The sequence below is a fragment of the Xyrauchen texanus genome, chromosome 50 (assembly GCF_025860055.1).
Source record: "Xyrauchen texanus isolate HMW12.3.18 chromosome 50, RBS_HiC_50CHRs, whole genome shotgun sequence".
Taxonomy (NCBI): Eukaryota; Metazoa; Chordata; class Actinopteri; order Cypriniformes; family Catostomidae; genus Xyrauchen; species Xyrauchen texanus.
The window spans coordinates 7,918,777-7,990,865 of NC_068325.1; the positions used below are offsets into that span (position 1 = coordinate 7,918,777).

The 72,089-nt window shown below is 39.1% G+C and overlaps 2 protein-coding genes across 2 annotated transcripts; both read right to left on the bottom strand.

The window, feature by feature from the left end:
• Positions 1–22,391: 22,391 nt before the first annotated feature.
• Positions 22,392–27,619, bottom strand: jagn1b (jagunal homolog 1b). The gene is made up of 3 exons (XM_052124092.1): positions 27,484–27,619; positions 25,626–25,734; positions 22,392–23,353 (listed from the first exon to the last, which is right to left on the bottom strand). The coding sequence occupies exons 2-3, from the start codon at positions 25,712–25,714 to the stop codon at positions 22,891–22,893; spliced, it is 552 nt and encodes a 183-aa protein (XP_051980052.1). The 5' UTR covers positions 25,715–25,734; positions 27,484–27,619; the 3' UTR covers positions 22,392–22,890.
• A 7,295-nt stretch (positions 27,620–34,914) lies between these two features.
• LOC127641169 (collagen alpha-1(VIII) chain-like) lies at positions 34,915–54,214 on the bottom strand. The gene is made up of 3 exons (XM_052123976.1): positions 54,053–54,214; positions 42,033–42,327; positions 34,915–39,537 (listed from the first exon to the last, which is right to left on the bottom strand). Exons 2-3 carry the CDS (start codon positions 42,322–42,324, stop codon positions 37,628–37,630), a joined length of 2,202 nt encoding a protein of 733 aa, XP_051979936.1. The 5' UTR covers positions 42,325–42,327; positions 54,053–54,214; the 3' UTR covers positions 34,915–37,627.
• Positions 54,215–72,089: the final 17,875 nt, after the last annotated feature.

Here is a 72,089-nt window from a genome sequence, read left to right on the forward strand (position 1 = left end):
ATTCTATATTCAGTCTAAATTCCAACATTGGTGTGCTTGGCCCCTTAATTGCTCCTTGCAGCTATATTTATTTATTGATTTGTTAAGTAGCCGTGTGATGGAGTGGCTCATTTACCTGGGGCATCATGGTGAACTCCACGTTATCAAGCAACTGTCGGTTAGTGAGGCTGGTTGAGATCACCCTTCTTTTTGTACCTATTTGGCTATTAAAATAGCTTGATATGAAAAACGTATCACTTTCATATAAAACCACTCCAATACCTATGTTTTTGTTCCCTAAAGAGGCAAGAAGAAGAATATATATTTAGACACTTGCAGAATACAAAATGCTCTCTGACTTTTTTAAGCAAGGCAATCTAAACGAGTACACAAAATATAGAAATACAAATGATACCCAATTCCTTTTTTAGGTTGATTTTTAAGTGGATGTCAATGGGTTGTCCTGTAGGGATTGTCATGTTAGCAGCCTCTGTGCCCAGACTTACTCTGTCAGGAGTAAAGTTATCTGAAAGACCTAGATAAATACACATTAGTTTGTATTATGTTAGTTTTAATTAGTATTAAAGTAGTTATATTAATTTAAATGTAAAATATACAGAATTTTTAAAAATTTAATTAGTCATTTACTCCACTTATTAAATAATAGTAAACATGAAATCAATTTGCTCTTTGTCAGTCATTGTCCTGGCTGCAATAAAAATTAAATTACAGTTTGTTTTTTTGTGTAATCCATTAAAAATAACTGTAATCAGATTGCTCAAATTAGAAATAATAATAATCAAAATATTATAAAAAATTTTTTATTTATTTAGTATTCCAGATTATTTGTAATCCATTACTACCCAACTCTGGTTGTGTAGTTTTAATGATACAATTATGCAAGTATGTTTGTATTGGGTTTCTTAAAAACATTGGTAACACTTTAAAATAAGGTTCCATTTGTTAACATTAGATAATTACATAGTTTACATAGAGGTGCTGCGTATGCGGCGATTCGCAGCTACCTAAGTGTCAGTTCGTTTGTACGTTTGTTTGTCTCGCTTTCTTTTTTCAGTGTGAGTTTAAGGTGTGGAAATCTTGCCGGGTGGCCATTTAATTCTTGGAGACTTTTATAATTGCACAAATCACTGCATAACTTCCAACAATATGCCAATTGTTAATCCCTGTTAAATCCTTTAGGAAATTTCCAAACAGTAAAACATGGGTTACGAAATCAATTAAGACCCTCCTAATCAGAGAGAAATAGAGCCTTTAAAGAGGGAAATATGGTTGAGAATCATAGGTTAAGAAGAGAAAATAAATGCCAAATTAAGAGGGCCAAGGAACATCTTGAATCAAGATAAAGAATGGGGAACTTAGGCTTTGCACGGGAGGGGATGCAGTTGATAACAGGTTTGGTAAATAGTCAGAAAAAGAAAAAAATTGGTTTAGATGGGTACAGTTCAGGCAAACAATTGGCAAAGGGTTTTTAATGATTTTTATTTAAGAATTTGAATTTATGATTTTAAAAAGGAAATTGAGGTTCCCCGTCTGTCACTCACTTCGACGTTGTGTCGAAGAAGCGACACTAGGGGTCTCTCTTGAGAGCCTCGCACATCTCTGAACTTGAGAAAAGGCCAATGAGAAATTGCAGACAGAATTTGGCCCCCGGACAAATTGGACCCCGGTTGTGTGAGCAGCGAGCTGCGATTACATTCCCACGAATTACCCGCCCCCCGACACGCTCATTGAATTCCGCTCGGGGTGACAGCGCCTCCGAGCTGGATGATGTGCTCGCCGCTGCATCGGAAAGTGTTCCGGCGTCAGACATGGAAGACTCGATTGGGCTGCCACCCTCGGGTCAGCACGCCCAGTCAGAGGCTGATGCCCAGAACTCGCCCGCCGTCACCTCCTTTGGAGCCAGCAGACTCTGCGTGCTACTCACATCCCAGGCAGCCTCAACATGGCAGCGGTTGCGCTATCATGACAGGGTATGCCCAGCGGAGAGTGGAGGCTCCAACCCCAGTCGGTACAGCTGATTTGGGAGCGGTTTGGCAAGGCACAGGTAGACCTGTTCACCTCCCGAGAGACCTTCCACTGCCCGTCTAGTACTCCCGAACGGAAGCTCCCCTCGGGACAGACGTGCTGGCACACAGCTGGCCCAGGGGTCTGCGCAAGTACGCATTTCCCCCAGTGAGCCGTCTTGCACAGGTGCTATGCAAGGTCAGGGAGGACGAGGAACAAGTCATTCTGGTAGCCCCCTTCTGGCCCTCTCGGACTTGGTTCTTGGATCTCGTGCTCCTCGCAACAGCCCCACCCTGGCGAATTCCCCTGAGGAAGGACCTTCTCTCTCAGGGGCGGGGAACCCTCTGGCATCCATGCCCCTAGACGGGATGCGGAAGATCTAAGTGGCCTACCACCTGCTGTCATAGACACGATCAACCAAGCCAGAGCTCCCTCTACCAGGCAACTTTACACCCTGAAGTGGTGCTTGTTCACGAATTGGTGTTCTTCCCGGTCTGAAGACCCACAGAGGTGCGCAGTCGGGTCAGTGCTCTCATTTCTGCAGGAGAAGTTGGAGGGGAGGCTGTCCCCATCCACCTTGAAGGTGTATGTTGCCACTATTGCGGCCCACCACGACGCAGTAGACAGCAAGTCTTTGGGTAAGAATGACTTGTTTATCAGGTTCCTTAGAAGCTCCCGGAGATTGAACCCTCCTCGGCCAAACCTGTTCCCCTCCTGGGATCTCTCAGTGGTCTTCTCGGGCCTTCAGAGACCCCCCGCTAGAATCAGATGAGCTGAAGGCCCTCTCCCTGAAGACGGCCCTCCTGATTGCGCTCACCTCCATCAAGAGGGTCGGGGACCTGCTAGTCATTCTCTGTCAGCGACACCTGCCTGGAGTTCGGTCCAGCAGACACTCACGTCACCCTAAGACTGCAACCGGGCTACGTACCCAAGGTTCCTACTACTCCCTTCAGAGACCAGGTAGTGAACCTGCAAGCACTGCCATGGGAGGATGCAGACCCAGCCCCTTCGTTGCTGTGTCCGTTACGTGCTTTGTGTATCTATTTGGACCGCACGCAGAGCTTTAGACATTCTGAGCAGCTCTTTGTCTGCTTTGGTGGACAGCGGAAAGGGAACGCTGTCTCCAAACAGAGGCTTTCCCACTGGGTGGATGATGCCATAGCATTGGCCTATCACACCCAGGCCGTGCCCGCCCCCTTACAGGTTCGAGCACACTCAACGAGAACTGTGGCATCCTCGTGGGCACTGGCCAAAGGCACCTCCTTAGCAGACATATGCAGAGCAGCGGGTTTGGCAACAACCAATAACTTTACAAGATTTTACAATCTCAGGGTTGAGTCTGTTTCATTCTTTGTTTTCTCAGGTCCGAGCCAGTAGAACACGGTAACACGGTAACAACTGACCGGGTGTACCGCTTGCACCTAGTGCCCTTTCCCTCCACTGAGGTAATATCGTGCACTCTTATCCCAGGAGATCCCACTAACTCGGCTCCCTGGATGACTCCTCCCTAGCCCTCTGAGTCCCGAATTCAGCAGAGGAATTCCCCGACCAGACCTACTACGAGTACTCAAATTATTCTGTATTGGAATAGGTGCCCTACAGGTCAGGCCCCCTGTGTGTACTTTCCGCGGTACGGTCCTCTTGTGAGCGGACCCGCGTCTCCCTTGAGCAGTCCTCACTGCCCCCCGGTTGCCGTGTTTGTAGCAACTCCTCCCTCCCAGTGAGGTAGGGTCTACCACCATGCCATTCTCCACATGCGACCTGAAATCCCAAGTGATGTATTACACCTCTCTTTACCTCCCCCAGCCTGGGCAAGTGTGGTCTCCACTGGGTCTTTCCCCCCTGAAAGAATAGGAACTGGGAAAGAACGCCTTCCCTGATGCATATGGCCCCAGCCGCTTTAACTATATGCGAGAAACATAGAGAGAGAAAAGGTGCGGCTGGCGTGGCTTGCTCCCATGCTTGGCAGGTCGCCTTGTTCCCTCCATATCGGGGTGTAGGGAACCAGAAGGTTATGAAGATCTTATGGGGCGTTGGGGAATGGTACGTACAGTCTGACATGGTCTGTCGCTTTGGCACGCAACTGCCTGCCCGCACTGTTGTCAGTAGCGCACGTACATGGTTCAGCGCATGGCATGATTCAAATTGAACCCCTAGTGTCGCTTCTTCGACACAACGTCGAAGTGAGCAATAGACGGAGAACGTCTAGGTTACTGTTATACCTCCGTTCCCTGATGGAGAGAACGAGACGTTGTGTCCTCCCGGCCACATCGCTGAACCGAGCCACTGTTACAGCCGAACCTCATTGTTGGCTCCTCAGGCAAAATCCTGAATGAACAGACGCATTTCCCTCCCTTTATACTCGTATGTCCGGTGGCGGGACATTCAAATTCTGTCTGCCAATTTCTCATTGGCCTTTTCTCAAGTTCAGAGATGCGCGAGGCACTCAAGAGAGACCCCTAGTGTCACTTCTTCAACACAACGTCTCGTTCCCTCCATCAGGGAACGGAGGTTACAACAGTAACCTAGACGTTTTGGCTGTAGGCTTTACACGAATTGTGCTTGTGTTTTCTTTGATGTGGGGGAAGTGATAAAGTCTTTTAACCACTGTAAAAGTAGAAAGGCACCTGTACCAGACAATATATGACGCTGCTTACTCAAATAATGTGCTGAGCAACTAGGACCAGTTTATGAGATTTTTGTTTTGTCACTCCATCAGCAGAGAGTTCCTGATTCCACAGTGATCCCGTGTCTAAGAAATGCCATAGATGATTTTAGTCCTGTTGCACTTACATCTTCAGTTATGAAGTGCTTTGAGAAGTTGGTAAAGGCAGAGATAATGAAAAGGACCCAGTCTCTCTTAGACCCTCTATAGGGTAAAGCGAGGTGTTGAGGATGGAACAGCAACCCTCCTCCACACAGTGCTTCAGCATTTGGAATGCCCAAAAACTTTAGCAAAATTGCATTTCATCATTTTTCATCTGCTTTCAATACCATCTAGACCTACATTTCAGTAAGGAAACTTATTTATGATCTTAGTTTGGTTCTTAGTATTGTAGGTTGGATTTTAGATTTCCCTGTACAAAGAACACAGAGAGTGTTTGACTGGTTGGTGTCATCCACAGGGTCACCACAAGGTTGTGTCCTCTCTCCTCTGTTTATTTTGTATACAAATGATTGACACAGCCTATCCAAAAATAGGCACATCGTTAAATTCGCAGATGACCCTGTAATTGTCAGTTTACTGAGTGAGGAGGTCACTTCATGGCCCTGTGATTGATGACTTTGCCAGATTGTGTGAGGATGCATTCTTAAAACTAAATGGTCTGAAAACCAAAAGATGAATATTGATTTTAGTCACAGGAGGCATTTGACTCAGCTACAGCAAACCACTATTTGGGGAAAGGAGGTTGAGAGTGTTGAACAATATAAGTACCCGGGTACCATTTTAGACAATATATTGGCAGCTAATCACAGAAGCTGTGTGCAAGAGGGAGATTGCATTGCTTGAGGAAACTCAAGGTCTTGAGGTCTTTTAATGTGGACAAATCACTGATGTGCATGTTTTATAAATCTTATATTGAATCAAGTTTATCCTTTTCTCTGCTGGGTTGGTTTCTTGCCATACATGTTATAGACAAGAACTCCCTTGAAAGGATTGTAAATCAGTGCAGTTAAATAACCCTGAAGGAGCAGACAAGCCTGGCTCAGTTATGCCAAAGGCAGGTGTTGTGTAGCCCAGTGCATAGTGTCAGACGATCCCAACCAATGCACCATGAGATTCAGACACTCCCATCTGGCATCCTACCCATCATTAGAACGAATCGGTTTGGATATTCTTTTATCCCCTCAGCTGTAAAATTTTTAAATTCAAATCAAATTCTGGGAGGAATATAAAATTAGGTACTTAATTATATTTTTGTGTGTTTATGTATTTGGTTTGTGTTGCATTGTTTTTAAAGTTATTGTTATTTGTTTAAAATGCTGCAACCAAATTGCCTGCGAGAACTGAACTGCACAGGAACTAACAATGAAAAATAATTTTACAGCATTTATTAATCTTGGTTAATGTTAATTTCAACATAAACAAATATATATTTATAATGTAGTTTATTAAGTTGTATGCGCTAACATTAGATAATTCATTATGAACTAACATGAACTAGAAACATACAATTGTATTGTAATAAACTAACATTAACCAAGATTAATAAATGCCGTAAAATAAATAGTTCAATAAATCGTTTGTGATAGATAATACTTTTGATAATGTTAACAAATGGAACCTTTTTGTAAAGTGTTACCAAAATAATAAAACAATCAAATATTTTAAAGATCTATGAGAGTTTAGCATCCTCTTTAGTTATGCCTTTCTAATAACATCAAAGATATAAGAATGACACTGGGAGACCTTTTAAAGCGAAAAATTCCACTTCTGGGGTTCCACTCGCCACATTGATGTATTGCACTGCCAAGTTTGGCTGCACCAGTCCGCCAGATTTTGAAGTACTCATGTGCAAAGCAAAATCCTCCAAAGTCCTTGTGAGACTGTAGAAAGGTACAACACATGCAAAGATTCACTTCCTGGAAGACATACTCCCATGACAAAACAGTTCCAAGATATTACCATGGTTACCATAGTTTCTTGTGTTATTGTATGTATGTCATAATATATATATATATATATATATATATATATATATATATATATATATATATATATATATATATATATATATATAAATAATACATTTTTAAAAAAATCGAAGACAGAAATTTGTGGTTTTGTTATTGTAATACATTCATATGAGTTCTGTGTGTAGGTAGAAGGGTGTAAATACTTCTCAAAAGCAGTATAAGTGTCTTTGGAGCAATGGCTTTGATCAACATTCATGAGCTGACTGATAATGCACACTACTGCCACTGCAACTGTCTGTACAATAAAAAAAGAACGTTTGTATTATTACATCTCGTGATTTTTAACTCGTCATATTGGCAAATGAACAATTAGACTGACATAAAGAGCAAGCAAACACAAACTAATAAGCAACTTTGAGTTCATAAACTCATTTAACATTAAACAGCTTGCTTTATCTGAAATTGTCTTTATTTATTTAGCAATGAATGATTAATAAAAAATAATTAGTATATTGTTCAAAATAGGATTTAAAGGGACAGTTCACCCAAACACTTACCCTCATTTTGTTCTAAACACCTATGACTTTCTTTCTTTAGTGAAAGACAAAAGAAAACCTTAGGCATAATGAAATCCTCAGTCACCATTGGCTTTCATTATATGGAGAGGGGAAAAAAGATGCAATGAAATTGAATGATGACTGAAACGGTTAGTCCCTAACATTTTTATCTCCTTTTGTTTTCCACTGATGAAAGAAAAGGGAAAGAATATGGGTTCGGACCAACACTGAGGTCCCTTTAAAGCACCAATGAGGTTTATTGTATGTTTATACATTGATGAAGAAGGTAGAATATAGCATTCAGAGGACTTGAAAAATTCTTGCCTCATTTATCTGAGTGGAGCACAGTAGGTTACTAGCAATCTCAGCCGCCGAGGTGATGTTCTGGGATGTTAGCTGCTCTGGTTTGGATGTGAGCATCTGGACACTGAAGGCCATGAGCACATTCTGCTCCAGAGAGGCATTAGTCACCTAAAAAAAAATACAATTGTCATTAGAACATGTTTTTTAATTGTTTAGGTCATGTAAAATGTAGCAAATTATTGTGGCCTGTATCATTAGAACCCAATTTTGGCTGGTTTTAGTCGTTTATCCAGTCTGGCCAAGCTGGTGATCTGCTGAAACATGTCAAAAACACCTCGAAAACCAGCCAACTGATCAGCCTGAGTCTGACCAGGCTGGAAGGCCAACTAAAATCTGCCAACAAGCTTACTGTAGCCTGGTTTTAGAGTTCTGAAAAGATCTGCCACATATATGGTAGAAGCACATGCGTGCACACACAACAAAATGTCATAACTAGTAATGTTGTCTCGAGCATATGCCCACCAAAAATAAGTTGATAAATAATATGAAAATGAAAAATATATTTCTTACACATTTTACATATGTACTGCATATAAATATATGAATTTTAGCGTCCAGATGCATGTTTTATTTTTGTATTGGGGGGGGGGGGGTTTGGGGGGGGGTTATAATTTCACAATATGCCCACCTCTTCAGACACTGCTACACCACTGTTATCAGAGACATTTACTTACTTTGCTTTGGATGCTCTCCAGGGTTAAGCTACAGTCCAGACGTTTAATTTCACCAAATGAATGTGTGGAATTCAAACACTGAGCTGTTGCCTTTGGAACGCCAGCTAAAAAGCACATACAAGACCGTATAAAAAATGAGAACAAATAGCATTAATTAGTACAATGTACATGCGAAACATAAAAAAAAATGTGGGTTTTAAATAGGCTGTTAATCTATTAAAAACTTTAATCGAATAATTATATGACATGCCGAATAATTATTAGAAATACTAGTAATTAATCGCATATGTCATTATTTGCTGAGAAAGCACCCCGAAAAAAGACTGTATATTTACATTTACACTGATGAGCCAAAATATTATGACTACTCACAGGTGAAGCGAATAATGTTGATCATCTCCTAACAAGGCCACATGTCAAGGTCTGGGTAGATTAGATGTTAAGCGAACAATCAGTTCTCGTAGTCAATGTGTTGAATGCAGAGAAATGGGCAGGAGGAAAAGACCTGAGGGACTTTGACAAGGGCCAAATTATTATGGCCAGATGACTGGGTCAGTGCATCTCTGAAATTACAAGGCTTGTTGGGTGCTCACAGTTAGCAGTGGTGAGTACCTACTGACAGTGATTAGAGGAGGGACAAACCACAAACCGGCGACAGGGTGTTGGACACCAAAGGCACATCGATGCGTGAGGGCAATCAAGGCCATCCTGTCTGGTTCGAACCGACAGAAGGTCTAGTGTGGCACAAGTCACAGAAAATGTTAATGATGGTTACGGGAGGAACGTGTCACAACACACAGTGCATCACACCCTGCTGTGTATGGGTCTGCATAGCCGCAGACTGGTCAGAGTGCCCATAATGACCCCTGACCACCGTCGGAAGCACCTACAATGGGCACGTGAGCATCGGAAGCAGTTGGAGCAGTGGAAGAAGGTCGCCTGTTCCGATGAGTCCCATTTTATATTACATAACGTGGATGGCCATGTACGTGTGCGCTGTTTACATGGGGAAGTGATGGCACCAGGATGCACTATGGGAAGACGACAAGCCGGTGGAGGAAATGTGATGCTCTGGGCAATATTCTGCTGGGAAACCCTGGGTCCGGCCATTCATGTGGATGTCATTTTGACATGTGCCACCTACCTAAACATAGTTGCAGACCAGGTACATCCCTTCATGGCAATGGTATTCTCTGATGGCAGTACCCTCTTTCAGCAGGATAATGCGCCCTGCCACATTGCACACATTATTCGGGAATGGTTTAAGGAACATGATAAAGAGTTCAAGGTGTTGCCTTGGCCTCCAAATTTCCCAGATCGCAATCCGATTTAGCATTATTTCCCATATTATCGAAAATATAAGGCTACAGTCAACAGCAATCCATTTTTCTATTGAGGTTGTAAATCTGGCCTGTTCTCAAAGGCCGCACTCGCTTTTTTTAATTGTCGGTCTATGTACATGTTTAGATGGATGCTTTTGGAGCATCCATTGATTTTCAGCATCATTTGTTACATATTTTAAGGTGCTGTGTCAAGTAAAAAGTTATTAAAATCTTTAAAATCACATCTCGAGACACATTCTTCATTCTGTTGTGCTTCTATCATCCATCAAAACGCACCCATGCTGATGTAGCTCGTAAAAACACAAAAATAAATTTACTTCAAGCTTGAATTGCTTTGATGTTCTTGGATAATACATACTTTCATTATGGAAATATAATTCTTTTTATAATTAATCGCACCAACACAACAAGGCAAAAACAGAACTTGTGAGCCCAGTGAGCCCAGCTATAGAACATAACTTCACCATTCAGCTAAACTCGTCAACGATCAAACCATTCAGGACAACTAGAGATCTTGGGGTTGTGTTTGATGATCAACCCTTATGGACCACATCACAGAGATTGAGAGTACAGCACATTTGCACTGTACAACATTAGGAAGATCAGAACTTTAATATCTGAGCATGCTAAACAACTTCTTGTCTAAGCTCTTGTCATTTCTAGACTGGACTACTGCAATGCTCTTTTGGCAGGACTTCCTGCATGTACTGTCATACCTCTGCAATAAATCCAGAACGTGGTGGTGCATTTGGATATCAACGAGCACAAAAGTGCGCATGTAATGCACCTGTTAATCAAACTGATCTGGCTGCCTTTGGTTGTATGCTTAAGTTTAAGGCATTGATGCGCACTTACAGAACAGACACAAGTTCCGCGCATAATTCAGGACTTCAAGTCTATGTGCCCTCCAGAAGCTTGCGATCGGTGGGTGAATGATGGCGCGTGGGGCCATCTAATAGAGGCACAAAATCAATTTCTCTGACTTTCACTTAAAACATTCCTCGATGGTGGAATTAGCTGCTGAACTTCACCTGAGCAGATTATTATCTAACTATTATCAAGAAACATCTAAAGACACATCTCTTTCATGAGCACCAATCCTATTAATGCACTGAATCTCTTACAAAAAAAAAGGAAAAATAAAATACAATTCTCACTATATTCTTTCACCAGTGTCTCTCACTTTCCTCCCTACTTTTAATTCTCTGAGCAATTTGAAACTGTATTTAAGCACTTCTTGTGTTAGTGCCTCCATATGACGAATCGCTTTTGCTGTATTCCTCATTAGTAAGTCACTTTGGATAAAACTGTATGCTAAATTAATAAATGTCAAATGTAAATGTTATACATAAAATCGACAGCCCTTGTTTTAAATGATAAAACAGTAGACATGCTTTTCAAATGACATCAAACATATTTGGACACTCTCTGCTTGTCAACCCTAACAATTACCTATCAGAAAATGTGATTAACTGCACCTTTGTACTTTGGAATAAATGGTAAATGGTCTGCACATATATAGTGCCTTTTTAACCTTAACGGTATTCAAAGCACTTTACACTGTGACTCATTCACCCATTCATACATCAATGACGGCAGAGCTGCCATGCAAGGCGCTAGCCTGCCATTGGGAGCAACTTGGGGTTCAGTGTCTTGCCCAAGGACACTTCGGCAAGTGGAGTCATGTGGGCCGACCACCAACCCTGCGATTAGTAGCCGACCCTCTCTACCAACTGAGCCACAGCCACCATAATAAATGAAATATGTTTTGAGTAAACATCTAGCATCATGTGTTTGCAAATGAAACTTGTTTTGATAGTTTATGTAATGTAATAACATTTATACATTTTGAGAACTTTAAATGTCCAAATATTTTTGGGGTCACTGTATGAGTGTTTATGACTATTTATGTTACTTGTAAAAAGTGGAGAACATTTATACCATTGGTTGTTCCTGTAGTGCATAACTGTGTTGAATACGTTATCTGGCCAATGACAGCGAGTGGAAAAGTCAAACCATTGAGTGTTTCCTCTGCACAAAATTTACCTGAAACAATACCATTTGGGAAACAAAATTCAAGCACATATTAATGTATAAGCAAAGACCTGTGTGCAAAAATGTTCCAAAGTACATGTTTTACTCAACAAATTATAAAAATAATCACTGGTTTGTTGTCTTGAAATGGTCTTACTTATATTACAGGTCTCCCCAGTCCATTCATCAGGGCAGAGGCAGACACCAGTGTCCAAGAAAACCCCTCTAAGGCACTGCAGGGAGGGTTGAGGAGTGGTTAAATGCAGGATAATGTTGGGGATGATGGGTTGCAGTGACACAATGGTCGAAGTGGTTTTTGTTGGCAGACTGGAGGTTGTAGTAAGTAATGTGATGGCAATGTTGGCTGTATCAGATGATGTACTGATTTTATTGGGGTTTCCAGTCGCCTCAATTTCATTTATGTAATTCGGTGACAGAGTATCCCAAATGTTCACAACAGGTGCTTGGGTGATTGGTGCACCTTGTACTCTCCCATTTTTGAGTGACATCTGATTGACAAACGCTATTTAAAGGGAAGGAAAAACAAATATTTAGGTGTTTTGAAATAATGTGATTTCATTGACATTATCAACTTTCATGACCTCACATTAATATGAGAGACTTACACAAAATGTTGATTAAAAAAAAAAAAAGAGTTTGAGATGTGTGTTTTTAGAAGTTTATGTTCTAGTACCAAGATACAGAGTCTTTAAAATGTGCCGCTCCTGCGCAAGATGCTGAAGAAACAGCAATATGCGTGTGCAACAGTCAAAGGCATTGTCTAGTACTGCATGTTAACAGAGAAAAAACTCTGTGGATGGATGCTTTTAATGTGAACAGCCCCTTAACAATTTGTCAATTCCCAAATATACATTTGCTAAAACCCTTTATAGCTTGTGTATGAAAACTCTTTCCCATTGGCATCTTTGAAGTATTGTGCTTCAAAAATTGTAGTCATCTACTCTGCCATACATTGTTACATTTTCCTTGTCAATGTCAAATACTGTAATTTGCACTTGTATATTATTTGTGTGGTGTGAAATGCATTTTAATGCATTAATATGTTGTCATGACTGTTAAGCCTCATACCTTTTGCCATCTAAAGTATATTTTTATGGTCATTTGCAAGTGAAAGTATCACTCAAATGCACAGAATTCTTTAAATGACCATGACACATGCAAACCTGTAAAATTCAAATTTAGTTGCTAAGCAATAAAATTAAGAGGTGAAATGAAGCACCTATAGGCTACTGTTGGTACATTCAAAATTATACAGCAAAACTAATATAAACAAGGTTCGGGAGGAGCAAGGTCATTCAATCCGACCAATCACATCGCTAGAGTAAGCGTATATAAACAGCCGCTTACCTCTACATGGTGTCGATGACTCGGCTCATCATACGCAACTTCGCAGCAAAGCATTCACCTTTACCAGAACAGCTATTCCATCCAAACAATCTTGTTATTCAACAGAAACTGCCACAGCAGCTCATTTGATTTTTGCAGTATGACTGCTACCACGTGAAGTGTTATATATTTACTCTGTCTTTCTTTCCATGCTCCATTCGCCAAAGCAGTTTTTAGCTTAAAGTTACTTCTGCAAACTGGCTGCTTCAGCTCTGTACACATGTCAAACAGCTCTCCACGACTGCTAATACGTTCTCTTACCTAAACTTTCCATCCTGAGCTGCTCTGGCTTCATGCCAATCGAGATCTATTACAACTTAATTTGAACTAGAGGGAAACAAAGATTTAACTATTTGATTCAATCGATATTCCAATACTCCCCAGCATTTCAATATGGTTCTCCCACACAGGTGATTCCTGTCAGCCTCACAACCTCGCCGCGCAGCTCGTTTAGGGCATGATTCTTTTCGTCATCTTCTAACATGCATATCACAATTATTCTCCCTTCAAAGTGCCATTCGGAGCGCGATTTATCCCATTCGGAACACAGGAGCAATCATGCGACAACGAACTCCTTCCAATCGACCTATACTCTAATTACAACTTCTTTTCAAACCAACGGAGTCATTTTAGTGCCAGCTCGCTGCCACGCATCACTCGCTCTGACCATTCCACAGCACACTGCAGATATACACAGCCTCTTTCCGAAGAGTCACAAGCCGAATTCAGCTCCGCAAGAGGTGGATCACACACCGTGAACCAACTCATTCATATTCATTCGGCAAACCGTCTCGCCTCTCAGCATTCGAGCCCTAATAACACAAAGCAAGCCACACTACTGTAAACTGTGCTCTTATAGTATCTATGGAATCCAACTCTCAGGCACAAACTCTTACGATTTCATGCGTCCTCGTCAAACGAGATGAGTTACCCCATGCCAATAATACAGAGTTAAGAAATGACTCGCATTACATTTAAAAACGATCTACAAAGCTCCAAACCAAGCTGCCTTCTAATTTCATGACAACTCAAAATGACGTTGTTCGTATGCACACATGCAAGTTTCCTGACATTGTTTCACACATGTTCCAGACATTTAATCTAGAAAACAATTACGTTCAGGCATCCGCAGATGCTAAGTTTACCACATTAGCATGTTTTCTATTGGCTCAACACATCCCTAAGCAGCACAAGCAGCACATCGGGCTCTGCAACCAAACCTCCTACTGCACTGCAAACAGTGCAAATACACTGTTCAATCTCTGCAACCGTGGCATCTTTAGGGCCATATGACAAATTCCCACTACACAGCAAACAGTGCAAATGCACTGTTCAAGCGCAGCAACTGTTCACGTGCCACAACCTTGGTACGTTTTTCAGACCATGCATCTCAACCTCCATGTAACCCATATTATGCCAGTCATACCAAACAAACTAACACCCACCTAGCAAGTGACAACAATCGGGCTGTTTCAGGTCTTACTAAAACAGTTCATCATAAGCCAGCCTCTCCGCATCAATCAATTTAGTTTGAAAATAGCTTAACATACGCCCTCACGTCGAATGCCTTGCTCAACCCATTCATACCCCAGAGGGTGTTCTTGCTTATTTCCACACAATCTATTCTCTCTGCCAACATCCATCCCTCTACCCCTTCCTACCTATGGGCCATTAGAGTGGATTCCCACTTGAAGCTGCCTCCGCTGGAGAACCCTGCTCCAGAACCATTGCCTTCTTCACTTTATCCCCCTCCCTTCTACCATTTTAATCTCTCTTACTCTTCTCTGCACAAGGTTGCCTCTGCAAGCGAACTTCGTCCCAAATCCCTCCTCAGCTACCCATAATTAAAGCAGAACACATTCCAGGCTCAAAAAAACATATTGCTGACACTTTCAAATTTTTTCTTTCTGAAATCCAGAGCCTTGGCCCTAGAAGCAAAACCCAACACCAACCCCAGTTCCTCCCCGTTCAGAACCAGATTCCAAGAAATCACCCTCTCAGACTCCATCTCCGCACCCCCCAAGACTCCATACTTCAAGCCATTTTCCCCCCAACCCTACAAAAATGTCAACACTTACCTCTACATGTCGTCGAGTCTTCCGGCACCCCTCCACCTCCCCTTTCTCTTATCTATTCATTAATAACTAATATAAATCCTGGGGGGTATTTGTGCTCAGGTCAAGCCTTGAGTCCTTTGCCCAGGACAGTAAGCCACAAACCTTTACACTATCCTCTAAGCAGGATTACATTAACTTTTGAATTACTACAACCAGCGTGAAGAAAAATCTAAATGTAAAAGGTCTACATATATTTTTCTCTCTGACTATTTTACTGAAAATTAACTTCCTCTGTATGGATCTATAATTTTACAATAATTTCCTTACCAGCAACAAATATGAACAGCACCATGGAGTGATTCTTCATCTTGCAGTTAATTGTCCAGATCTGGTTGTGGAGCAAAGCCATTCGTGGTGATGACCTCTGCAGGATGATCTCAAATGTTGAGCTTGACATGATATATTTGCATTTTTAAGAACAAAGATATAGACACCATAATGGGCAATTTTTTGCAAAAACCAAACATGACAGGAAACACATTGGGTTTGGCATGTTAAATCTTTTCAGTATATTCCTGTATTTTGGTTTCAGTATACAGGAATTATAAAAAATATATATATTTAATTCACAATGAGAAAAGTTAAAGGTGCACTCACTGATTGTGCTGCTAATTTATAAACTTTAAAACAGAAAAAAGGGAATAGTAGTTTTGGAAAATATATTAACAATGATCTTCACTCGAATGAGATGAAGACTTTAGTCATATCCAGGGTTGGGTGTGTTACTTTGAAATGTATTTCACTACAGATTACAGAATGCATGCTATAAAATGTAATTGTAAAGTATTCAGTTAAATTTCTCAAGGTCAGTAACATAATCTAAATACTTTGAATTACTTCTTCAAGACTGGCAGATTTTTCACTTATTTTGACTTTAAGAATCTGCCAGTACAGTAACACAAAATGTACATGTAAAAAAAAATATTTATACTTTAAATAAAAAGTATAAAGCATGTAAAAAAGTATCTTATGCAGCGTTGCTTCTAAATCAAGATAGAGAAAATGTATCTTGTTTTGGGGATTTTTTGATAGTTTTACACAAAAACAATACAAAAAATATCATTAAGAATACGATTTTTGCCATAATGTCAAATGTCTCACTAGAGAGAAAACAAAAATCTAACATGGATTTTCTTGATAAAAAGAAATGTGATCGTGACTGGTAACATGTGGCTAGAAATAACATTTTAGCTTACCATAAAGCTAAATGTTCACGTGACAATTTACACAATTTTAAGGTTTAGTTCTATTTTTGCTGCTCCAAACTTGCTTCTTTGTCTGCTCGTATGAATGTAACACATCTTAAGAAAGTGTTTCACCGCTGTTTAAATGCTCTTTCGATCACATCATTTATATGGATAAATGTTTTACAACTGAATAGACTAAATATTAAATGAAACAAATGACAATAAAATGGAAAGTAATCTCTTCAGTAATCAAAATACGTTTGAAAGTAACTGTATTCTGATTACAAATTACCATTTAAATAGTAACTGTAGTGGAATATATTTACTTATATTTTGTATTTTAAATATGTAATCCCGTTATATGTATTCCAATATTTCCCAACCCTGGTCATATCAGTCTTAAGAGAAAAAGCTTCTTTGTTCTACAGTACATGGTGTTGGGTGCACATGTAAAAGTGCCACCATGCTAAGGTCATATGACCAGACGAATAGTTCTCAATACATCTCAATAATCCCTTGTAATTCAACACTTTCACTTGAAGAATAAATTAATCATGGCTGACCACGAATGGTGCATTTTTACAATGACATTCGTAATGGAGAACTTGGATGTTAGCGAACATAAACACAAAAATTATTGAGTCCACTTCTATTGAAAATTATTCACTATCTGACTTATTATTAAACAATAGAATGGAATAAGATAAGATATTTGTAACTAGTCTAAGTCATATCATTATTATTACGTATACTCAGTTTTGGGGAGTAACGCAATACATGTAACAGGATTATGTATTTAAAATACTAAATATTAGTAATTTTATTCCACTGCGGTTTCAAATTAAATAGTTGATAATAAGAATACAGTTACATTTAAAAATAGAGATACTTTGCATTTTATTGTCATTTGTTTCATTTAATATTTAGTCTGTTCAGTTGGAAAATATTTATCCATATAAATGATGCGATCCGAGGAGTGTTTGAATAGCGGTGAAACACTTTCTTATGATTTGTTTCATTCATACAAGCTCTTTCACACTGTTGTGAGTGAAAAGGTGGATATGATGTAATTGAGAAACTTTCACTTGGGAGCTTAATAGAGTAGCTACATTGTGTTTCTACACCTTAACAAAAAACAGTTAGAAACTCTTTGACAGACGAAACATATATCCAATAAATACACAATTACATGCCTTGTCAATGTTTTGTATGTGGTTAGGGTATTTTTACAAGAAATGCTAACCAATGTAGCCTTTAATATCAAATAGAAATCTACAAATAATATATTTTCTTCCTTATTCTATGAAAAGAATCCACATATGATCAGAAAAGGATGTCGTTGTGTACACTCGGTGGGGATTTGAAGTTTGAAGCAGCAAAAATAGTTAACCTAATAGTTTAAAATTGCCATGTGAACATTTAGCTTTATGCTAAGCTAAAATGCTATTTCTTGCCTTTACATGCACCTGTTACCAGGCACGATAATAATTCATTTAATTCATTTATGAATTTTATATTAGGGCAAAGAGTGCAACAATGTTATTCTTAATGAGAATTTAAATATTGTTTTGCTGTAAAAATATCTAAAAATCATTTAAAACAAGACAAATTTATAAATTTGTAATAAAATTGTTACAATGTATTGTTTTCCAAATTATGTATTAGAGTAAAATAGTTTTGATATAATAACATAGCAGGGTGTGAGTAATAGTGTGAAAAATATGTGTTAATTATGTCATAAACAGCCATAGTACCTGTGATTTGTGTGAAAGTGAATAAAACGCACAGTTGTTGTAGCGCCTTAGTGTTAATTTCACCAGGAAACTGCAGCAAAACATAGAAAGAGGCACTTAAAACTCAAGACTGAAAAATGTCGTTATAGTAACCTTCATTCTGTGAGACAAGGTTGGATCTCACACTGAAATCGGAAACAGGAGGTTGACTTTTCGTTAGCTAAAATCGGTCTGTGCCTACCGAAATTCAAAACACTGCCCCCAGTGGCCAAAGTGGTATGTGTTGTTGGTCGTATGGGTATGTATGAGCTCCATTTTCTTAGTGTCCACAGAGGGGCACCAAAAACAAGTTGTTTTTCAGCTGTACAGGCTGAAAAACAGTGAAGAGGAATGTTTATTTTATAACCTGTACCCCAACACAAACCCCAAACCTAAACCTAACCATCAGTGAAGTAAAAATGTAGGCTAATGTTAGAGTAAAAAAAACAACAATCTCTGAATCGCGCTCATCCCTGATTATGCGAACATGATTACCTCCTTGTTTTAACATGGCATCCAAACCCGGGTCTACCAAGCTGCTGATGCAACACACTTCCAACTGTGCGCAAAGGGAAGGTAAGCACACTTGAGTCGATGCAAAAATGTCTGATGGGAAATGCCACTTGTCAGGGAGTCGGCATAATCTCGGAAACAACATGCCGACTTCCCATGTCATCATGTTCATTCCTAAACCTAACCACTTTTCAGCAATATAAAAGACATAACATTCAGATAAAACTATAGAATTCCATAAGACAGGTTTGTGTGAGGAACAGAGTTACATTTCCACCTCCAAGACAAGTGATTTTAACTTTGAAATTAAAAAATTAGGGCTTTGCTGCAATCATTTAAAATATAATGGAAACTGTTGCATGACAGGAACAGTGTTTCAGTGCTGACTGCCATTGTGGGTAAACAAAGTGATTTCATGTCCAAACAAATAGTGTTGTGTTGACGATTGGAGCAGATCAAACATTTAAGATAAATTACATAATTCTCAACCTCATTTTCTTATTCAAATTTACCCTTGAATCAGATCAAATGACTGTCAGAGCATTTATGCATTCTAGATGTCACTGATGAATAAGCAAACATGTGGTTTGCCTCTATTGAGCATTAATAAAAGGCAAAAAGAAATGAACAATAATCAAAAATGAGAAATTATCCATTTAAAATATCAATATGTTTCAATGATAAACCAGTATTTATCATAAAAAGACCAATGTGATAAAGCAGAAAACCAACATCAGAATGAAAGGGTTTATGTATGTATACAGTGTATATATCCTTAAGCTATATAGTTGTGCAGGCTATCTAAATATCTCATCTTGAATCCACAGAGCTTATTATTCTAAAAACAAACAGGAGGCTCATATTTCTTATGGAACAAAGCCATTTATCATGCTGTTTTTGAGGGAGTGACTGTGATCTAATTGGTAGTTCACATGACATGTCAAGAGATGGCACCATCTAAAACTATTTTAAAATGCACTTATATGTACACAATTAATATGGTTCAGCATGTTAATTAGTGTATTTAAATTCTTATCTTTATTATGGCACAAAAGCTAAATACCATGAAGAGGTGGGTGCGAAGAACCAGACATGCAAATCAGGGAGCCAACCTCTGCTATGTTCTGCAAACATTGATACTCATTAATCAAATTGTTTGAATATGGTATTATTAGTAACAGAACATTTCAGATGACAAACGTTTTGCCCAAGAACATACAGAAAATAAAAACTGAACAAGGCAAGAGCAAAGGTTAAACACGTTAATCATTGTAAGCTAATAAAGCTTCAGAACCTGTTCTTCAAGCGTCATGTGAGAGAGATGGCGGACAAAACCTTTTAAGATATAGCTCTTATTCTGGAAACCAGATGGGTTTTAAAGTGGAGACCTAAAGTCCTCATTCTAATTGCACAAACCCAACACCTACATCTGTATCATACATTCAATTGCTACCATTCAATATTTTGACAGTAAAAACAAAATAAAAGCCATTTCACATTGAAACAAATACATGAAATTCAAATGCATGCACCATTTGAATGAGACACTGCAGATTTATTTTTACATCACCCTCCTCTCCTTTAAGCATCAGACTGGGAAGCTTGGATAAAATACAGTAACATTTCAACGTTTCATTTTTTTGTAAGGGTGGAGCTTTCGATTAGGTACACGAGTACCATGCTGTATGTTGTTTTACTCAAGGAGCAATTACTAGTTATCATTTACCATGTTAATATATGCTATTGCTAGATAAAAGTAAGCTTACTAGCGTATAATTACAACATACACTGGTGTGCGAAGACATTATGACCACCTGATTAATATGCTGTTGGTCCTACGCATGCTGCCAAAACAGTGCCGACCCGCTGAGCCATGGACTCTACAAGACCCCTGTAGTATCTTGCACCAAGAATAATGCCTGCAGTGTGGCAGGGCGCATTAATCCGCTGAAATAGGCCACTGCCATCAGAGACTACCATTGCAATGAAGGGGTGTACCTGGTGTGCAATGATGTTTAGGTAGGTGGCATGTGTCAAATTGACATCCCCAGGGTTTCCCAGCCAAACATTGTCCAGAGCATCACATTCTCTCCACCAGCTTGTCGTCTTCCCACAGTGCATCCTGGTGCCATAAATTCCCCAGGTAAACAGTGCACATGTACACGGACTTCTACATGATGTAAAAGAAAACGGGACTCATTAGACCAGGCAACCTTCTTCCACTGCTCCAAGGTCCAGTTCCGACTCGTGTACCCACTGTAGGCACTTTCCACGGTGGACAGGGTCATTATGGGAACTCTGACTGTTTTGTGGCTACACAGGCCCATACGCAGCAGGGTGTGATTCACTGTGGTGTGACACATTCCTCCCGTAACCATCAATAACATTTTCTCTGACTTGTGCCACAGTAGACCTTCTGCTGGTTCGACCAGTCGTGATAGCCTTCGTTGCCTTGTTGCATTGATGAGCCTTGGCCGTCCAACACCCTGTCACCATTTTTTGGTTTGTCCCTCATTGAAACATCCGTCAGAAAGGACTCACCACTGCTGATCGGGATCACCCCACAAGCCTTGCCTTTTCAAAGATGTTCTGACCCAGTCATCTGGCCATAACAATTTGCCCTTGTCAAAGTCACTCAGGTCTTTCCTCCTGCCCATTTCTCTTGCATTCAACACAATGACTACGAGAACTGATTGTTCACTTACCATCTAATCTACCCAGACCTTAACATGTGGCCTTGTTAGGAGATGATCAACCTTATTCGCTTCACCTGTGAGTGGTCATAACCTTGTGGCTCATCAGTGTATATTATGTAAAACTGAGGAAATTAATCATGTTAGGGACAAACATAAAATCATTGTGGTTTCTTAAATAGGTCATTTAAAAACAACTTTGTTCCTTTATCCTGAAATATGTTTACTGACAAATAATAGAGATAAACCATGAAGAGAAATAGGTTCATTTAACTTAATTGATTGATGTGGAACAGGTGAACAAGATTATATCGAAGTGAAAGCACTTTTATTTTCAGTGTATAAAACATTATTTTTTTAGGTTAAGTACATTTGTAGTTACACTGTTAACCTTACCTCTAACCCTAATCCCAACCTAACCCTACTCCTAAACCTACCTGTACCTCATCCTCAGTAGCAAATTTTGCAGAACAACATGTAGTTATGCTGTAAAAGTATTGTATGTATTTTAATGTTAGTACATAAAGATACTTAATATAAAGTGACCAAAAAGTTTGCTCTGTACGTTTATATTTTTCTGAATTACAAACCATATTTTGCAAATGCAGTCAAAGTTCAACATCATCTACAATGTAACTGCCAAATTAATCAGGCATCTAATAGCTCACAATAGTTACATTGTAGATGATGTTGAACTTTGACTGCATTTGCAAAAGATGGTTTGTACTTCAGAAACTTTTTATAAGTATTTGATCGTTTGTGATGTTTAGAAACAATTATTGGGACAGTGCATACTTTACTATTGCAGGCAAATGCTTTTTTAGTCACATTGAATAGTCCAGACTAGATTTTAAAAAAATCTTTTTTTTTTTTTTACTGTGTAGCATACAGATGGCTTCAAAGCTAACTGACATTTAAAGACACAAATCTTTGAATTATTTTGAACAACTTTTAAAATTTAAGTAACCAAGGTACAAAAAAAATGACCCTTATACATTGTTTCAACTTCAAACAAATTAACTGTCAATTAAAAAATGCAGCATATTTAAACGTTAATACTGAAAGGCCAAAGAAATCATCACTCGCATTTTCTTTTATTTCTGTGTTTAAAAACAAGATTTTATTTTTCAACAATGATGACAAGTTGAATACAGCAGAATATTTTTAGACATGACTATTTTTAAATTGATTACATTGCTGAGGGTCTCTACACACCCACTGGATACCTCATTATTGAGGATATATTCCTCAGGGATGTCTAGATCCCAATGACTCCCTTGTGGATAAGACTTGAGGTATCTGGAAGAAATGCAATATAGCCTACGTGGTGCAAACAGAGAGAGCTTACAATGCCAATAGGTCAAACCTAAGCCTGGAGGCAAAGACGCTGAGATCTTGATCTGGGGTTGGAGCCAGTGGATGAGGACATTTAAAGCTGAACATCTTTACCGAATCTGATCTCCTCTCAGGCTCCGATGAGTTATTCAGGTAATCAAAAAAACTTATGTGATCAAAGAGCCCTCAAGAAGTTGATATAAAGACAAACAAATGGTGGACGAGAGACATGTCACCATTACTCTCCACCAGTCTATTTTTTCTTTTTTTCTTGTGTGTTGGTGAACCAGGCATCTAACAGCTTTTTGCTATAGTATATCTGCCAGCCATGTACTTGAACTGCAATAATCATCAGTAAATACATTATAGACACCGCAGAGAAACCAAAGATGAACCTATAAGCTTTGCCATGGCGATAAAGCTGCTGAGCAACTGGAAACATTTCCATTCCACCATAGAGAAGGGGGCCGACACAGAAAAGCCCAGCGCTGATCATCGAGATGACCAAGTAGCTGATGTTGTTTTTGGGAAGAGCCATGAAACTGAAGACTGTAGGTATGATGCTCAGGAGATAAGTATATTCCCATTGGTATGGAGCGGCCACCACCTTATGGGATACCAGGTTCAGCTGGCTGACCACTACCTGTGCTGCTACCAGCAGCCAGATCACTGCATGAGCGATGTTCAGCTTCTTGATCTCTGCCTTTAAGGAGACACTGGGGGGATAGAGAAGGGTCAGTTTAATAAAGCACTTCAGTCTCCGCCTACCTTTTCAACTATCTGGGTTCTGGAAGTATCTTCCCCATTAATGTTTTCCATAGGGTTATCATAAAATCTATCATAAACGAGTACTATGCCATGAACCAAATCAGCCAGTTCAGAGGTGAATCACATTACAAACTTTGATTTGAAGCAGAAAAGTATTTAAAATCAAACCAAAAGAAAATGTTCAAGACTGTGTACTTACAGTCTTTCACAAAGGTATGAACTACACTCCCATGAAGTATTGCGAATGATGTAATCGAAGTAAAAATAATGGAAACTTATAAAACTATACATTTTAGGTTGTTCATTTTAAGTAATAAAACATTATATTTTAAGTTTACTGAAAACATATTCCAATATATACAAATATGTGTGTAGCTTGAGGGTGTGGGGAGCCCAACTCGATTGCATCATTCACAGTGCATCATGGAAAGTGGGCGGTCGCTGCTGGACTTTGGCGGGCTCTGTTAGACACAGTTCTCTGATTGGTGGATCTGTTTCTGCTTGACCATGGGCAGTGTAGTTGTTCACCAAGAATACCACTTTCCACGGTTTTCTGAGCAACCACTGGGCGGCACCACAATGATTCTAATAGTCTGTTTCAAGGTTTCTGGTTTCGAGATGCAATGTAAAACTAACAGAAACTAGTGATTAAAATGGAGAACAACCATTTTAAGTGTTCGTTGGAGTAAAAATTTATTTCAGGCAGAAATTGTGCAGTTGTTGGTAGTCATAACTCAACGTAGTTAATGATATCAGCATAACTAACCTCGGTCCATCGTTTCATGACATCTACACACTGTCATTGTCAATAAAAAAACTGAAGTATCTGTGCAACTCTGCGACTATACAGCTACATGTTTTTTGATAATTTTTTCAAATGTAATTCTTTAAACATCACATTACCCTACAAAATTATATGCTGAAGCAGGTGAAAACACAGAAGGCCAGAAGCTGAAAATAGGCGAATCGCTGAACACTTCCATGTACAGGAAAAAGGTGGATTACCCAAGATTTTTAAACAAAGAAGTTGAAATAACACAGACTGATGGCTTCAAAAAAGGTATTTACCATTGATGAACAACCTCTGAGTTCATGGTACATAGGTCTTTAAGGTTTATAAGTTATTGTTGAAAATCAATTGATGGATTTTTACTTCCAGAACCAGACTGTTGCGCTCTAAATCAGATAGATTTTACAACTTCAGGCTTAAAGGTGCTGTAAGCGATTCATTTCATGGAAAGCCATGCAAACATTTTCCAACTCCCTGAAAGATATTAATGAAATAAGTGCCCCGAGATATCTCATCGGTCTCTTTGACAACTCTAGACTCTAAACAGCAAATAAAACAAATAGTCTGCGGACAATTGCGCTTTCTACCCATCAATCATTTTGTGCATTCTCATTTATTGAGGCATAATGCATTTTTATGACATTTTATTCATAACAGTTGTTAGTTGAGGGTGCTATTTTACTACTGTTGTTTTTAACAACCGCTTCTACTCTCAATAAAGCTAATTTTGGTTTCTTTGGAGTTCAGGGTTTTGGAAAGGGGGGGTGTGGCTAATCTAATGGCTCAGGGTGCTTCTCATTTATTATGCATCCTCATTTCCATTCCTTGCTTCCTAGCTCATGAGAAAATGATCCAAGGAAAGAGAACGAGGACGGAGGAATCATGTAAATTGAAATCTCCTGCTCACTTACGCCTCACCTTAGAGTGCATTTTTGCGCAGCTGCAGTACCCTGGCTGTGCTTTTAGAGAATTGATATGTCCTTTATGATGGTAGACTTTGAACGGTTTCCGGGTCACAGGCTCGAGGACGGAGGAACGAGGAGACGAGGATGCACAATTTAGGAAATGAAAAGCACCCCCAGTCTTGTGAACAGCTGAAATCGCTTACAGCGCCTTTAATCTTGTAAAGGTTTTGAATTTTTTTTAAAGGGTTATAGTCATATGTATAAATGTAGTAAATAAAATATTAAACTTACATAAAAGAATTGGAGTGAGCATAGGTGTGAATGTCAAATAATTCCACCACTGGTTTGAGCGTATTTTGCTATTTTTGCCAAGTAAATGCAATCCTAAAACACTAATATGAATCATCTTATTTATTATGTTTACACTAAACAAACCAATTTACTGAGAACTCAAACCGAATATATTACTATGAATCATGTTATTTATATAGGCACAAAGTGAACCAATTCAGAACACACATGTACCTCATCTGATAGTGTGGTGCCACACGCTCGCGATGCTGAAAGTCATTGCCGTCAGTTCCTGTGGCGCGTGGTCCTGCTCGTGATGCCATGACAACCCACCTTCGACAACCTGAGGTAAAATTAAACTTGTTAAATTAATGACACCATGTTTCTTCGGTGTTATAAGTCACCACGACACGACACAATCCTCTTACACTTCAAGTGGAGAAGTATGCAGGTAAACAAAAGAAATACCGACATTCGACAACCTGAGGTAAAATTAACGCGTTAAATTACGCTGTATTGTTGTGTGAAAAGTCCAACAAAGCAAACTACACACATTTTAAAGTTAACAAGGTGTAAATATTTTAACTACACTGATGAACCATAGTTGCCTGCTATGTTACTAACAATGGTAAAACATTGTGTTTAATAGTGCGACCCAGGCTGCGGGACGTGCCCGGAACGACATCTTTAATAAGATGCGTATCACACAAGTGGCTCTTTAATTAATATTATATGTACGTGTATGTATGTATGTATGTATGTATGTATATATATATGGCGGGGGTAGAACGGGGCCGGTCTGTGATTTCGCACACCCGGCCCCTAATTAGGCTGATTAAGACCGAGAGGTATAAAGGCACCTGGGGACGGCAGTGCGACACAGAAAGAGTTAAGGGCAGCTGCCCGACACCTGTGTATGTGTGTGTCTCTTTGTCTTTTCTGCTTAAGTTTATTATCAAAATATTATTTATATTGTTAAGCCGGTTCTCGCTGCCTTCTTTCCATTGAACTGTGCTACACTGGTTCCGCAACCCGGGAAGGAGGAGGGACGTGCCGTAGTAGAGTCCTCGCCACTACCATCCACCCCAAGGAAGCAGCCACGGCCATCCTGCAGGGGACGGAGGAGCCCGACTGCCTGAGAGCAGAGGAACGGCCGCCGACCACAAGGGAGGAGGGGCTCCTTGCTGACCACCTGGAGTGCATCAATGTCGAAGCAGAAAGGGTTCCAAGACGAAGATCGCAGTCTTGAAGGAAGAAAATTCCTTGAAAGAAAGAAATGGTGACTGACCTCGTCACTTATATAGGCTTACTTCAGGCCAAATGGGGCGGGGCTCAGACACCATTGCCAATCAGAAGATTGGCGTGATTGTATAAGGGTTTTAATAAGGTCATGTGAAGGACACTTCCCCATAGTGCTTACAGCAATGTCGAGTGAACTGAATCGAAAGGGGGAACCCACCTCACCATGAATTTATTCCGAAAAGAAACCTGGTTTTAAATATTTATCGCGGCACTAACCTATAACACAGTAAACGTTATGATTTCAGGGAGGAGTAAGAAATGTCAATTTATCAGGAATATAAATCCGCTATCAAAAGAGAGGACCATTAAAACAAAAGTGTGTCTGTAAATCATACAAAATGACTTATGCTTCCGCAAATAATCTCCATTTTGTCTTACAAAGAGTATCATATATTATTTTGAACAAAGTATAAATCACGACTATGCCAAAAAGCCAAAGGAATTGAACATGCTTGGTCTTTTTCAAAAAGCGAAGATTTTCCTAATGAGTTCACGACCGTATTAAAAATTTTCAAACAGCTGGGCGACATACTAATTAATCCACAAGATGATTTGATAACTGGAATTCAAATTATCAGCCTATTTTCTGTTTCTAATGCAATGAAACCCGCTCAGATCCTACAACTATTATATATACACACATCGAGATTTACTGGCTTTTGCTGACGTTTCCTAGAGCTCGCAGAGATCCCATCACAGTCACGATCATAATCAACTTTACAAATAAGCACAAGCATCTCTGATATATGTCCCAACATATGAACAGGCGCACACACACAAAAAATCTTACCTTAATTTAACATGCACCCACCAACAACTTTATATCCACTCTAGAAACGAGAGCAACTGTAACTCTTCTTCTTCTACTTGTGCGTTCGCTTCGTTTGGGCTATACAGCGCCCTCCTTGGTGTGGAAGTGGAACGACTTCTTTATTTTTCTCTGGGTGAATCTTCTCTGGGCGAGTCATCTTCTCACAGCAAAAACAAAAGAAAAATTAACCCTATAAATTCTGGCATATGAAAGATTGAAGATATGAAAGAAAAAAACATTTTTTTTTAGTTAAAAAAAGTAATCGTAAAAAAATTCATATTTTTTATGTATCATATTTGATACATTAGGCTTTAAAGGGTCAAGTCAAGTCATTTTTATTACAGTGCTTTTCACAACACAAACCTTTTCAAAGCAGATTTAGAGGAAATCATGCATTAACACACACACACACGCACACACACAAAATGAAACTGTAATATCTATAATGTTTTAGTGATCAAGTCAAGTCAAGTGGTTTTTATTGTCGTTTCAACCATATACAGTTAGTACAGTACACAGCAAAACGAGACAACGTTCCTCCAGGACCATGGTGCTACATAAAAACAACAAAGGACCAACACAGGACCACATGAGACAACACAACGAAATAAAATACCTATATATACCTATATAAAGTGCACGTGCAAACATGTGCAAAAAGTACGGGACAGTACAACAAATTTCTGACAATGAACAGGACAATAGGCACATTGAGACACAGTGCAGCGCCGACCAGTCCTCAGTAGTGCAAAAAGATGACAGTTTCTAAAAATGTAAACATAACATACTATGAGATAGTGTTCTATGCACATAGCAGTTATTGGGGTGGCAGACAGTTATAAAGTGACAGTAATTAAAGTGCAACTCAGGACACGTGTGTGTGTGTCAAACCAGTCTCTGAGTATTAAGGAGTCTGATGGCTTGGGGGAAGAAGCTGTTACACAGTCTGGCCGTGAGGGCCCGAATGCTTCGGTACCTCTTGCCAGACGGCAGGAGGGTAAAGAGTTTGTGTGAGGGGTGTGTGGGGTCGTCCACAATGCTGGTTGCTTTGCGAATACAGTGTTTTTTGTAAATGTCTTTGATGGAGGGAAGAGAGACCCCAATCATCTTCTCAGCTGTCCTCACTATCCTCTGCAGGGCTTTGCGGTCCGAAACGGTGCAAGTCCCAAACCTGGCAGTGATGCAGCTGCTCAGGATGCTCTCAATAGTCCCTCTATAGAATGTAGTGAGGATGGGGGTTGGAAGATGTGCTTTCCTCAGCCTTCGAAGAAAGTAGAGACGCTGCTGGGCTTTCTTGGTGATAGAGCTGGTGTTGAGGGACCAGGTGAGATTCTCCGCCAGGTGAACACCAAGGAATTTGGTGCTCTTGACGATCTCCACAGAGGAGCCGTCGATGTTCAGCGGAGTGTGTTCACCTTGTGCTCTCCTAAAGTCAACAACCATCTCTTTTGTTTTGTCGACATTCAGGGACAGGTTGTTGGCTCTACACCAGTTCGTCAGCCGCTGCACCTCCTCTCTGTATGCTGACTCGTCGTTCTTGCTGATGAGACCCACCACGGTCGTGTCATCGGCCAACTTGACGATGTGGTTCGAGCTGTGCATTGCTGCACAGTCGTGAGTCAGCAGAGTGAACAGCAGTGGACTGAGCACACAGCCCTGGGGGGCCCCAGTGCTCAGTGTGGTGGTGGTGGAGATGCTGTTCCCGATCCGGACTGATGAGGTCTCCCAGTCAGGAAGTCCAGGATCCAGTTGCAGAGGGAGGTGTCCAGGCCCAGCAGGTTCAGCTTTCCAATCAGGTGCTGGGGAATGATTGTGTTGAATGCTGAGCTGAAATCTATGAACAGCATTCGAACGTATGAGTCCTTATTGTATAGGTGGGTGAGGGCCAGATGGAGGGTTGTGGCGATGGCATCGTCCGTTGAACGGTTTGAACGATACGCAAACTGCAGTGGGTCTAGTGAGGGGGGCAGCTGGGTCTTAATCTGCCTCATGACGAGCCTCTCGAAGCACTTCATGATGATGGGTGTAAGTCGCGACGGGACGGTAGTCGTTGAGGCAGGACACTGAAGACTTCTTTGGCATGGGGATGATGGTGGTGGCCTTGAAGCACGTTGGAACAACGGCGCTGCTCAGAGAGATGTTGAAGATGTCGGTAAGAATATCTGCTAGCTGGTCTGCACATCCTCTGAGCACTCTGCCAGGAATGTTGTCTGGTCCAGCAGCCTTCCGTGGGTTGACTCTACGTAGAGTTTTCCACACATCTGCCGTGGTAAGACAGAGCACCTGGTCGTTGGGAGGAGGGGTGGACTTCCTCGCCATCACGTCGTTCTGCACTTCAAACCGAGCGTAGAAGTCGTTCAGCGCATCTGGAAGGGAGGCATCTTTGTCACAGGCAACTGATGTTGTCCTGTAGTTGGTGATGGCCTGGATGCCCTGCCACATGCGCCGCGTGTCACCGCTGTCCTGGAAGTGACTGTGGATTCTCTGGGCGTGTGCGCGCTTTGCCTCTCTGATTGCCCGTGACAGTTTGGCCCTAGCTGTTCTTAGGGCTGCCTTATCGCCTGCTCTGAAGGCGGAGTCTCGGGACCTCAGCAGCGTGCGCACCTCCGCAGTCATCCACGGCTTCTGGTTGGAGCGTGTGGTGATGGTCTTGAGAAAGTGACATCATCAATGCACTTGCTGATGTAGCTGGTCACTGATGCTGTGTATTCCTCCAAGTTGGTAGAATCGCCATATGTTGCAGCCTCCCTGAACATGTGCCAGTCAGTACACTCAAAACAGTCCTGAAGAGCAGAGATGGCTCCTGCTGGCCAGGTTTTCACCTTCTTCTGAAGCGGTTTTGTGTGTCTGACGAGCGGTCTGTATGCTGGAATTAACATAACAGAGATGTGGTCTGAGTAGCCGAGGTGGGGGCGGGGCTCCACCCGGTACGCGCCTGGGATGTTTGTGTAAACAAGATCAAGCGCGTTCGCCCCTCTCGTTGCAAAGTCCACATACTGATGGAATTTAGGAGCACTGTCTTGAGATTCGCATGGTTGAAATCTCCGGCGACAATAAACAGTCCGTCGGGGTGAGCGTTCTGCAGTTCAGCTCATAGCCCCATACGTTTCACAGAGCGCTTCCTTAGCGTTAGCGCTGGGGGAATGTAAACTCCGGTTATGCAAACAGTGGTGAATTCCGTGGTAGATAAAAAGGTCTGCATCTAACAGTCACAAGCTCCAACAGCGATGAACAGTAACTAGAGACTAGCATAGAGTTCTTGCACCATTCCGTGTTGATGTAAACACACAAGCCACCACCGCGAGTCTTACCGCAGAGAGCTGTATTTCTGTCGGCACGAAACGAGGCGAGCCCGTCTAGCTGAATGGCGGCATCCGAACTCTGTCGCTGAGCCACGTCTCCGTGAAAACAAAGACGCAGCAGTCTCTAAACTCACGCTGCGTAGCCTGCTGGAATCGGATATAGTCCAGTTTATTGTCCAGGGAGCAAACATTTGAGAGCAGGATAGACGGGAGAGCCAGCCGGCTAGGGTTTGTTTTAGCCTAGCATGGACCCCGCCCTCTTTCCACGCTTCCGCTTTCGCGCACACCGCTTACGACGTCCTCTCCCCCGGCCATCGGCATCAGGCGACGCCGAGGGCTGGAGGCCTGGTCTCCGCAGCAAGCCGAGTACGCGTAGCGCCTCCTGCAGGTCATAATGCAGCTTGGTTTTTGCATGAGTCTTATATTTCAGTAGTGTCTGGCGATGGTAGACACGAACACCGGTTGCTCCGATGTCCATGTGTTGCAGAAGTCGGGCTTTTTTAACAAAAATTGATCATTGTGTATTTTGATTAAATATGATTGTAAATTGTGTATAAAAATAACTAACTAAATTGTATTTAGAACCCCAGTGAGCAAGCTGAAGGTGACTGTGGCAAGGAACACAAAACTCATAAGATGTTGGTTATTGGAGAAAAATAACCTTGGGAGAAACCAGACTCACTGTGGGAGCCAGTTCCCCTCTGGCTAAACAGCATGAATTATTTGTGTGCAATGCAAGTACATTTTTTGCATTTGTAAATCAATTAAGCGTTAAGTTCCAGTGTTTTCAAAAAACAAATAAAAGATTTGTTATTAACTTTAGCATTACTAACTAATGTCTTTGAAGTCCTTCCTGGATTTACTGTAGAAGTTCATATAGATGCAATTGTTCTTTGTTAGTTGGCTGATGAAGGCTTTTGTTGGCAATTCATTAATAGTCTATGTACAACAAAGTTGATGCAGGCAGAGATTAATTATGAGGTGCATCGTAGTTCAACCTGCAGGTCATTTTGGTGAGGTTTGGTGGGGTTCATTCTAAGTCCAAGGTTCAGGCAGTGGCATATGAAGTGTCCGATGTCTTACAGTTGGAGTTGGCATCAGTTCATCTTCTGAAGTCAAAAAACTGAAGTAATGTCTGTCAAGCACCGGCTGTAGTTTATTGCTATCTCTCAGCGACACATAGTAGTGGAGTCCGACACCAAGCAGGAATGGAGCTGGATCTAGCAGGCTCTGGTAACCCTGGGACATGAATCCCGAGGTTGAGACATGGAAACAAATAGATTAATATTTGCTTAGATGCCATTACATTTTATGGAGAGTTATAGATCATGCTTGATGTTTCTGGTTACGGCAGACCTAACTAAAGCGGCCTAATTGTGAGTTGAAGGATAAATTACATGTATGTCTGGCTAAATAGATGAGTCTTTTGTATATACTGAGTGAGTGTGTCTGCATCTTGAACAGTGTTAGGGAGACTTATTTTTAGAGGTTTTTGGTGACATCATAAGCACCTCTGTTTTGTCAAGTTTTGGCTTCTTAATAAGCGGTTTGATAACAGCCATTTTAAAGTTTCTTGGGACATGTCCTAAGGATAGTGAGGAGTTAATATTATTAAGAAGAGGGCCTGAGATTACTGGGAATACCTCTTTTAAGAGCTTAGTTGGTACTGGATCTAACATAAATGTTGTGTTTTTTATTTTTTGAAAAGTTTTGTTAGCTCTTCATGACCTATGACAGCAAAGAATTGAAGTTGCTCGTGAGCAAAATTATGAGACATATGTTTTTGACCTTAATCAAATTTTTCTAAATGATTTAATGAGAGTTTTGTGTTTGGTAGTTCGGGGCACAGACAGTCTCTATATTATATCTAGGTGATACAGTCTCTATATGATGTAGTTTATGTGACATATGTGGCAAATACTATCATTATTAAGACTATGAGCTAAATTACTAGAGAGAAGAGCAGCACCTTCCCTGGAGGGATGGAGTACGTCTCTCTCTTTAGCCGGTCAGGTCTACCCCAAAAACTCTCCCAATTGTCTATAAGTCCTGTGCTATTCACCACTCAGACACCAAGCTGTTCATTGACACTAATCTGCTATAAACCTCATCACCAGCATGAGTAGGGAAGAGGCCTGAGCATATGAAACACTGGTCATGAAACAATACAACACATTTTTTGAGATTTGAACAGGCTTAAATGTGTTGCACACAAGGGCAGAGATTGTCAACATTCATTATTTTTTTTATTTCAAGAGGAAAAGGGTTCTTTTAGGGATTGTTTTGGCTATTTTTGTCTTCTGGGTTTGAAATAAACATAGAGTCAATGTCAACCACAGTCAGAATCAAGCATTCAACAGACCCGTAGAGACCCGTATAATTGTGTATTAAATTACAGATATAAATTACCAGTGTGAGTAATGTATTGTGAGCTAAAGAACAGTGTATAATTTATTTGTGCATTCTGTTATGAGCAATTGTGAGAATCTTTGATGCTGTTAACTGTATTATTCAAATAATCTGGACTGGATCATACAGTTGTTGGGTTCACTCCCCCTTCTCCCCTCACTCCACTGCTGATCACGCCCACTTTGAGTGCATCATTTAAATGTGTCATGCAATGAGAAATCTAATTTTCCTTGATCTGTTAACATTAGAGGTCATAGTATTATTATGTTATATTATGTTAGAATTTTATTTATAGATTATATTTCAGCTTTCAATACAATGAAGATTACTTGATTCACAGGTTAATGTTGGCCTTATCTGGTGGATCAGAGATTTTCTTTCCAATCATCCACAAAGAGTGTTCCTTAATGGTAAATTGACAAAGAAAACTATTAAGAACACAGGTTAACCACAGGGAACCATATTGTCCCCTTTACTATTCTCATTGTATACTAATGAATTCAAAATTCAGGATGCACATTTTAGTTTTATTTGGTACTATATAAATATACTGTAAGTTTTAGAACTCAAAACGTATTTGTTAGTCCAAAAAACACTTTACTGAAAGCAATATCCCTCAGCGACATCTTCAGTAGATACAGATGTAGTCGACATTATCAACCAAATTTCTGTGGTCAACTAGTCGTTTAATGTAATTTAACGTAACACATTAAACTCTAATGATGACGTGAGAGAGCAGCACTACAGTTCGCGCCTGACCTAAGGAGAGGAAGAAAACACAGCTCACAGTCCAGATGCACTCTAAACTTTCTCAGCTTCAGGTGATGTAGATCGCAAAGTATAAGGGAATTATAATGAAAAAAATAATAAAGCGGTAAGTACAGAAGCACTCTCGTTGTGGAGTAAGTGGAGCTGGAGCAAAACTTGCATGTCTAGCGTTTTTAAAGGAAACATCCCAGAGTTACATTTTAAATGCAGTTATATTTAATGCGTTATAGCTTTATTAAAGTTCAAATAATACGGAAGCAGATCATATAAATAACTAGTAACTCCGAAACAGTAATTTATGCCTCTTCTATGAGTTCCACAAAGTGTCCCGATCTGAGGGGAAGAGATTGAAACTGCTCCCTGCTGATGAACACTCTGTCACGGGGACGCTCATCCCTCGAGCACGCTTGCTGCTGCTAGATTATAACATGATGGCTCGTGACTTATTGAATCATAATATATACATGTCACTGTGCATTTCTTATTGTGAAGAAAATTGGAAATACACATCTTTATTAATTAGAAAGAGTTTGTTTTTTGTGAGTTAAAGATGGATTGAAGTGAACAGAAAGGTGAGAGTGTATTCGCCCCAATATATACTGCAATGCATGACACCTTTAAAAATGTGGTGAGAGCTCAACTGTGCTGAAACATTATAGTAAGATGACATCATAGCTTGTAATAAAATAATGAGATCAGCAAAGCATTGCTATAGTTAGCACTATGTGATTGGAGAATTCCTTTATTCTTTATACATACAGAACGATAACGTATTCACTAATTTGCATTGAGTATATGGCCATAGTGTCTGGCCAAGTGTTTATGTTCCTTTGGCACAAACTTTAAGAAATTATAAAGCATTTAGATGGTCAAAAAATTAAACAAGGAGCATCTTAATGTTTTATAATAACCCAATAACAAATGCACACAATCTCAGTCAAATTGATTTATTCAAAAATAATAACAATAATAAAAAATATATAATGACATTACAACTTCAGTCAATGTTCATTTAACAGTTTAACACCATTGTCAGAAATAATTGTAAAAAAAGGATAAATTCCTTCTTTTTGTACCCCACCCTCTTTTTGCACATATACACATGTAAGCATTCAGTAGTAAATCTAAAAATAAATTACAGAGATGTTTAAGATAAAAGATAAAACATTTTAAGATTAAACATCAAAGACTGCTTGATTGCAACTTAGAATGTTTATGTGTTTGAACAAAATTGGCCTGTCAACTTGAAATGGCGATATTGTACTCATTAACATTGACTATCCCTTGCTTTGATAAACAATGGCCTGGTCGGCATAAAATAACCTAAATGTTAGGTACAGAACATTTCATATATGTATTGTACTGTTTTACTGTTACATAATGTGATTATTTAAAAACAAAATGTACCTTAAACCCTTATGTGCTTATTTACTCTCTTGAAGTTCATAGAGATGGTACAAAAAGAAATTACTACAACAGCAGGAAAATAGTGCATATCGAACATCTAGCCAAACAAAACATTCTCCATATCTGACAATCTGAGTATTTCATCATTTTACACTGATATGTAGTCAATGTGACCCCAGCTATACACAACTAATACAGTATACTACAAAAGAATAGGAAATATGAAAATAAATAATGTGACATGAGTTCTATCAAAGTGCGAGATCCACATGGATGGAATACTGTAAGATGTGTGATAATGTGGATGCTTAAAACATATTTGCAACATTATCTCACTATATATGAATTCACCTATAAAAAACGACCTATAATGGAATATTTCACCCAAAATTATCATTCTTTCATCATTTATTCACCCTTATGTCATCTCAAACTTGACTTTCTTTCTGCTGCAGAACACAAATGAAGATATTTTAATGGAGATATATTATTATGTCTGTTTGTACATACAATGCAAGTGAATGGTGATTAAAAAATTTCAAGCTCACAAAAGGACATAAGGGCAGCCTAAACGGTCTGAAATGAACACCCGCCAAGCTCCAAATGCAGGTACATTTTCTAACTGGCCGGTGAATTTCACAGTGTCACCTGCTGCTCTGCCTAGTGCTTTTTCTTTTCTATTAATGAGTCTGTTACATGCACACCAATTCACTGATTACTCTCTAAAATAAGCTTATTTAAAAAATCTGACATGGCAAGAAATCTGCATGTACATGAAATTTGAAATAATCGCATTATTCTCTGCTTTTGACGTCAAAACTTGAAGAGGCACAAATTGTGCACAAATTGGATGAGCCAGTAAAAGCGCCGGTTAAGGTGTTTAGATGCAAAGCAAAATTGGTGTAATGGTCAACAATCTACCCATGTCGACTGGTTTATTCTTACGGTGTTTATGACCTTACATTGGTATAGCAGCGCCGTTTATTGCGCTTAAATGTTCATGTTTTGTCCTCAAGGGTGCTCTGTAGTCCTAAGGTCCAATTCCCAAACAAATGATTATTTGAGCCAGTTCATTTTAGAAAATAACCAACTACAGTGGACAACTAACACTATTGTCCGATTTCCGGATGAATTACTCTTAAGTCGGTTCTTATTTGTGAATTAACAAGATTTACGAATCAGTTGGAGCTTACTAAATAAATTGACTGACTTAATTAATTGACTCACTCGAAATAAACAAAGAAAACAAAAGTATATTTCGGACGCTGAGAAAACTCCAGTGGTTTAATCTTCTGAAGCCATCTACTCGATATTGGGTCAGAACAGGCTTAAATCTTACTCATCTTAACTATAAAACCAGTCTCCTTGGCAATCATGATTTCATACTCGATTACATTTCCTAAAGCCATCTCTGTTTATGCATCAAGTGCTAGGAAGTGTAATCGAGCTTGAAATAATATTCTCAGTCCGGGTGGAGGACGAATCTTAGTTGCCTCTGTGTCCGAGACATCAATCTGCGCATCTTATCACGTGGCTTGTTGAGATACAGTGCATATGGAGGCTCCACGCTATTCTCTGTGGAATCCACGCACAACTCACCACACGCCTCACCGAGAGTGAGAACCACTTTATAGCGACCACGAGGAGGTTACCCCATGTGACTCTACCCTCCTGAGCAACCAGGCCAATTTGGTTGCTTAGCAGACCTGGCTGGAGTCACTCAGCACACCCTGGATTTGAACGCATGACTCCAGGGGTGGTAGTCAGCATCAGTACTCGCTGAGCTTCCCAGGTCCCCCTCTTTATGTCCTTTTTTGAACTTGAAAATTTGGTTTCCATTCACTTACATTGTATGGACAAACAGACATACCTCCATTAAAATATCTTTGTGTTCTGCATATGAAAGATGGCATAAGAGTGAGTAAAAGATGACAGAGTTATCATTTTTGGGTGAACTATTCCTTTAACAAAATGTATTAATTTCTTTAGTGTTTTAATGTGTGACCAGCTAGTTCCGGAAAAAAGTGGACTGAACACATCAAAAAATTGTCCCTTCAATACTTTACATTTTTTAACATGTCTCTCCACTGTGGGAACATACACATTAGAAGTTTGAAGTGTGTAACTGTGGCAGCGGGGGCATGGTCAAGCGCCCGTCCGGGAGAGAAAAGCGGTAACTTTTTAACAGTAACTTTTACTTTTGTACTGTTTGGCCATGGGTGACACTTTTCACATATTCACATAGGATATAACAAATACCCAGAGAATGATGAGTGGACATATGGACCGGCATAAAGTCCTGCAGCTTGGTCTGATGGTAGCTGGATATATACAGTATCTCCAGCTTGTAAAGGCAGCACTGCACTCCCTGATGCCTGATCCAGGTAACTTTTTTTATATTCATCATATGTGTACATAACTGGCTCATTGTTCCTGTACAAGGCCACCCATACATTTTCTCCTTTGCAGTGAACATGGTAGGCAAAGTAGTAAATTCCAGGTATTTTGCAAGTGAAGATGCCTGTTTGAGGATTGTAATTCTGGTTGCCATTATATAGAAGCTTGTTGAAGACAACAGGCTGCCCAACTAGAGGGAATGGTGTTGTTAGCTGGGCAGTAAATGCAGGCATCTCTAGGCCATTCCTACCAAATATGGCTCCACCAAAATTTTCTTTTGAATAACCACCTTTGACACCATCTAGCCCAGGACCTGTCTCAGGAAGGATTTGCCCGTCTACAGAAGATTGAGCTGGAGGCCCAGGAGGCCCAGGTGGGCCAGGAGGACCAGGTATTCCGGGTTGACCAGGGGGTCCACCAGGTCCAGGTGTACCAGGGGGACCTAATGGGCCTGTAAATCCTGGTTTTCCCTCACCTGGTGGTCCAGGTCTTCCTGGTGGCCCAAATTCTCCTTTTGGCCCTGGGAGACCAGGTGGGCCTATTGGTCCTGCTGGACCCATTAATCCTGGGATTCCCATCGGCCCTGGATGACCTTTCTGTCCTGGAAATCCACCTTCTCCTTTTGCACCAGGCTTTCCAGGGAATCCAGGTAGGCCAGGCAAGCCTTTGTGTCCATTTTCACCCTTAGGCCCCAAGGATCCAGGAAAGCCTCTAGATCCTGGCTGCCCTACTTCTCCTGGAAATCCTGATTTTCCTGGAAGTCCTGGAGGTCCTGGATCACCTTTTGGACCAAGTGGTCCCTTTGGTCCTACTGCACCTCCCTCTCCTTTTGTACCAGGGAAACCAATGTTTCCAGGAGGTCCCAAGAGACCTGGAGGACCCGGGAAGCCACTTGGACCTGGTTGTCCAATCATTCCAGGAAGACCACCATAACCCTTCTCACCTTTTGGGCCCTGAGGGCCAGGCAACCCACCATGTCCTTTTTCACCTTTGAGGCCAGGATATCCAGGCTTGCCAAATCCAGGCAAGCCTGGAGCCCCAGGTAAACCAGGGGGACCTGGCTCACCTTTTCCACCTTGGAGACCTGGTTTTCCTGGCAATCCATCCAAACCAGGTTTACCAAAACCTGGTTGTCCTGGTGGCCCTATTTGCCCTCTCTCCCCAGTAACTCCTACTAGTCCTGGTTCTCCAGGTGCACCAGGTTTACCTGGGCCTCCAGGAGCCCCAGGTATTCCGATCAGTCCTGGCTTGCCAACACCTGGTTGCCCTCCTTGTCCTGGTGGTCCTGGAGGTCCAGAAGGTCCCTTTACACCTGGGAGTCCTGGGAGACCAATTCCATTCTCACCTTTTAACCCTGGAATGCCAGGGAGCCCAGGAAGGCCCTTGTCTCCTGGTTCTCCATGGGGCCCAGGTTGTCCTGGAAGTCCTTGTTCACCTGATTTTCCCACACCTGGTAGGCCATGGGGCCCTGGAGGTCCTGAAGGTCCTGGCAATCCTACTGGCCCTTTACCACCAACTGGTCCTAACTCACCCTTTGGTCCTCGTAAACCTATGCCCCCAGGTTTTCCTGGCAATCCTGGCATTCCTGGTTTTCCAATCCCAGGATATCCTGGTGGACCTTGGTGACCAGGTTTTCCAGGAGGTCCTGGGATGCCATGACCAGGAAGTCCGGGGGGGCCCTGAGGTCCTGGAGGCCCCATTTGACCAGCTTCACCAGGGATACCTTTCTCTCCTCTTGGAATAGATTCACCTGGGGGGGAAAAACCCAAACCATTTGACAATTGTTCAATAAAAAAAATGTATTTGCATGACTAGATGGAAAATGAATGGATAAATAACTTAATTAATGAATTTATGGTTGTTTGCAAGTATGGAGCAATATATATTTGATGTGCATCTGTTTAAGAGTGAATGCAATAGAGCTTAAATTAGATAAACAATACAGTATGTCTGTTAGGAGACTGGAACCATATGCACCAAGTAAGTTTCATCTGACAATGGATGATTTATGATGTATTTTGGTGTCTTGGGCAATGGAGAAAAGCAGGAATGAGACAGGAGTGAGTTAATAATAACTTAAAATGCAAATGGGAAGTATTTTCTATTATCATATTGGTATCTGTGTGCGGGCCTAGATTTGGATTAGATTTTATACCAGTTTAAATGCTATCCTTATCTACAGGTCCTTCTCAAAAAATTAGCATATTGTGATAAAGTTCATTATTTTCCATAATGTAATGATAAAAATTAAACTTTCATATATTTTAGATTCATTGCACACCAACTGAAATATTACAGGTCTTTTATTGTTTTAATACTGATGATTTTGGCATACAGCTCATGAAAACCCAAAATTCCTATCTCAGAAAATTAGCATATCATGAAAAGGGTCTCTAAACGAGCTATTAACCTAATCATCTGAATCAACTAATTAACTCTAAACACCTGCAAAAGATTCCTGAGGCTTTTAAAAACTCCCAGCCTGTTTCATTACTCAAAACCGCAATCATGGGTAAGACTGCCGACCTGACTGCTGTCCAGAAGGCCATCATTGACACCCTCAAGCAAGAGGGTAAGACACAGAAAGAAATTTCTGAACAAATAGGCTGTTCCCAGAGTGCTGCATCAAGGCACCTCAGTGGGAAGTCTGTGGGAAGGAAAAAGTGTGGCAAAAAACGCTGCACAACGAGAAGAGGTGACCGGACCCTGAGGAAGATTGTGGAGAAGGACCGATTCCAGACCTTGGGGACCTGCGGAAGCAGTGGACTGAGTCTGGAGTAGAAACATCCAGAGCCACTGTGCACAGGCACCAGAAACAGCGGCAGAAGCGCCTGACCTGGGCTACAGAGAAGCAGCACTGGACTGTTGCTCAGTGGTCCAAAGTACTTTTTCGGATGAAAGCAAATTTTGCATGTCATTCGAAATCAAGGTGCCAGAGTCTGGAGGAAGACTGGGGAGAAGGAAATGCCAAAATGCCTGAAGTCCATTGTCAAGTACCCACAGTCAGTGATGGTCTGGGGTGCCATGTCAGCTGCTGGTGTTGGTCCACTGTGTTTTATCAAGGGCAGGGTCAATGCAGCTAGCTATCTGGAGATTTTGGAGCACTTCATGCTTCCATCTGCTGAAAAGCTTTATGGAGATGAAGATTTCATTTTTCAGCACGACCTGGCACCTGCTCACAGTGCCAAAACCACTGGTAAATGGTTTACTGACCATGGTATTACTGTGCTCAATTGGCCTGCCAACTCTGCTGACCTGAACCCCATAGAGAATCTGTGGGATATTGTGAAGAGAAAGTTGAGAGACGCAAGACCCAACACTCTGGATGAGCTTAAGGCCGCTATCGAAGCATCCTGGGCCTCCATAACACCTCAGCAGTGCCACATGCTGATTGCCTCCATGCCACGCCACACTGAAGCAGTCATTTCTGCAAAAGGATTCCCGACCAAGTATTGAGTGCATAACTGAACATAATTATTTGAAGGTTGACTTTTTTTGTATTAAAAACACTTCTTTTATTGGTCAGATGAAATATGCAAATTTTTTGAGATAGGAATTTTGGGTTTTCATGAGCTGTATGTCAAAATCATCAGTATTAAAACAATAAAAGACCTGAAATATTTCAGTTGGTGTGCAATGAATCTAAAATATATGAAAGTTTAATTTTTATCATTACATTATGGAAAATAATGAACTTTATCACAATATGCTAATTATTTGAGAAGGACCTGTATGTTATGATATCTTTATAATTCATACAAATACAAGAAGTTAGCCACTGTATATATATATATATATATATATATATATATATATATATATATATATATAATTGCTACCTGTCAGTCACCTAAATGGGGATCTGGCAAACATTGTTCTGTTCTCAAATACAGTTCAGTGGTTTTTTAATTGGAAACTCTATATAATATATAATTTGACTATATCTAAATAATGGGCTTATGTTTTCACAGATTTCTATAATGATGTTTAATATTATCTTTAAACTTTGCAATTCCTTAGACTTCCTCTAAATGTAGTTCAAGTATTGTCCATAATACCTCATGTAACTTATGGCAAACAAAGGCTGTCCAACAAATATATATTTAGATATACACAGTATATGCTGTATATATATAGTTTGTACTTTTTAATGCTGCTTGATGTTTTGTTGTTAATTAGCAATTACATCAATTCAGTACATGTGTGAGAGTGTTGATGATTTGTCAAGCAAGTTTTAAACCCAACCTTTTCCTAGATTGGGTTTACCCATGTGCATGGGTATCTGTGGACGTTCTTTTCCATACTGTGGAAGCAAAGGCATCTCATTTCCATATTGCATGAGTGGCATTTCCTTCCCATAGTAATGGTGTTGGGGTATCCCCTCATTGCCATGCTGCTGGTGAGGTATCTGTGCCAGAGGTTGGTGCTGTTGGGGCAGTGGTTTGTGCCCATAAAATGCCCCCGCATGGATATGATGTAGAAGACAGAGGTGCTCCACCAGTACAAACAAGCGGGCAGAGAGGAGAGGCTCAGCCATGTCCTGTGGAAAGGAGTAGAGGAGATGGAGTTGGTAATCTTGGAACTACACTGGACATTTCCTATGTCTTGAAAAGGGAAAGCTAGAGGGAAAACTAGCAAGTGCATTAAAAGCACGTCTATGCCTTACATTTAATAGATACATTCAAAATATTACCAGGTACATTGTATAGAAAAAAAGTGGTTCTGCATAGCTGTATACTTTTAATAAAAAAGTTGTAATTTAACCCAATCAGAATAAATGAACCTAGGTTCCCTTATAATGTTTGTAATATTTACACCAAAAGCATGTAGGGTTTAGTTATTAAATGATGATTATTTTTCACCCTCTCTGACCCTTAGAAATCATCAGGCCGTTTTTTGTGCCTTTTAGACTATGTAAACACACTCTTCAAATGTTAAATTAGAAACAGCACTGCTGCTGTGCTTACACACAGAGTGCATGTTTGCCATCAGGTCTAATATAGTTTGCCCCATCCTAACCACAGCCTTTTTGCAGAACCTGCATTACATTAAAGCTGCACTCAAACTTTTGTCTTTGTCATCTTGGACTTTCAGTGACACCTAGCGGCTTGGCTGTATAGCATCATTTAAAATCAATAGTTTTCAATTTCATATGCCATTGTAGAAATTTAGTAATCACAGTCAGCCATGATTACTTTAATCAATGAGTGAAAGTAACAGGATGGTTACTGAGATTTAGCGAGCAGTATTCAGCTGGTCATGTGATTCTAACACTTTTTCGTAGCCCTGCAATGAAGATGAAGTTACTCATAACTGCACCTTTTAATCAAAAGTCAAAAGTGTATGCCTCCTGCTCTCACATGATCAACATTAGAGCCTCTCTTTCTTAGAACTGAATAGAATAATAGATAAAAAAGGAAAATAATAAGGTGAATAATTAAATATTAAGTATTATTCTATTCAATCATTTATTTGCCTTTCACATTACATATTGTTCTGATTGTTGTTCCACAACACATATTCATAACTACTATCATGGAGACACTTTTTGGGAGCACTGTCTTTGCATTTATTAATCGTAAATGAATAAAATGATACAGAAAATTATAACATTGAGGCACATTGTATAGTTTACAGTATAGCATATCTAATTTCAGCTGGCTAGCATGTTTTTAGCCCTCAGTGGAAGTCGCAACAAATAGTTAGGGTTAGGTAAGTGTTAAAACAAACTGATTCGGAAAGTAAATCCATGTTTTCACATTCTTGTTCATTCGCATTGCTCAACCTGTTCACATATTACAATACCCAAGACAAAACAAATCAAAGTCTTTCATTTGCATTTCTTGCAGCTGTGTGAAATGAAATTATGTAAGCCATGCATAGTACATAGTAAGCCATGTAAAAAGCAGTCAACATTTAATTTGCAGTAGTAACCAAATTGCCATACACGATAGTTTATTTTATGCTATAGGCATTATTCTTAGCCAATACTTGAAAACAAAGGAAAATAAGTAGCATATTAAAAAGTTAAACATTATAAATTCCTTTAATGAATTATGCATGAAAATAGTGTATTTGTTTCGAAATTATATATACACTATACATATACATGTAAATAGACAAGACTTTGGTCATTTTAAACATGTCCACTAGAGGGCAGTAACTACCTATAGGACAAACATGTACATCAAAAAGTTTAGAAAGAGTGTTTCAAAGCCAATTGTAGAAAGCTGTAAAAACCTAATCAAAAAATATGAGGGCACATAATCCTTCTGTGCAAGTGTATTATAATTAGTGCAACAGATTCACCCACTATGTTGTCCTGTGCTTTCAGTTCAGTACCTGACTTTTTTGCCATTTACACACAAGTTGAGCTTTATGTGTTTTAAACTGTGAATATAATTGTAAAAAGTTTGAATACTTTTTTATGGAATGATTACTTGATTCAAATACACATAGACATATTAAGGTCAGCATGTGTCTGGGATGACTTTTATTCCATTTACTGAGGTCTTGGTTGATCAAGCATGAATAGAACTAAGAGACAAGGTTACACATAAACCATATTACCTAGGATGCTGTCAGGCAGGTTGATTGTGCTATTTTCTATAGTAAATGATCCATCCAGTATTATCTTTTAACACTTTACATTCCATATACTATTCCAATACTTTTCTCAATGAAAGGCCACATTTCAGTATCTATCTTAATGTTTAAGAGACATACCTCTTTGGTCCCACTCCTTACTTTTCTTTTTCTTTCTGAATTTTCATTGCTGGTCTAAGTTGTTTATGCGGATTAGTGCTAGTGTGGTGCGGGTCTAGCTGGTGTAGTATAGCCTGGCTATTTACTAGCAAAACTTAGCTGGTAAAGCTGGTTGACAGAGGTTAAGCTAGTTATGATGTCTGGTAAGAACACCAGCAAACCATAAACCTGAGCTAGAAGTCAGGTAGCCCTGCCCTAAAGTGCAAGCCATTGGTTACGCTAATGTTGATTTATCACACCCAGTCACGCCATTTAAACAGACTGCAATTACAATTGGTGCCGCTAGTGGTCTAGAAATTACAAGTCTCCCTGAAAAATAAATGTAATCCTGTAAGGTCATTCACAGTGCTAACCATCTGGAAGCACGTTCAATATTTTGAATATTTTAGAAATTATGATTTCAAAACTGTAAAACAACAATGACTAAGAAAATATCGAGTGATATGTTTTCAGGAAATTAAGACACTTCACATCCTCTGCCATGAATTAATTTATTAAATCGTTCAGTCCTTTATAATTAATTCATAAATTTTTTTTATTCATTAGTTTGTCAAGAACAGACACCAAACACAAAACAGAGACTTGGAAGAGACCTGAAATCTGAATTGCATTCCTCAGGCCTCTCATATTTATAACCCCACCCAGAGATTTGTTTTCGAAGGATCTTGAGTCATTCTTCTATGTGCTGACCAAATTCAGCCAAGAATTGTAACTTTGGAGAAGCAGTCTTTGGGCGGAGCCTCTGACCCAACTCTTTCGTCCCTTTCGGTGAGACTTGCAAGTGATAGCGAACGTTGAACAATTGTCCAATTTTCTCGATGACCAAAAATTAGGACATCAAAACATCGTTTTTCATTCTCATTCCATGGTAAACCTTTTTTGGCCTTATCTGAAAAATCAGAGTAAGTGACACAGAGTATCATAATAAATTGCACTACTAATCCATGATACCCACCCTGCATGATTCATCAAAAAGATGCAAAAACAATCTTAAGACATGTTGTACAGGAGAGGTCATGGGAAAAACTTTTGCTTATAACAGTTGGCCAAGACTTCCGTTCATTCTGAAACCAAACACTAGGACTTATCCAATCTGTGAAATGGAATATGCCCCAATCTGACTTTCCAAGCTTCTATATCCAATTTACAAAGCCAAAATAAGATTCTCACTTTGTTCCCTCTGGCTTACATTGGATGTTCAAGCATGCCAGAAAAATGTATAGTACAGTTTTAAGTGTTAAAGATCCAAAAGCTACACACCTATAAGACAAGAAATATATTGACAGACAATGGTGAAAACCACAAGGGCAAGCATGACGAAACAACAGCAAGCTTACATGTCCATTGCAGAAGGCAGGAACAAATGTTTTCCTCTGCTTTCACTCTCTCTTTTTAAAACCACAACATTTGTCTGCTTGGTTTTATGCCACAGCTCTGTTATCGCCCTGTCCCTGATTTTAAAATAATCAAATTTCCATTCCTACTAAAATGTTTTGACTGCTTCCAGATGTTTCAATTCAATTCACAATAAACAAATACTATCCCAAAGAAAAACATGCAGGGTGTCAACCATATAGTAGATGCTAGGGTGGCGTAATATAAAGGTTGTATTCTTAGCCCAATTTGGAGGCAACATATAGTCTGGAGAGTCAATAATACTTTACAGCTTTACTAATTATTTCGTCCTTTCAGGCCTCTGAAGCCTTTGTTTCAATTATTGAGTAAAAATCTGTCTACACTGTTCGATATATTTTACCTTACCATAGGCAGGTCGTAACATAGAATGGGGGATCGTCCGGGATCTGAACCCAATACCCCTTGCAGTAAAATGTAGTTTGACTCGACTAAGGCATTTTCAAGATTCCTACGCTCATGGTATACCTGGATATATCAGGGAATTTCCATGTATGTAAAGTCATGGAAATGAATATAAAGTCATCTTAATTGCTATAGTTTACATAATTTTCATATTATTTGCTTTAAAAAAATTTAATCGGCTAAAAATTGCTATTTGTGAATACTTTTCAAGTATCTCTTTGATACCAAGGATTGGTGTCTGACATACAAATGGAAATCTCTATAAAATAATTTGTAAACATCCTTATCCCATATTCACAAATGACTGGAAATCCATGGAAAAATCATGGAAATTCACTGGAAAAAAGTGGAAACCTGCACTTTTTCCCACAGGTTGCTCAGGGGACATAGGCTCTGCAATTAAATAAAGTACTAGAAGTCACTTTGAATAAAAAGAACTCACAACATGCCAAGTGACCAATGTAGTCTGTAATATGTCAGCTAATCTGTTTTTTCTGTACTGGGGCTATTTCCATTATAAAGAACTTGTGGTGATGGAATTGACGCAAATAAGGATCAGGTTTTTGTGTAGAGATATAATTTGGACAGATGTTTTACATTGTCTACTCTTAAAGTCTACAAAAGTCAGTTATAAATAATGTATGTCAGCATGGGGTTGGGGGTTTACTAATGCTGGAAAAGGATTCATGATTCAGTATTTCGGGGCTGCTGTTTTGGGTCAGGATACTGAATTTAAAGAACCTTAGCATGCTTTACAGTCAGCAAAATGCTGTTAATGAGGGGCAGACAATAAACAGCAGCAGATGCCAAAATACACATAGACATGCATACAGGCACACATACACATGATTCCATGTTTCCACCCAATCAGCCAATGCAGATCTTTCTCTCTCTCTAAAATAACGTTAGTGTTGGAGAGCTGGTTAGAGATACTTTTCTCCCATAAAGAGAAATACCTTCAACCCTCACACACATATGTTTACTTAAGGCTGGATTACAGGCTGAGAAAAGATTTTTAGCATTTTATATGATTGGTACCGACCCTGACCTTCCAACTAATGATTCCATCTATTCGTAGTGTATAAGACATGTTTTATATTTTTGAGCCGTGACTTAAATCTGAAGTCATACGATGAGCAGCCAATGGAAAATGAGTGTGCAGGGCCACAAAGCTCAAGAAATGGAGATGGAGAACAAGCATTCATGTGTTTTTTTCCTTTTAATGCCAGTACCCTCGCATTGCAGTCTCTAGATGCCATGCTGGCTGCATCTTTCCACCCAAGACTGTTTCTAAGTTTGTAACCGAGAGTTTGTGTTTTGAGTTTGTGACCAGATTGGATCGACTTGAAAGTCAAGAAGAGTTTAATAAGCAGTTTTGTCTGTAGCGATGTTCATAGTCTGTAAGTGTATAATGCCTAGTATTTTTTATTTGTTCAGATTTGAATAGTTGTGTAGTATAAACCAGCCATAGACGTCTATTGTTTTTATTCAAATCTAATTATTAATACTATAGATCAAACCACATAGAGCTCAATTAAAAAACAAAACCAGCTATTCTAAGTAGTTCTTTTCTGGGGTGCCAAAAGAACCCGGAAGTGCCACTGCGGAGCATTTGTAACCGGTAACATCATCTTTAGACTATCTCTAACCAAAACCCTAGCCTAACCCCCAAAAGAAAGCCATTTGCTTTTTAAGAATTTATAAAAACATTATTTGTTTATGAATCATTCTTTTCAATGAGGAAATCACCTAAAAAACACACACTTCCAAATAGAGCTAAGTAATCAGATTATCATCGCAGTAATGGAACACAACAGGAAACTAGATTGTGGGTGGTTAGTGAAAAAAAAATCCCAGAGTCTGTTATTCTTGATAAATGAAACAATTTATCTGTCTGATAATTAATTAATGGTTTAAAGAATGGTTATTGATCACCTTCAAAAAGTGGAGGCATCAAGCATTGAAATTTCTCCCCCGTTATACCGATAATGTTCCTTAAAAATGCACCCTTACTGTACCTCTCATATAACATAACTGATTTCTTCATAAATTGGCAATGTTGCCTGCTACACACAATTTACCAACCGCTCGCAGAGTGTATAATTTTATATTTATTAAGGCTGTCGACTTAAAGCATTAATTCAGTGCGATTGCTTGTAATAATGCATTTTTTGACAATGAATCAGCCCACCATAATAAAGAATTTTCCTTCCAACAATTACATCTTGAAGTGAGCCATGTTTGTAGGGGGAAGTAAACTACATTGTACAAAGCATACTAAAAATGCTGTGTTTATGGCTACAGATTCTGAAAAGCAGAGTACTGCAATACATCAACAGTGAGATGCTCCAAAAGTGTCCGTCTGAGGTTTACATGTATGTAACCAGTAAAAGGCTTAAGTACAATGATATGGAAATAAACCAAACCATATATTGACTTCTAAAGCCACTGTTTGTATTGTGTAATCATTTCTTTACTTGTAATTATCTGATATTATTATATTATTATAAATACATATGTTAATATTTATTATATCTTGATTAGCCTGTTTTTCATTTTGTTTTTATTAAATTTGTATATACGTTTGATTAATTTAATCAGTGATTCACTACAGTATATGATGTAATAAATTTGATAAAAAAATGAATCCAATGAAAGCCCTAATATTTATGTATACACTGAGGTTGAATGTGCAGTGAAATGTAGAAACAGCTGTCAGAACTTACCATGGGTCTGAACTGAAGTCTGGAACTGTAAAACACATTCTCTCTTTCTCACTCACTTACTCACTCAACACTCTCAGGTAGAAAGGAAGTTTTTCATGTAACCATATGTTGTTGCATTTTCCATGGGGAAAAGGAGGTTTGGGGCAGTTTATAAACCAAGTTGAGGTAGCAGATTGCATTTATCAGAAAAGTACATGGCCTATTCTCAGCAACGGCTGTCATTTGAGCCTGAAAATGTAAGAAAAAAAGTATATATATATATTATATATATAATTTTTGTAATTTTTTTTATTTTAGCATTTAATTTGAAAAGTTTATTGCTGAATTTCCAAGAAATCATATTCTCAAACCTCACTTGTGATATTTTTGAGGTAATAGTGTTCACAAACAATGATGAGCACGATTCGAAAGTTGCATTTTCCCTCATAAATTAACAGTTTTAGTCCGCTGGCGGTTAGGTTTAGGGTTGGGGCTTGGAATAGGGAGTAGGGATAGTAAAATGTAAATTCCTGTTGACTGTATTACATCATTTACAACTAAAAATACAACTCGCTTTTGGCGCCACTCTGTAGATATTTTACCAACAAACTGGAGCTCACACGTGCCCGTGAGTTCAACAACACTTCCAGCTACAGCCACTGGGGGCAGTGGTTAGATTTTCAGTAAGCACAGGCCGATTTCAGCTGAAGAAATTTCAACCCACTGTCGTCGAATTCACATTGAGATCAGTGTGCAAAAAGACTTGTTGATGTCACTCCCTCATGTGACGTCAGAGTGCCTGCACTGTATAGCTTAAATGACCAAACCGTTTGCGGTTATGTTTACTTTTCCTCTGTCACATGCAAAATTGGTCTTTTTTTTTGTTGTAAAAAAACTGTATTACTATGTAAAAACAGTCGTAATTTTACCGGTAAAGACTGTAAAAATGCTACAGTAAAAAAACATTAATCGGTTAACGGGTAGTTGCCTTAAAATATACTGTAAAAAAATGTCATATATTTAAAAAGACGATACATGTAGTTTTACAGTAAAATGTTGTAAACAATTCTAATTTTTTATGTTAAAGGGATGATTTTCTGTATTTTTAACAGTAAAAATATATATTATGTTTAACAAGAGTGTACATGTACTTTTTAAGGTAAATTATTGTTAAAATTAAAGTAAAAAAAACAATAACATGTGCCCTTCTGTAATTACTACGGTGATTAACAATACTTTATAAAGTGAAAAGCAGATTTTTACAGTTTCAGAAGGTTAAAATATCAAGTTTATTATTTAATAATATAAACAACAGTATTGCACTGTAAAATATTCAGGCATCAAAATTACGTCCCGTAAAACCTGAAACGTGGTTACCGTATTTTTTATGATGAATTACTGGCAACCACATCTGCCAGTTTTTTACTATAAATTTAACAGGATTCTTTTACAGTGTAGCCCTGAGCCTTGTCAGGCAAATATCTGGCGTCTTAGAAACCAAATCTGAGCTCTGAGCCAAACCACTCTTTAAACAGAAGACACTTGGCCCACCGCATTTTGGTGTTCATATTTCAGTGCGATGTTGATTTGACATGAGATAATACTGCCAAAGAAGACCTGTTATCGTCTACGATAGAGATGATTTGTATGGTACACATCTTTTGGTCTTCACATAGAGGTCAAGACAATAGCTGCATTTATAATCCAAACTGCATGGACCAAAAAAAACCCCAACTAAAATGTCTTATTGTTTCTCCATATAATATGTGTCATGATATGTATCTATAAAACAAAACAACCCCATCCATTAAAAAGGCTTGCCTTCTCTCTGTTCTAGTTATTGGCTCCTATTTGTGAAAGAGTGTATGTCTTTCTTTCAGATCAAAAACAAAGTTATAAAACATCATTCTGTCAATAGCCAGAGGGAACTAAAGAAAGAATGTATCATGTCAGACTGTGTCGGTTTAATAAATCAAGCTACAGTACTCAGGAAGGTTTACAAGGTTCATTGTAGCATTCTAATACAAGCAGTTGAATAAAATATCATGTGTCTGATCAACATCAGGTTGTTGCATGCAGACAAGAAATGCTATTTCCTTAATGGTTCAAGGGGTGCAAAACGGTCAAACAAAACCAAAACTATGCAAAATCTCCCAGTAGTCCCTTCGCCTGAGCTCAGTTCAGAAGAGGCTGCATGATTATTGCTGTTTCATAAAAATAACAAATATTAAACCTTTTGGTGCAATCGCTTCAATATGGGACATTTTGCTTTCCACTCAAATATGGACAGTTGGCAACTCTATATTTGGAGGAGGCATAAACTTTCAACATGGCAGAGGAGAGTTTGGTTTCTGTAATGAAAGATAGGTTGTGTTATTTTTTCTAAATGCAGCTATCTTGTTATCTATTGCCGTATTGGTCATATACATGACCAAGTTGACCATGGCAAGTTGACTAAAATGTATTACGGGGTCAAAATAAGAGTTCCTCAAGAAATATGCAAGAATGAATCTGGCATCCTTCATGTTTCCTATTCTCTCCGACATAAAGTACTTGAATGTGACGCACTCATTATCAAGACTTCTGAAATGGGAAGTAGGATAATTTGATAATTCCATTACTCTTAAGCTGTGTAGTGTAAGGTAGCCATAAATGTTTAAATAGATGTAAGGAAGACAAACCAATCACAGTCACAATCAGTAAGCAAACAGGTGTAAAAGGGAGACCAATCACAATTCAGTATGCAAATATCGAGGTGATGTCTTTAATGCTAGTAACATTATAAATGCTGAACACTGGTTCGAAGTCAGTGGGAGATTTGTTAAGTAAAATCTACCATTGCATGATTAAGTAGGATAATAAAAAGTTAAACTATTAACTATTTTCAATAATAATAAACACAAATGGCTGCCTAGTCCTTTTGATTTGTGACTGTGTAATCCTTTTGACAAATTCTGACTTACCCCTAACCCGAATGTTTGAGGAATATCAATACAGTGCAGCCTTGAAAACACTGTAATAAGCCAATTTATTTATAGCTGTATGTTTAAATCCTCAAAATAAATCATTGTTACAAACGCAACCTCTACATACAACAAACCATGCTCAACAACCTAACCACTGCAAATTGCACTGACAATTTAATTGGTTTAGTGATCAATGTCTGGCCAAGAGTGATAAAACAGCATGTTTGGTCTGAGATTTCCCAATAACAAAGTCCATCTAGTCCAGAGAGACATAGCAAGAGACAAAGTAGAAAGGCTGCCAAGCACCATAGCTTTACCCCAATGTCAAAAGCTGGCCATATGCCCTCAGGAATATCTTCTGAACCCTAAGGAAATAACATGAAGCACTGATCACTGCATAGAGCAGAGAAAAGAGGGTACAGCTGCCTTCTGGCTCACAGTAATGCCCCATTCCAGGAAATCAAAGTGAATCTTGAGTGAATGTGGCTCTAGAAATATACAAATCAAAGAAAGAAATGTCAACGATTGGACAGCCACAAATCAAAAGGACTGGAAAGCCACTGGAGTTTATTCATGTTAAATATGGTTAAAAGTATAATAAAAGTAGCCCATGTGACTCCTGCGTCATATCTCAAGTCTTCTGAAATCATACGATGTCTATTCATTAGCTTAAGCTCGTTCACAGTGGCACGCATGTTCACACGAGATTTTGCTTTGATTTTAGTGCTAAACACCTCAACATGACACACAAGTCACATTGACAACTTTTATGGTACTTTTGGGTCCTTTTTTAAGCTTTGAAGTTACAATATGATTTAGAAATGTTATATATATATATATATATATATATATATATATATATATATATATATATATATATATATACAGTAAGAAAGGATAAGGGTTTGAAAATACATGTTGGTGTGAGATAAATTATAACAGATTTGTTTAGTTTTTTTGTGAACTAACATTTAATAGCTTTTTATCTTTTTATTATGCATTAGACTAAACTAATTATACTGTAGTTTCTCATAAAAACAAATATAAACCTCTAGTTTTATATAGCGGGTTCTCACACCATTTGACCACTGAATTAACATGACCTTTCCAGTCGTTTGTGATTTAAAACCATGAATAAAATTTTTTTTTAAATAATTTGAGAGATCGCACTCAGGAAAGCCATTGTTAGCCGATTTTATGTTTTAGAGATAAGCTTTACTTTATAATTACTATAGAAATGTCCATGACTTTTAACGATTTAATTATATTCCATGACTTATCTAGGACTGAATACCACAATTTGTTTGTAGGTTATTCATGGCCATGGGAACCCTGTGTATGTGTATATATATATATATATATATATATATATATATATATATATATATATATATATATATATATATATATATACTGCCAGTCAAAACACTTACTCATTCTCTATTATAATTATTATTATTAATTTCTTTCTTTTTTTCACATTTTAGAATAAAAGTTCAAAACTTTAGAATCAAAACTATGGAATAACATAAATGGATTATGGGAATTATGTTGTTACTAAATCAAAACTGTGTTATATTTTAGCATCTTCAAAGTAGTCACCCTTTGCATAGAATTTACAGACATGAACTCTTGACATTTTCTCCACCAACTTCTTGAGGAATCACCCTGGGATGCTTTTTAAACTATATTGAATGAGTTCAATCTAGTTCAATCTAGGTACATCCAAATAATGGAAGTCCGAAAATTAGACAGTCCTTTACCAAGGAACAATTCATTGATCTGACTGCAGAAATGTCCAAGCACTAATATCTTTACTTGCCTTTACACACTCCAGATTTGGTATTACGGTGACTTTAAATTAGCATGACATAACGGTCCATTGAAATTTCAGTTCAAGACAATCTTTGTTGAATAAAAATCAATAGTTCGATCAATATCGCAAGCTACATCTGATTTATATGCAGTATCGTTTTATTTTCGGACAATATTAAATATGTATTGCACTCACCTCTCTCTCTCTCCTGGCCTCTCTCTGTCTCTGCCTGTCTGTTTATCTCTCTGATGGAGAAGTGAAGGTAGAAGATTCAGAAGACAGAAAGTGTACTGTTGTTCGAGGCTTCGGGCAGCGCAGCATGGTTTCCACTTTTATGGACAGGTAGGAGGGGCAATGCAAGTCTTTGAAGGAGGTGGGCTAAAAGAGCAAGAGAGAGTGAGAGAGAGAGAGAGAGAGAGAGAGAGAGAGAGAGAGAGAGAGAGAGAGAGAGAAATGACCCTCAACCCAGGGAGTTGATGCAGTAGCTGATATGATAGTTATGGCATTTTACACAGTAGTCTCCTCTAAAATATGTACTTATTATATAATTAATAAGTAATATTCCAATACTTTGTATTTTTATGAGCACAACTGCACAAAAAGTACATTTTCTAAAACTTGTCCACATACAAGATGAAAAGTTCAGTTGATACAACTATAAACTGGTAAATATGTGTGATTTAAATGTAATTTCAAGATTAAATCAAGATAGGATGCGGATGACATGAAATTGCGGCAAGTCACGGCGAATTCGGTGTCAGAAGGTCGAAAGTTCTTCAGCTAAAATCAGTCTGTGTATACTGAAATTCAAACTGTAAGAAAGAAATGTAAACTTTGTATAACTATTTTAGTTAATTTTTTTTTAAATGAACTAGTACAGTATATGTTTAATTATTAAATAAATAAAATGCCACTGTGTATATATAACTTTTTTATTTCAGCTCCTGTATCAGATCAAGCGAATTTACAGTAAAATAACACAAATAGCCATTTAAAAAAGAAAATGGGGGTTCAAATGTTTTAAAAAGTTCATTATAATATAAACCTAGGAGATGAATGTTGCAAGAAGAAAAAAAGAGTGTTTGCAGTTGCAGGTGGTTATACTTACATTTTACTTGGCAAACCTGCAGATTTATGACGTATGGTCTGGTTCTGGCAGCGAAGTGTCCATCAGTTGAACCCTACGAAAACATTTGTTTTGAAGGGCCTTTCAAAGCAGCTATTTATTAGCACTTCTGTTTGGAGAGATCCTTCAATATGGCAGCCATGATTTTTCTCCCTTCTAAGTGCCCTTCGGAGGCTGATTTATCCCATTTGGAATGAAAGGCACTTGTCTCAAAATCAAGTCCCACCCTACTTTTTTCCTCAATGGGTGGTGGCTTTAAAAAATATTGGCTAATGTTCACACCTTTCTGTTTTTCCAATATTAAGACTGGTTACGAAGAAAACATTCCACATAATTAACAATGATTCCACATGCAAGGGTGACTGACTACACACAACATACTTGAGCCATTTTCGCTTGTTAAAATGATCTTTATTGCACCGATGATGTTTAGCCAAATATCAAAATGCCAGCCTCCAGTGAAGTGATCCATTATGTCCACGCTGTGAGGAACATCAAATCTTTATGTCAGTGCATGATGTAGAGATAATTTTATCATCTCCACACATAATCTAAAGCCCAAAACATACTTTATGCAAGCTCAATTTTGTTGCTGTCTTCAGAAATGTGTCAGACCGCAAATTGTAATACAACACAAGTAAGCGTTGCATTCTCAATGTTGCAGCAGGGTGCCCAATTGTGTGCATTAGAGAGAACTATCCACTTCTATGGTGAGTTTTCTCTTTCAATTCAACTATTGTCATGGCGGAGCAGCAGTCTTAAGAGAATATTGCTAAAAAGTGAAAATCAGGATATTCATAGCAACTTACCTGAATAATAGCACATCCAGTTCTACGGTAGCCACTTTTAAAGTGAACTATACCGCCCCCGTGAGTACTGAGGTCTGTTACAGTAACAAAGCCACATCAAGGCAAAAATGCATGTTGAGTATGTTCAGCCAGACCATACAATGGCAAATCACTGTCCAAGTGCTCATGTCTGCACTTGGACAAATTATGTTTCAAGCATAATAGTGCTTACCTAAACGTCCTCGCTAGTCCTATTTACTCAAAGCATTTACCTGCTTATCAGTTCTGTTTTGTTCTAACGCAACACGTTGCTATGTCAATGCTCCAGAAATTGTGCTGTTATTAATGTCCTGTTTCCTGCTGTGTGATGAAATGGCTTTAATCTGTAAGACTGGCAATCAGATCCGGTGACTCATGCTAGCAGGTGGATTTAAACCTCCACTCGTTCCATCTGTTCTTGTGCCGTTGGACAGAATCAACAGGCTGCTATGAAGGCATCTGGACTGTTTCTGCAACACAATGGAAAAGCCAACATTTAAGAGGTTACGGACAATTTGTGGGGCAAGATTTCCTGACATTTGTTCGAAACCACCTAAAATATGGGATGGGATGAAGTATATTTATTTGCAGTTTCAAGAGGGTGAATGAGAGTATCACACTGCCATAGATTTTGCTCTTGTTGCCTTTCCTTTCCTCCATTCCAGAGACAAGAGTACAGTGTTTCAAGCACCAAACCATGTGTTTCCCAAGTCTGGGTGGCCAAAAATCTTCTTTTTAGCAAAACAAAGTGCCAGATTTAAAAGAAACAGCATTACCTTGAAGAGGCTTAGGCCATTGTTTTATGGAATGTTGCCTTGTATGGCAGAAAACACTTACCGTGCTTAATCATATTATTTGGACTCACCATGGCGCAAATGGCAAAATCTTGTGCAGTGCTCACATTAAAACTCAAATGAACAAGTTGTGAATCATTCTTATGTGCTGAAACTATTTTCAGAGAGTTAAACTGAGGAAAGTTCACATTCTCAAAATTCAATGTTAAAGGTTTAGTCTTTGTTTACTTGACTTCGTTCGCGTGCTGTTCCATCTAACACACAGTCAAGTGTTCCAGATATTCAAAGTACAATCTTTTGACCACTAGTCTGTATGAATGCAATCAGCATACACTATGTGCATTTGAAATGACACTGTGGCTCATTGTACATATTGTGGCACATTTCTGGTGAAATGAACACTAGAAGCGCTACAACAATAATAACTTTTATTACCTCACACACATCACAAGTAAAAGAGGAGATTATTCATTCATAAAAACAAACTTTTTGCCCTGTTCCTCACACAATACTATCTTACAACATCTTTACACTTTTACTATAGCGCATGATTCATGAGGAGGTACACTTTAACTGTTGTAATATATAAATAACTACATTTACAAGCTTGTCAACATGAGCTGAAATGCTCATAGAAGTACAACAAAATGATGTGGTTGCTTCAGCAATTGCTTTTTCATCTCACATTTGCTTTTTATGACACTATCGGTTAGGTTTAGGTTTAAGGTAGGGGGAGGTAAGTTTTATTTTATTTAAACTCAATATAGCATTGACCTTAAAAACCTTATCTGTTTGTGAGAGCATCTAACTACATTTTAGCGCAACTCAGAGGCCATTTCACCTCGGAACTGCAGTGATACATGAAAGGAACTACTTAATATTACTTTGAGATAAACTGTTCAGCATATGATGCATTAGCTTTTTATTTTTTAATTGTGATTTTAAGTGGCACAAAAACAAATTCCTTGTCAAATTTGAATGGCATGGCCATTTATGTAGTCCACTTAGAAGTTTAGGTCATCCAGCAGTAGGATTGGACCTTATGGCTAACAACACAGCACTCGACTTTCAGTGACAAAATGTGTAAATGCCCCATAAGCCACTTACATCATATATTTTTTTAATGTTTCTTAATTTCCCAGTTGGGACACTACACAGATGTTGACCTGTTGTAATATACATTATGTTTAAAATACACACAGATAAAAAATAGAATTTCTTTTCAATTAAAAGCCATCTGTTGCCAAAGCTGAAAGCATTGTTGAATGTATGGGCACTTGTGAGTTGTAGTTTCCCCAAGTAGGTATAGCTGCAGGCCAGAGATCTCCAAATGGAGGTGGGGTTATTCCAGAAGGGGTGAGGTTACTCCAAAAGGGGGTTGAGACAACTCCAAAAGGGGCGTCACTTCCATTCATAGGAAAGTGTTAGGTTGGGGAAAGTGTTAGATTGGGGACTCCCTATATCTTTGCTGGTGGTTTGGAGCTCCCGCCCCTTTTTGAGGTTCAGGGGGTTCAGTTTCCAACTGAAATGTGCACAGGGTGCTGCCAATAGCAATTTGTGTTTTTAGTTGTAAATTATGTTACACAGTCAACAGGAATGCATATTTTATAAACTCAACATCCAAACCCCAACCCTAAAACTGGTAAAAATGTCATTTTAGAGCAAAAATAGAACCTCCAAATCACTCTCATCATTGTTTTTGTGAATGTGATCACTTCATGGTTCCCACACTGGGTGCAAGCACAATGTGAAATCAATAGTGCTAGAGAGAAAGGTGACCGCAGTTGAAATCGTGCAAAATGTCTGTTGGGGTATGGCGCGTATCAGTCGTTTAGGAGAATGGGGTCAATTGCAACATGTAGATTTCTGAAGCAACATGGGGCAGAGAAGCTGGCTTATTTGTATAGATAATCAACAGTGAAGCAGCTTACTATCATTTTGGACAGACTTTTTGTGTTTCCTGATCTTCTAGTATGCGAATGGTACAGTGAAATTACATTGTTACAATCTATGATTGACAGCATTTATTTTTTTTGTTAAAGGTTTCTGTAAGGGTTAGGTTAGGGTAGGTGTAGGGTTATTGGATAGAATATGTATATCGTTTGTACAGTATAAAAATCATTATGTTTATGGAAAGTCCTTGCAATGATATGAGTACTAACATATATGCTTGTGTGTGTGTGTGTGTGTGTGTGTGTGTGTACAAGTTTATGCTACATTGTGGGGACCAAATGTCCCCACAAGGATAGTTAAACCTGAGATCACCAACCTTGTGGGGCCCAGCCAGCGGTCCCAACGAGTGAAATGGATAATTAAACATATTAAACTTTTTTTTTTTTTTAAATGTAAAAATGCAAAAAGGTTTCTGTGAGGGTTAGGATAAGGGTTAGAGGAGAGAAATTATCGTTAGATCTGTAGAAAATCAATAAAATGCATGGAAGTCTATGAAGAGTCCCCAAAATGATATAAACAAGTTTGTGTGTGTGTGTGAGTGTGTGTGTGATGTGTGTGTGTGTGTGTGTGTGTGTGTGTGTGTGTGTGTGTGTGTGTGTGTGTGTGTGTGTGTAAAGTCATGGCTTTAACCATTCAAGTCTAATTAGCAAATAAGCTAACATGCTAATAGGCTAATAATGGCAAATAAGCCATGTTAGCAGGGTCAATTGAAAGGCGAACTCCATCTTTGTACTGTAATTCTCTTTTTTCAAAAACGTTTTTGTCTCTAGCACTCATGCTAGTTGTCTAATTCTTCTGATGTGGCTAGAGACATTTTTAAAATGTAATTTTAATCCAACATATTTCAAAATTAACTGTATAATATTTTTAAAAGCTCAAAATGATACTAACAGAAACCAAGAGAATGACAAAGTATCCTCAATAGTAGTATTGCATGACAAAGTGAGCAAAAGATATAAAACAGGTCTCACTTTGTGAATGTGAAAAAAACTCATTTAAACTAAACAAAGAGAAGCTTTCATGCAGGTTTCCCTACATAGTATGCGTCTGCAATTCTCTGAAGGCTCGTATTAGTCTTGTGGTGTTTGCTATCATGGTCAGACTCTGGTTTATGTCCCCGATGAGGAAAAATCATGTGGAATTATTTGGGTGGTAATTTTAGTTTGAAAGGATGTGTCTGTCATCAGCCACTTACACGCCCCTCGTGTTACACACTTATGATGTCATAGTAATGAACGACACCTCTAAAACTCATACCATGGACTACTGAACAAACAGCAAAAATGGATGACATCATCAGTCCCTGATTTGGGAAAATAAATGAAATGCAACATTTGATAGTATCTACATTTATAGCATGTATGTTTATGTGACTGAGTAATCGGTATATTATAGGCTTGAACTGCGCAGGATATGTGATGACTGTTTCGACTGGCCTTAGTTTAACTTAGGGATGCATTCATTTTAAATTGCCCTTACTGAAACATACTTACTGAAATGGTAATTAATCTCACTTCAACTTATTTTACATTTATTCACAAGAACAGTAAACTCTATAGGCTAAGACATCCCATCAATTGAAGGGAGGTCAATCTAGTCATGTTCTGAAAATATTGGCTGATATTTCAGCTTCTGCAGCAACCATGGTCTATTTAGTCATGTGATCTCCTGAAATATTTAAAAAAAAGATGAATCAGAAGCTTTGGAGGATATATAATTATGTTTGGATGTCGTCATACTAAAAAATATTTAAATACTTCCACACAACCACTCATACAAGCTCCAAGTATGAAATTACCTTAAATTGCTGTTTAGAATATGTCAGAGCTGAAGACAGAAACTCTGAAATTCTATAAATGTTCCCTTTTCAGACGTCCACAATGAACATTGGCATGTCGGCGACAGGCAATGTTTTCGTGAAAATGAGCCTAACTGCTCTCACAACATCCTTATTTATTCTCTGTTGACCTGTCTGGTTTCGGCAGCGAATGGTGCCATTTCTCTCCGGCCTAAATAAAAGTAGTCCCCACAGACAATTTATACCGAAGCTATGAGCCACTGCACATGATGATGGACGTGAAGGGTTTTTAAAAAAAATTCAAATTACGAGAGTACTGCGTTCTATTCATCAGGCACACTGCCTCCCCAAAAACCCAACTGTGTTGGATGAGGTCAGGACCAGTAGTAGGAAAGTAAAACACTGCAATTAAATCAAAGGAAACAGACTATTACCTGGCTATCAGTGGTGAACCGCAAACCAAGTGAACCATGAGATGAGGCCCCACCCACAAATAGTTGCATCTTACAGTAAAGCTTGTATCGAAAGAAATATTATTCCTGATGGAGACAGTGATGTTGTTTTGGGAATTTAGTTATCTGTTCAATTCAGTTCTCTTGCGTTATTACGCCTCTTTGCTGTATAATAAAATCTGTGCAAATGCTCTGTACATAAACACACCATTTATAAATAAGATTCATGCTGCTTTTTCAGTGTAAAAGAGTAACTAAAACATAAACAGTTTTTAATTTGCACCTTTTGGTAGGGATGGGCGATACCCCTTATTTTATTTTCTATACGATACCAAGTCCAATATCGCCGACATCAATACTTAAAGTGAATTTCTGCCATTTCTGAGGACAAAATGGGCAATTATTGATTTGAAAGCCATCATTTTTAACCCTTAATATGAATAAACTGCATGACTGTTTAATTTATCATCTATTAGGGACTTTAAAGGGATTATTCACCCCAAAAATGGAAATTCTCTCTTTATTTACTCAACCTCATGCTATCCCAGATGTGTATGACTTTCTATCTACTCCTAAACACAAATTAAGATTTTTAGAAGAATATTTCAGCTCTGTAGGTCCTTACAATCAAGTGAATGGTGGCCAGAACTTTGAAGGTCCAAAAGCATAGAAAGGGAGCATAAACTCCCAGACTTAAACTCCCAGACTCCAGTGGTTAAATCCATATCTTTCTTTGAATTATGATAGGTGTGGGTGAGAAACAGATCAATACTTAAGTCCTTTTTTACTATAAATTCTCCTCTCTTACCAGTAGGTGGCAAGTTTTCTAGCACGCAGATCGATAAAATAAAAAACATAATTCTAGAAGCTGCAGCAGCGATGACGCGTGTGTTGTTGATTTGCTAAATGAGGAAAAAACATTTGATACACTTTCACAAACGATTGTAATTCACCCGCTGGATAAGCTGATTGACAGTGATATCATGTAGACACAGTCTGAGGGTTTAAAATCACTGTGTAATGCAAACACGTATTGACTGTTAAAACATATTGTGTCAATTGGGACAATGCTGATTGAATGAATGTTACACTTAAAGTGCTTTTCTGACACTACACTAAAAATGCTTTACACATTGAGATCGTTTGAAAATATTATACAGCAGTTTTGGATTCCCAGATCTCAATTCTTCAGGTTCTTACAGCTGCACCATCTACTTTGTGTCACCTTTGGGTGTAGTACGCAGCCCCCTAAAGCTGCAGACACTCTTGAGGTGGTGCTAGCCACGGCTTTTGAAAAGGGTCAAGAGGCTTCAACGTTCTATTCCTGGCTAATTCACAGTCTAGGAGACGGGGTTTTGACATCTCTTAAGAAGTTATGGGAGAAAGACTTGAATTTAGTACTGGAGAATGAAGAATGCGGTAGGATTTTTAAAAATGTCAAGTTTATGTCTAGGGATGCAAGGGTGCGCCTCATTCAATTTAAGATTCCGTTTTTATCGGACTCTCTCTAGATTGCATAGGCTTGGTCTTAAAGACACACCCAGCTGCTGGCATTGCCAGTCAGACGATGGGGACATAGCCCACGTTTTTTGGTACTGTATTAAGATTCAAGAGTTTTGGTTGAGGGTTCAGAGTTATGTCTGTGAGATCCTGAGCACTGAGATTTCATTCTGCCCCAGACTTTGTATTTTGGGTGATGGGGCAGGTGTTAATGTAGGCAATAAACACTGTGGCCTTACCAGTGTGATGATCGGCAGGAAAGTGATCCTTGGGGGATGGAAGTCGGCTGCTGTGCCCTCATTTCATAAGTGATGCACCAAATTGGGAAGAGTTGCAGCCTTTGAAAAAATGGAGCATAGACGGTTGGGAAGCTTGGGTCCCTTTGACAAGAAGTGGGGCACTTATTTGGCCTTCTTAGAGGGTTGCCAGGGAGGAACAGTGGAGAGGGACAGTTTAAATGGTTTGTATGTAATGGATTGACGTGTGGGGCCCTTTTTGTTGGGCAATTTTTTGTGTTTTTTTTTTTAAGTGAGTGAGTATTTTCTTGGACTGTCTGCTTGTATGTGTGTCTGTTATTATTCAATGTCTGGCCACATGGATGTGTGTTGGGTGGTGGTGGTGGTGGTGGTGGGGGGGGGTTGCATATTTTGATGAAAGTTGATTCTGTGTTTTCATGTGCTGATTGTGTTGATTTGAGTTTGGAATAAATACAAATTGTTAACATACAAAAATGCTATACATAGGAAACAGGGTACTCTCCTCAACCACCACCAGGACACCGGAGTTACACCCCTACTTTTTACGAGAAATGTCCTGGGATTTTTAATGACCACAGAAAGTCAGGACCTCGGTTTAATGTCTCATCCCAATGAAGGTGCCTTTGTTTAATTAAAATAAATAATTTGTAATTTGTAATTCTCAGCAGGAAACCGATGGAGTGCGTACTCCAGGTAGGGAATGAGGTTTTGCCCCAAGTGAAGGAGTTCAAGTACCTCGGGGTCTTGTTCACGAGTGAGGGGACAATGGAGCGGGAGGTTGGCTGGAGAATCGGGGCAGCGGGGGCGGTATTGCACTCGCTCTATCGCACCGTTGTCACGAAAAGAGAGCTGAGCCGAAAGGCAAAGCTCTCGATCTACCGGTCAATTTTTGTTCCTACCCTCACCTATGGTCATGAAGGTTGGGTCATGACCGAAAGAACTAGGTCGCGAGTACAAGCGGCCGAAATGGGCTTCCTCAGAAGGGTGGCGGGCTTCTCCCTTAGAGATAGGGTGAGGAGCTCAGTCATCCGTGAGGAGCTCGGAGTAGAGCCGCTGCTCCTTTGGCGTTGAAAGGAGTCAGTTGAGGTGGTTTGGGCATCTGGTAAGGATGCCCCCTGGCTGCCTCCCTAGGGAGGTGTTTCAGGCACGTCCAGCTGGGAGGAGGCCTCGGGGAAGACCCAGGACTAGGTGGAGAGATTACATCTCCACACTGGCCTGGGAACGCCTCGGGGTCCCCCAGTCAGAGTTGGTTAATGTGGCTCGGGATAGGGAAATTTGGGGCCCCCTGCTGGAGCAGCTGCCCCCGCGACCCGACTTCGGATAAGCGGTTGAAGATGGATGGATGGATGGATGGAATTTGTAATTAAAATAATACAGTCGAATTACATAAAATAATAAATGATTGTAAATAAATGAAATTGTCACAAACATCACAGAAACCGGGAGTACTGGCAGTGGACTGAGCGAATGCGCAAGCAGTAAGACATAATCCTGTTATGGCTAGCATCTTTTTTGACCTACAGTACATCTACCTTTTAGCAAATTAATTAGGACTACTGGGAAAATGTTGTGTAAATAATATACATAAGCAAAGATGTCTCCAAACTTTTGTGGTTACAGTTAATTTATAGTGTGTTTAAATTACCAGCAATTCAATCGGTGGAGGCTGCCAAGTCGTACTGTTGGTTGCTAGCTGTTCCAACTAAATTACAGTGTCCAGCTGTATCAGAAGATGGATCACATGAGCTCGACTGTCTTCACTTTCACAGTTTGTTGCATCAACATTTGTTGCAGCTTTGTCACATCAACAGAAGTCACTGTTGCCCATGTTGCCTCAAAATTAATGACAACCGGCACTTTGTTGCGCACATCACCGTTAGTATGAACACACCTTTAACGGTACAACTAAACAGTTGGTTATACTGTGTTAAGGTGCCGCTGTCATATTTGCCAGTGTTTCAAAAATGCACTCAAAGGCCATACTCCAAACCCCTGACTTTTGTGGGAACACTAAGGAACTATTAATTGACTGACTGACTGGCTAAACAGAGATGGCTTTGTAAAGTCAACGTTTGTGTAGTTATTTTCAAAAGAAAATAAGTATAATAAATGGACGCTTATACAAGGAGTCCCTTCCTGGCTGTGTAAATATGCTGCAGATTGCAGTGTGATTAATGGCCATGTTGCTGCTGGAGTCGTTTAATTTTGGGCCTTTTTATTAAAAAAAAATACAATGATATAACTATGTTTTTTTGGACATGCACTACCATGGTAGAACCAAATTTGTTTGGAGAGGGGGAAATGGCATTACCATTTTTTTTTAGACATTAGTATTACTGTAATAATTATGTACCATGGTAATCCCATGGTTTTCTTTGAAGTACCTTGAAATGGTGACAATTCAGTTCCATGATATATTGGTATACATCAAAGTGCCATGGTGTAAATTTTAGCCATGCATAAATCTGTAAGTTGGCACATGCCACATTTTGCTAAATTTGTGTGGGCATATAAGACCATAATAGAGGGCAAAATGTCCAAAAATTCCTGTAACAGGGCATTGGGAATGAATGTGTCACTTCCTGCTTATATACACAGGGAAAATCCATCCATCCATCCATCCATCCATCCATCGTCAACCGCTTATCCTGTGTACAGGGTCGCGGGGGGCTGGAGCCTATCCCAGCTAACATTGGGCGAAAGGCGGGGGACACCCCGGACAGGTCGCCAGTCCATCGCAGGGCCACACATAGACAGACATACACTCACACATCCACATCCACGGCAATTTTTTTTGGAGACACCAATTAACCTAGCCTGCATGTCTTTTGGATGGTGGGAGGAAGCCGGAGTACCCGGAGAGAACCCACGCAGACACGGGGAGAACATGCAAACTCCACACAGAAAGGCCGGGGCAACCAGGGTTTGAACCCACGACCTTCTTGCTGTGAGGCGACAGTGCTAACCGCTGCACCACCGTGCCCCCCACAGGGAAAATACTGAAGAAAAAAAGAAGAAAAAAAGCGACTGTAAACTAAAAAAATTCCCATCAGAAACGGTTGAATGTCATTTGCCACTATTCTAATTTTGGGCCATTTCCCTCCACTGTCATCCAATGCATAGTGCTCTGTTTGTACTTAAAAACAAGAAAAGCTTTGCAAAACTTCAGGTGACATGGAGTAAATAATTAAATCATGTGGAAAGTTCTCAATGGATCTTTATTAAGGTCATGTTTAACATGGGGCTGCACAGAGAAAATTACTATACAGTAATTAGTGTTCACATTGTATGTTGGTAATGTATAGCATGTGATTGCTTTGGTTACTTTGTCCTTCCCTACAAAGACAGACTAAAGCACAAGTCAATAGCATTTGTTTTTGGGAAACAAATGTATATGTTATATCATATGTGAAAAAGTATATGATTGGTGGGGCCTACTGAACGAAAACACCATTCACTAAACAAACTGGTATTGTGAATGTAAATGACCCGGGAGTGGCACTTAACAAACTGTGCATGTAGTTTGCAAACTGAAAACTGAAAAAAACAAGGCAATTCAATTGTGAACGAGAATCTGCAGATTGATAATGACTGAACAAAATAAACAAATTGTTTATTCAGTATGTTTTAGAGTGAATATGTTAAAATGACTGCTGAACATTCAATAGATTCAAATGACTGGGATGAATCAAAATCCCTACTACTATTAAATCGATGTATTTGTCTGTGCATATATGTTCAGCACATTTTAGGAGACCCAAGAGACTAGTGATATCTTTGTGGGGTTATAGAATCATTGTAAGACCAGAATGGTATGCAGCATTCTGTAGATTTTCTGTTTTCTATGTCTGTTCCTTCTATGTCAACACTTTGGTAATTTATTTAATCAAGTATTGGAATTTTTTAAAACAAAAGACATTTTCACTCAAGAAGAAACATTTGTACTGTTGTTTATTTATAGCACCTACAGAATCTTCTAGTCATGAGGTTAATGTTAAAACCAGACAAGGGCAGCGGGAGTGCATGCTAATGTCAGCCATATTTGATGCAGGTGAGAAGAAATGAAAAATGAGTTGGAAGACAGCGTGCTTAATCCAGCAGATTTTTCAGAGGGAGAAAAATATTACCAAAACAGTGACTCACCTGGCTCACAGTGAACTGTAGGGTTGTGACAAGTCTATTATCGAAATCTAATCCCCTTTGGGCCTTTATATTTGAAATGAAGTGGCAGTTTAATAGCGGAAAGTCAACACATATGGTCTTACGGGACTTGAGTGCAGCATCACTCAGGTCAGCTGACAGGAGAAGACGAGAAAGGGAGATATACAAAGATAAATTTAAAGTCATGGGACAGGCCGTCAATAAAACTGTTTGTTACTGGATTGGGAGGTGATGGTGCGTTCACACTATGTTGTAAGCATACAAAATTACTTCAGACCACAACGAATATGAACCACAAACCATGAAGTTTGTATTTTTCAATTGAGCCAAGAGGTCAATCTGTGATGTTTAAATTATCTATTGGTCTAATATCGTTTTTCTTCAATGGGAGTTTATGGTAATGTCCATACCTGTACCACTGATGTCAATGGCACAAAACATCAATGTTTACTGGATGAAAGGCTGAAAATAAACCATTTTAGATCCTGCTCAGACGCTATGTTCCTCTGGGAGACTTTGGAAGCTTCATCAGTGCTATTTGCATTGGATCTGCATCTGAATGGCTATTGGACATTGGGCTTTCAATCATAGTATTTTGTCCTGACTGGAAGCCCAACTTTGTCTATGATGATTGGTCGGCAACAAATGGCCAATAGTAGAAATGAAAGCATATGAAATGTAAAAACACCGCTTTTGAACGCTGTTGAAGAGTGTTCTGTGATTTGAAGATGCATGTGCAGTTATTTGCAATCTGATGTAACAGATTTATTTTAGCTTTCATAATCTTACATTTGACCCATTGGCACTTTCAGTTGTTGAATAAAAATAGTTTTGAGATTAGTTCATTGTTTTTGTTAGGATATTTCATTTTGAAATTTGAAATTTCATTTCATTTTGAGTTGTAGTTTGAGCAGCTGTCAGTGGCAACACTGTAGAGACACACAAAAAAAAGAAGAGTAGTCTGTTCTTTAATTTTGAAAATTTCCATCTCCCACTGGTATGAACGGAAGAGAAATTGGACACAAAATCTAGTGTGACTGCACCTTTTAGATCCTAATCTACAATGTCACATGTTAAAAAAAGGGCATCTGTTAATATGCTTAGAAACTGAGGCAGGAAGCAACTGATTCTGGCTGCACCATGGAATTTTTTAAAGGCACTGCAACAAAGTGCAACCATTTATTTATGAAATGCTGGTCAAAATATAGAAAGACTGCACATCAGAACACAGCTATGTATGCACAGAAACTGATTTAAAAGATAAGACGATACTATGAATCACAATGCGATTTCTCAAGAAAATGTACATTTTGTTAATTTTTTAAAGATAGTGGAAGCATAGGGCCTAATTATGGCATAGTGAAGCCAATTAAACTGTCAAATCCCCCCCAAAAAACGCTTCCATGGAAATGTACACACCATGAGGCGAAATGCTAATTGGAGGTTTTCCTAAAGTCTTCAACGCTGTGTCAGTAGCTGACGCTATGGGAAATGTACACATCACGTTGTTCTACTGATTCACACGCACAATGCAACGTAGCCAGTAGGGTAGTTAAAAAGGCATCAGCATAGTTTCCTTTTCATATTGAACTTTAAGATGGATAAGAGAAAAACCTCAATAACCACTCATGTTTAGAAAGTATAACAAGGGGGAAAGAGAGAAACAGAACTGTCACTGACTTACAAAATAATGTATTGTCACTTACCAATGGGGTAGTGAGACATTAAAACAATTATTTTCATCCTGGGAAGAGTTAAAGAATGACATGGTCATGAGACCAATAGTTATTTCATGATGACACTAGACAGCAGGGTAGTGAACATTAAAAAACCCTTCAGGCCAGAAGGTCCCCTATACATTTGACTGAAGCCAAAGTGATTAATAGCCTACTGTTTCAAACAGCCAATCAGTACTTGCGCTCAGTCCCAGACAGTAGTGGGGCCCATTGCAATGGCAGCGACATGCTTTTTGACCGTGAATGTAGAGAGACACGCTTCCATTCACTCTTGAAAAAAATTAAGCACCGTCTGAGCTGGGTCCTCTCAGTGGAGGAACAACAGTCCGTGAAATGTCACCATTTTAAGCCATACAGCCGCCATGTTTAGGGGGTCCTGGCCTGTATTATGCCACCGGCTGTGGCAATCTTTGTGTGTCAGACAAGCCCTGTTCTGGTGCCAAATATGAAGTTTCCACTCAGTTGGGGCACCCAACAGCTCAACCAGCTCTGGTACCAAAAGTCTGTTAGACCACTGTTGAACAACAAGCAACATGGTTTCCCTGTCTTCATGAACCTTGCACAGCACTTTGTGTAGCAGACAGGAGGCAACGCACATTTTCTAAATATAAACTAGTTTGCGCCCATCATAATTAATGCATGTGCCCAATGTGCAGGATAGAAAGTTTTATTTTAAAGGGAGCATTGCAGTTTTGTTGAATCACGCCACTTGAAGTGTAGATAGTGTGACCCCACCGATCCATCACCCTCATAATTTACAAACAAGTACTCCACCGAACTGTCAGTAAATACTGTCACAGTATAATACAATATTATGTTACACTTGATTTACATTATATAATCTAACAAGGCTTAAATACATACAATCTGTGAATCATTTAAAGGCCTTAAACTTAAATCATATCTTGAAGAGTATTGCCTTAGCAAAACACTTCCTCTGATCCATTTGTGCACTTAGGAAATAATTCACAACAAATATCATGGGAACATTGCTTTCATGTTATAATTACATGACTTGTGCGCCAGACTACCAGGGTATCCGTTGGGACTATTAAATGCTTCTTATTTGTTTGGCTAGCACGTGTAGGCAGAGTCTTATTTCATTGTGGTTTGAAGGAAGTGGCAGTGTGGGGTTATTTTGATTGGAGCCTCTTAATCGTTTAAATCAAATTAATCTTTGGAGGTGTTTGGTCCAGAACCCCATGAGTCACTGTCTCGTCATTTGTTGGCTGTCTGGCCAAGCGTCCTAAAATCATTTTGAACAACAGAGTCGTACAGACAGACAAATTTAAAGGGGAAAAATTATATTCACCTCTTTCCATTTAAAGCATGTGTTCATGGCAATGGACAAATACTGTCAGAACATTGAGTACAGGTTCCGGACTAGAGGACACTGGGATTGTTTGTTTCGTGAATTGCTCTAGCCAAAAAGTTTGGGTAATTACAGAAATTTGCAGTGAGAATCGAATGAGGGATGTCAAAGTGCTAAAATGTTCACTGGATATGCATAGTTTTTGTTGCAATTAGTTTGTTTATTTTATTTTTATAACCAAATAGAACATTCATTTGAAAGCAGATTAATAAGGAATATGGTTTAATAAGGCTCTAATAAGAGTTTAAGAATGACTTAACACAATAAACCAGCAGTAAGGATGGTGAACAAGAGTTAGTCTATAGACTCTTTAATCAGTCCTTTTCTTGCAAATGACCATTAAAGCACACATAAAACACAGGGCAATCTGGAAACTTTCAAGAGACCAAATTAACCAAACATTAAATATCAAAGTTCAAATATCTATGATGGCTTGGATCCTTAAACCACTAAGATACATGCTTTTAACACGTCTGCTTTGTGAAAAGAATTTATTGTGGGAAGAAATGAAACCAAATTGAATCTGGAAGAAGAATATACTCTAGGAGAAAGTGTGTGTGTTTGAGAGAAAGAGAGAGAGAGAGAGAGAGAGAGAGGGTATGTGGATTAAGTTAATACACAGATTAAATATTAGTGGAGCTTGCTAAAGCAGATTTATAATTTTTGCCTGGCAGACAATAAATAAGGCAAACATTTCCATAGACTAAACATTGAAGGAGGGATCTGAGCCATATCTTACCTTGGGCCAGTAAGCAACCACACAGCACATAGGGAATTGTGTCCCCTAAACAGCAATGAGATTAACTGTGGAACAAATGGATACTTTTGCTCAAGTCTCCTGCTTTTTAGATGTTACTCCTGAAAATAAGACCCCAGTAATCCCATTTACTGTAAGTCTCTGACAATGACTCAAACTGTGCTTAAATTTGCCAAGATACTAAAGTCTGAAATCTAGTGTCTTGTTGACAACATGGGACAACACAGTTCCTGAATGGGGTGTCTTAATTTGGCTGCAATACGAGACGTCCCTGCTAGACTGTTGGCAACCCTAGAATTGACTCTTAAACACAATGGACCACTGGTGGGTCCGATGGGAGGTAATATATATATAAAAAAAAAAGTTAACACTTAAAATGATGAAGTCACCATATGAGCCAAAAAATTATGCCTAATATGTTGTTGGTCCTCTGTGCCACCAAAACAGTGCCGACCCACTGAGGCAGGGACTCTACAAGACCCCTGAAGGTGTCATGTGGTATCTGGCACCAAGACATTAGCAGCAGATCCTTCAAGTCCTGTAAATTGCAAGGTGGATCGGACTTGTTGGTCCAGCACATCCCACAGATGCTCAATTGGATTGAAATCTGGGGAATTTGGAGGCCAGGGCAACACCTTGAATACTACATCGTGTTTCCGAACAATATGTGCAGTGTGGCAGGGTGCTTTATCCTGTTGAAAGAGTCCACTACCGTCAAGGAATGCCATTGCCATGAAGGGGTGTACCTGGTCTGCAACAATGTTTAGGTTGGTGGCACATGTCAAATGCGCCCGATGGCCTCCCTAAACCTTTTCCATCAGACACCTCAGTTTTCCCCAGGTGGTCTCCCATCTGACCAGGCTCAACCCTGCTTAGCTTTAGTGGGCAACCAGGTAACTGCAGGGTGACATGGCTGCTGAAAATTACAAATTACTTATGACTAATAACTAATGATTTTTCGGGGCTGCACAATTAATAAAAATAACATCAACTCTAGAAATTCTAATATGCGATTGTGAAGCAACAAAGAGCTGCAATTAAATTAAATTAATAGCCTAAATAGTTAGTGTTCACTTAAGAGAATATGGGGTTCAGAGCACATACAGTCAGCATAAAAGTAATCCATTATACCCCAGTGGTTAAATCTACGCAGGATTTAAGAGAATAGCACGAAGAATGTGAATTGCCAAAAACAAAAGAAGAATTCGAAAGTCAAACTGGACCAATTGGGCAAGCTCAAATTCCATTTTCTTCAGAAATTTTAAAAATCTAGTTTGATAATTAGCGTTGCATTGAATTAACCAGTCAATCGTTGAGTTAACCATCTGGAAAGAATTATAAGCACTGAACTTTGGCAGTCGATCATTCTCTGCAACACTTTTCCATTGGAGTAGACTTGACTAATTCACTCATGATCACAGGAACATGCTGTTTTGTGGCTTTTAGTTCATGTCTGACATGACAAAGTTCACTTTAATTACACACATATACACTTTTAA

Excerpts from the sequence above, each read along its gene's own strand:
- jagn1b (XM_052124092.1), bottom strand. The coding sequence starts at position 25,714 with ATGGCATCACGAGCAGGACCACGCGCCACAGGAACTGACGGCAATGAC. Across the intron at positions 23,354-25,625 it reads GCACCACACTATCAGATGAG|TGTCTCCTTAAAGGCAGAGA; the intron begins GTACATGTGTGT and ends CTATCCCCCCAG.
- LOC127641169 (XM_052123976.1), bottom strand. The coding sequence starts at position 42,324 with ATGGCTGAGCCTCTCCTCTCTGCCCGCTTGTTTGTACTGGTGGAGCAC. Across the intron at positions 39,538-42,032 it reads TAAACCCAATCTAGGAAAAG|GTGAATCTATTCCAAGAGGA; the intron begins GTTGGGTTTAAA and ends TTTCCCCCCCAG.